Genomic DNA, 72,089 nt, shown 5'->3' on the forward strand with positions numbered 1-72,089 from the left:
CTAATGTAAATAAGAAGGATTTATTTTTTTTCAAAAATAATAAGTTTTAAAAATGGTAATGTTTGATTTCATTGGTAAATGTTAGAGAATGCAAAAAATAAACTTGGTCAGTATAAAACTTAGCCTCTACTTCCATGTGTTTTTTGCACAACCACTTTCTTTGAGCTTTCATCTTCTTAATTAATTTTCCTTCATGACAGGAGGAAAAAAATAAGTTGCATTAAATTCCCACAATAAGTCACTCAGTCTCAGAGAAGTCTACAAAGATAATCCTGCCATCTATCACAAATTTCTTAATTAATTTGTCTTGTGTGAACAATGGAAATCATACACTGCTTATTCGTGTTACGGATCTTAAATGTACAAATCTTGATCCAAAATGTAGCCAATGTGGATGGAGGGAGACATCATAATCACATGAACAAGAAGCAACAGAGTGAAATTTCACCTGAACTTACCCCAGACGATTCCCTGGACCAACCTCCCACTCTTCCAGCCGACTCGCCTCTTCCCCAACCCGGGAACTTATCGAGCACGAGCTGCATTTTCAATGCGTCTGACTGTGGTGCAGTTGGAGACGGAGATACTGATGAAAGTGATGCCTTCAAAGATGCATGGAAGGAGGCATGCCGAGTGGAAAATGGAGTGGTTCTGGTCCCATCAGATCAGGTGTTTCTTGTTACTTCAACCATTTTTCCTGGACCCTGTGAGCCGGGGGCACGTTTTTCAGGTGAGATCGGAGTTGTTTCCTAATGGTGTCGAATTTTGAATAAAAAATTGTGTAGTATGCGAAGTAATTACAAGGTAATATTATTAATTGCCGTACCTGTGAAGGTGGATGGGGTGCTAATGCCGCCAGATGGACCAGATTCCTGGGCAGAATCCGACAGCACTAAGCAGTGGCCGGTGCTTTACAATATTGACGTCTTTACTTTCACTGGAGCTGGGAGCATTGAAGGAAATGGCCAGAAGTCGTGGGATCTTCCGTGCAAACCTTACAAGGTAACGAAAATCATGATTCATATACATTATGCATACATATAAAGAAATTATGTTGTGTCCCTCTCGGTATATGTTGTTTACCTTTGTAATTTAGATTTTAGAACAATATTCATAACAGTTGGAACAGAAAATGACAGTATTTGCCGCAAAATATGTGTCTTTTTTAGTGTCCTAATGGAAAAACATTGCCCAGACCATGTTACAGCCGGCGGTGAGTGTTAATCTCCAAGTTAAAAATTGTTGGGCGGTGATTAGCAACTAATGAAATCGATTCCATTTGCATATATTTACAGCTAAATCGATTTTTCATGAGCTCGAACTTGGGGGTAACCGGTTTGCGTATCCAAAACAGCCCACAGTTTCACATGAAATTCGACGTATGTGAAGTGTCCTAGTCGAGAAGATGTCGATTTCTTCCCCTAAGTTAAGCCCAAACACAGATGGAATACACATTGGGAACACCAAATCTGTTGGCATATACAGCTCTGTCACAGGCAATGGTAATCACACACACACACACACACACATATAAATCGATGCACAATTCAATGAACCAAAGAATTACTGATATGAATAATCGACTGAGTTGTAAAATGATTTATGGAACAGGGGATGATTGCATTTCAATAGGTCTAGGTTGTCAAGATGTGGATGTAGAAGCCGTCACTTGTGGGCCGAGTCACGGGATAAGGTATGTGGTATTGAAATTTTGAAGAATTATATTTTTAGCCCTTTTGAAGCAGGGGTGAATCACCATGCTCAGCCCCCTATACATTTACCCCCACACATATGACAATGACCAACGATTAAATTATGCAACCTAAATCTCTGTTCCTGAGATCGACACTTCATCACAGTGCTAAAAATTATAAACTGTGGGCAAAGTGTGCAAGGAGATCGTGTGAAGAAGCTACCTTAGTACACCAACCAGCCCACATGTCGTCATATCTCCCAATAGGCTGGCCATCACCCGTGAGGCCGAAATACATTGCAGGACCAATGAGTTCTCTATCAAACCCAAGATTCATACCACACATGGGAAACAAAGTGCCCTTTGGAATAGTGAAAACAGCATCAACATACCTATGTTTACAAACCAACATAAGCGCACATGTACTACTATTTGCAGTATCTAGAGACAAGATATGATACAAAAGTGCGACAAGATCAAGCACATCAACCAACCTCGTGTTGCGTGCCCGAGGTTTAACAAGCTGGGTGGGGACATCATAATCGGGAATGTTGAGCCAGAGTCCATGAGAAACCGCGTTTGGCACACCTTCACGCATGCTGAAAGGGTATCCACGCACGAAATCTGCTCTTTCTAGGAATGAATCGTACAATGTGTTGAAAAACAAAGGTGTGGATGGAGTGAGCAGCCTGTGAATGTGTTGAGCCAATGCGTTGAGGTCTTCCCCAGTTGGATCTTTGGTCACCTTTTTACATTTCAACAGTCAAGTTTTAAATAACATGGGAGTATTGAACAAATTATATGATAAACAATATAGAAGCATTTGAGAACATTACACATATGAATTAAAAGATACATGTACATTGTACGTACAATGTACATGTATCTTTTAATTCATATGTGTGGTATACTTTGTTCAGCATATTCTACCACAGACATGTAATATGAGCATGCTCAAACGTATAATACATGGTTAGTTCACACTTAAATAAATCTAAAAGGAATACCTTTCAAAGCATATTCTCAATGACCGTTAACTTGCCAGATCCCCAAAACCCGAAAAAATTAAAAATCGAAGAATCGGGAAAACGAAGAACTTACAAAGCAATCAGCATCGATGGTGTGGATATACTTCTTCTTAGACACCATGAAACCAAAGCACCTGCAAGCAGAGTCCTTAGAGTCAAGAATCCTGTTTACATCATTCCGATTGTAGAGCTCGTAGTCAATTCCCTCAGGAACTTTGATAACCTTGGTCGGATCTCCGTCTTGGACGATGATTAAATGGTAGTGCTGAAAGAATGGCCTCCACATTTGCAAGAAATCCAAGTTTCGGATGGTGGGTATCACTATACCCAACTCATCCTTGAGCGGCGGCATCACCGGCGTGGCTGGTTTCGACATGGTTTTCCGAGACAGAGATAGAGAATTAATCAGATCTTGGTGTGGTGATGGCGGATTGATGGGGGTGTTTCGGGCTGGAATTTATAGGGGCGTGGAATACGCGTAATATCGTAACGAGAAAGGAGTGACTGCAGAGTGGAAAGACGAAGGCCGAGGCTCCAAAGCAAAGTTCCCCGCAGCAGAGTTAAAACCGATAGATTGCAACAAGAAGGAGGGAGAGAAGACAACAAGCAAATTTTTTGTTGAAATTTGCTCAGTGAAATGGTTGAAAGACAAAGACGGAGGTTCCAAATCAAAGGAAGAGAAGATGAAAACGAAAAGGCAAAAATGAAGCAAACCCACTTGCAGTGTTGTGGTGTGCATGTGTAATTGTCCATGGTGAGTGATGTTGTGGAAGAGCCACGTTTTATGGGGGTAACTTATCACCGGAAGGAAACCGGCCATTTTGAGAGATTGCTTGTTTTAATTATAAGTATATATATATATATATATATATATATATATATATATATATATATATATATATATATATAGAGTCGGTAAACATAGGTCTTATACTTTTAAGAGAGCTCTTAATTTATTTTTTTACATGAAGTGTTGCTTCAAATACATAGCCACGTAGAATAAATTTCAAATTTTTCGCAAACTTATTAATATGAAACACTACATATACATAAGTAATTTATAATCTCATTTCTCTAAAATTATAAAAATAAATTAGAAATCCAAATATACAAAGATCATTTGATTTTGGGATTTCAAACTCCGTGGCACATAGCCTTCTATTGCATTTCAGGACCAATACACTCCTCTACATGCACTTGCATGGCAGATTCTGCATTTTTTTTCTCCAGAATCTTCAACATAGTCAAACCTAATTCTCCATTTTGCCCCATATGAGTCCGAAATTAACCCCTCTTTCAAAACTTTATTAAGCTTCCAGGACTCAAAGTTTTAACACTAATCTTTCCATGAGCTTCCAACAAATGCTCGATCGTTTGTCAAACAACAAATGCCTCCAATTTCCCATTAATTGGGCTTACCAAGCCCACTAATTTATATGAGCCAAGTCTGATAATCTCATTTGCCATGTCTTTATCTCGCCGATACATCTGATATAACTATTTCTTAGGTTGATAATCTTTCTTTCACGACAAAAAAAATGATCGGGCTTGCTTATTTTTTTGCCTATCAAAGTTGAAATCTTTTGATTCCAACTTCGCTTTTGGTAGTATAATGGGCGTGGTAGCAGCTATCATCAACATATTCTCCTTCGCAGAGGAGATGCTGGAGAGGGAGAGAAGACTGAAGGAGGAGAAGGACGCGCAAAGAGAGAAGATAACAAGAAAAACAAAGATATAATTTAACGGATGTTGTTTCATAACAACCTTCTAACAATGATATCTCAACTTATGAAAACTGATTAAAAGGAGCTGTAAGAAGAAGGTGAATTTATTAACATTAATAGTAACTAATGTAGTTTTGTGATTAATTCTTCTTTGATTGTAGAAATGACGTTCTACCACCACCACCAACAGCAGCAAGAAATCAGGATGGAGCACCAGCTCTTCAAACAATAGGTTCTGATTATGAAGAGCAAAATAGGTTCTGATTATGAAGAGCAAAATAGGTTCCTGATTATGTCTTGCTAACTATGTGTGTGAGAAAATGAATTTCTGCTAGTTTTGAAGGAGGGGTTAATTTCGGACAAGAATGGAGAATTAGGTTTGACTCGGATGAAGATTCTGGAGAAAAAAGATGAAGAATATGCCAGGCAAGTGCCTGTAGAGGAATGGATTGGTCCTGAAAATGCAATAGAAGGCTATGTGCCACGGAGTTTGAAATCCCAGAAATTCAATTTCTTACACACATAGTTAGCAAGCCATAGTAATCAGGAACCTATTTTGCTCTTCATAACCAGAACCTGTTGTTTGAAGAGCTGGTGCTCCATCCTGACTTGCTGCTGCTGCCGATGGTGGTGGAACGTCGTTTCTACAATTAATGAAGATATAATCACAAAATTACAGTAGTTACTATTAATGTTAATAAATTCACCTCCTTCCTGCAGGTCCTTTTAATCAATTTCATCAGTTGAGATATTATATCTTCGTTTTCACGTTCATCTTCTCTCTGCGCGTCTTTCTCCTCCTCCAGTCTTCCCTCCCTCTCCAGCATCTCCTCAGCGAAAGAGAATATGTTGATAGCTGTTGACACGCCCATTACACTACCAAAAGCAAAGTTGGAATCAACGGATTTCAACTTTGATAGCCAAATAAAAACAAGCCCGATCATTTTTTTGTCGTGAAAAAGAGATTTACCAGCCTAAAAAATAGATATATCAGATATATCAGCGAGATGAAGACATGGCAAATGAGATTATCAGGCTTGGCCCATATAAACTAGCGGGCTTGGTAGGCCCATTTAATGGGAAATTGAAGGCATTTGTTGTCTGACAAACTATCAGTGTCTGATCGTTCAAGAGTTAAATTAGCAGCTTCACTGCTACCAAAGATAAACCATATAATGTGATACTGAAACATAACGTAAGACATAAATTTAAAAGGGGGGGTGGGAAGCTCACGTAAAATTTACCAGTATTACATACGCTCATGATGGGCTATAAGATCCTCAATTGGCCTGAAGCAAGAACCTCATGTTGACCTAAACAAGATTATACATGGAAACAAAAGTGCTCAGTATTCCATGAAATAAAATAATTGGTGCTGCAGATCACTCATTTTCCAATCAAACTAAACTTTCAGTTGGCTGATATCTATTGAACTAACAAATACAATATATCATGCTTCAAATCAAAGAGCTTGGACTGTGAAAAGAATAGCATTGACAAAGCCCTTTCAGATAATATTAGAATCCCAGACAAACTTTTTATATTTTTTTTAAAAAATATTGTAGCATGAGCTAGATGTGAGAGCATGTGAGTTGTTTATTTCATTATTTGACCGGATTTTGTATTTTAAGTATCTACTGATGCTTTATCAGGCTATGTTCCTTCCTATCAGCCACTTTATTTGCACATTCTAGTCTCTAAACATTGTTGTGAAGCTTCATGTCATTTTGCTATTCAATGTGATCTTCTACAAGTAAGTTATTCGTATTTGGTCACAAAGGCTAGGCAAAAAGAAGAGTATGGACGAGACATCCGTGTGTTTGAAACATCAACAGCTTCTGCAAATGCTTCCAACATCGGTAAGGCCGTTCAGCAGTTATTTGAAGGCTTGTTACTTCTTTCAGAGCGGATTTTGGCAACAAAGAAAAAAGGTAATATGCAAGATAATCCCTAAACTAACATATCACGGGGGCATATATTTGGCCAACATAGAACACATAATTCAATATCTCTTCGCCAAAAACTAAAACTGTTTGCTGGTAAAGACCCGGGTTACCAGACATTTGGTGCTTGATCTTTATTTTTGTGAAAAAATGACATACAACACCAAAGATGAGTCACAACCATAACTCGTTATCAAGAATCGTGCTCGAGAACAAAGCACTAGGGTATTTTTTCAACATAATCCCCCACTGTGAAGCGGGCTGGCTCTATACCCGTGATTTAAGGCGGGCGGGGAAGAAAGACTTTCTCTTGAACCAAAACATAGCACCATCATATATGAGTCACAACTACAACTCATGTACGTTAGACAAAATATTGAATTGTAAACTTGATGAGTCCTAATAAACGGTACACCAGAAGCAATACGAGGAGGTTTTCTTGCCTATTTTTAGTTGTTGACAATAGATATTTCAATGCATACAACACCATAACATACTTGAAATAGCTCAGGAGGTGATGGATATACTGTGATAATCAAAGTGTTATACACCAAATGAAAAACCCAGTATACCATGAGAGATTAAAACATATCGACATAAAGCAACATTTTATTCGAGAAATAACAGCTAGTGGGACTATCACGGTCGAGAAAATAGCTTCTGAGGAAAATCCAGGAGATGCTTTAACAAAAAGCCTACAAGTATCCAAGTTTGAAAATTGCTTGAATGTGGGAACAAAATACAGTGCATAGGCTTCTGTGAATGAAAAGAAATTGTGAAACAAATTCATGTAAATGTCAATTTTCACCATTTTTTGTGCATATTCCTAGCCTCTTTTTTCATTCGGACACGATCCTCAAGCATTTTTTCGATGTTGTTCCGAAACGCCATCAGTTCCATTCTGTCAGCCCACTCCTCCTACTTTTCCTTCTTCTCATCCTCCTCCGACGCTTAGCCTACGGGGAGGAGAATGCGGAGACGCCTGCCTCGCATACGACCAAAAACCCTACTACGAAGTTGAAAGCCTTCTCAAATTTCATGATTTGGGTGTGGTGAAAGAAATGTTTTGAAAAATCATAAAAAGCCAGTATTTCAGCTTAATATATTTTAAATTTTAAAAATATTATATATATATATATAATAAAAAAATATATTTATCCAAGTTTAAAATTTAATATTTCTAAGAAATATCAAATTACCATCAATTCTTGTGCCCCTGACCGTTGAACTGTTTTTTAAGGTAAATTGTTTCAATAACCGATCCGGTAATGAAAAATTGTTTAGATTGCCATCCATGCATAAATTTTGCAATAATTAATTGTATAATGAATTTTTAAATTATAACCTCATTTCGAGAGTACATTTTTAAAATCTTTGTAACATTATTTTCTATAAACCAACTTAATTTAATTATATGAAAATAAATTATTGAATTTAAGATATAACATTACTATCTTCCTGATATTTTAAAAATTAATTTATACTTAATGAAGAACTTTAGTTTCTAGCTAAAATTATTTTTTATTAGTAATAACTCTTATTAAGAGTTTCTTTTTCCATGCATATCGCAATTTTCAATTAATAATTAAGTAATATATTTTATTTTTCAGATTAATTAAGCAAAACATACCATGTGTGTGTGTAAAATCGGCATAAGTCAGTAATAAATTTAAAAATGAAATAATTTAAGACAAAAAAAATAAAATATTAATGATATGTTTAATTAAGGGTAACAGACGTATGCTTCTTTTTTATCATTTAAAAATGTTCCACTGCAATCGTGCATATTAAGCTTTATTTTACATTCCATAAAAATTTATGTGATAATTAGCATCCCATACAAGTTTTTAGGGGGTGTGAAATGGAACACAAAATCAGAATTTGAGGCGGGCATTTGCACACAACAACATAGACTGTCTCCATGAAATCATTGTAGGATGATCTTTGGAGATCTCCAATGGTTTTCGATTTCTGGAACATTTTATTTTTCTGGAAAATATTTCCTACATTCCTCATGAGTTACTTGGTGTTGTGGATGATATGAACACAATCTACATTATCAAACCAATTGGAGAGAATATTATATGGGAGAGAGCAATCTATCATTGTGACAGTTCAAGCCAAACAACTACAGAGGAAACAAAGCACTCAAGGGGACTCATCAGGAGATCAAGAAAGAACTCAAAAGAGAAATAAAGATAGACAAAGATCCATTTGCAAAACCATATACGAAAAGAAATGGAGAAACAAAGTAATATAAATGTCCATCTTCACCTTTTTTTGTGTCCCTGTTCTCCTTCCTCAGCTTAGCCTCCACCGAGGAGAATACGGAGGCAGCTGCCTTGGATACGATCATAAACCCTACTAACAAGTCGAAATGCTTTTAGCGAGTTCTTCAGGCTTATGATGGGCCAAAAAGATTGGATATAAGCATCGGCCCTTTAATATTATTGTTAAAACTTTTTCCCCTTGTAATAAGTAATGAAGTCCATTACTCAACTAATACCTACAATTTATCAATCCAATATAAACGTCTGACATTTGATTATTTGGTTTGTTAACATTATTATTACCGTCGCTAATTAGGTCAAGCGACGGTTTTAACGGCGGTTTGGTTATCCGTCACCAGAGTCCCCGTCGCCTTCTAAAAACGACGGTTTGGCTAACCGTCGTTTATATTAGCGACGGTTTATTGAAGAACACCGTCGCTATCGTAGCGACGGTTCTGCTAAAAACCGTCGCTAATATAAGCGACGGATATTCAAAACCGTCGCTATATGACACGACGGATAAAATAAAAAGACCGTCGCTATATTAAGCGACGACTTTTTCAAAACCGTCGCTATATTGTTTGGGATTTTTTTAAAAAAACTGCCGCTTAAAAAGCAACGGTGTTTATCGTAAAAATCAATATAACGATGGTGTTTATCCGTAAAAAACATAAAAAAACCTACTACGAAAAACGTAAAAGCGAGTAGTAAATTTTCTGTATAAAAAGAATTTAAAACCTGATTTGTGCGAAGATTTGCCACTCCGACGACCCGTTGGAAGATCATATCGACGAGGAAATCTACAACATAAATACAAAAAAATGTTAGTACAAAATAAAAAAATCGAAACATAGAAAAAAATTGATAGAGTTATAAAAAAATCGAAACATAGATGAAATCGTTTAAGAAATGTTCGGGAAGGTCGGCATATATACAAACATAGCGACGGTTTAATTAAGAACAGTCGCTATATATCGACTTTCAGCGACGGTTGTTCCAAAATCCGTCGCCGATCTAGATCGGCGAACCGATGAAGATCGGCGACGGTTAGTTTATACCCGTCGCTATTATAACGACGAGTGTCAACAAACTGTCGTCATAATAGCGACTATTTTTTTAAAAACCGTTGCTTACTTAATTTGGCGACCATTTTCTAAAAACTGTCGCTATTTTAAAGCGACGGTGCGACTAGAACCGTCGTTATAATATTGCGACTGTTTCATAAAACCGTCTCCATTTTTATTAACGACGACGGGTAGAAAGACCGTCGCATTAAATAACGACGGGTACTTGAAACAGTCGCAATATGAGCGACGGTTTATAAAAACCGGTCGCTAATTAGCGACGGTGTTTCTATAACCGTCGTTGTTTTAGCGACCGTTATACAATAAACTGTCGCTATTTTAAATAAGCAATGGTTTATTAAAAACCATCGCTATATAGCGACGGTTATCTGAAAGCCGTCGCTATATTTGCGACGGTTTTATTAAAACCGTCACTATGTTGTCCGTTTTTTTGTAGTGAGTTGATTGCCAATTTCCAATGAACGCGCGCAAATCATATTCTATAACATTATTTACTTCAACTTCACCATTGACATTCATTTCACTCGACGTCTTGGGCTTCCAGTAAATCCGTATGATCTCATTCACATTATATTCTTCACTTGATCATATAATCGCTTATCAACTTTTTTTTCTTTGTTGTATACTGCTTGCAATGTAAAGGTTAATATTAATTATGTTCATTCTAAGTAATTATATCTATTATCACATGCTTCCATTAAACTCCCAAAATCCCATGATGTAGCAGCAGTACTACTGGTATTTCGATCAAGAAAATTGACAGACGACGTGAAATTGAGAGGACCTATTAGGTCAAGAATGAATAAATAAAAATAAAAATAAACTCGATTATTTAATATAGCAAAGATATGCGTGCAAATGTTTTATACTTCAACGTAACTCACATGAAGAAACAGTTATCTCTCATACATGAATGGCCATGTAGAAAGATGGCATCATTGGTATGTTTCTGTCGTATGTCTAAATATGGTAGAGCAAGTTGGCCGGCTTATTGTTGTATTAATTCTGTATAACATATTATTAATATTGTGGGTATTTTCATACAAACAAACGCTAAATTTATTAGGGTGTGAGAGAATTGACACAGTACCGGAGTTTTGCTTTAGTTGTGGGACTTTATTTACCCCAACGGCCGGCATATCATCACTTAGAGAGAAGAACCCCAACCTTTATGCATGTAAATCTGAAACGCAATATGTACATATTACGACCCTAAATGAATTTTTTAGAAAAAGAAAAAAAAACTGCGACATTAATTAGTTTGTTTATTCTGTATCGATAATCTTTGCAATTTTAGTCCAGTGACGATGTATGTAGTGTCGCGTCAACATTTCATACTGAAAAAAACTAAATTGTCAAAAATTAAACGATACAAAACTAAAACTAAAATTGAAGAATAAAGAAGCTCAAAATCGCAAATAAAAAATATACATAAAACTAATACTACTACATTTTTTCGAAAAACAAAATTTACAGATGAAAAATTTTGAACAATCACGAAGAAAAAGACCATCAATCAACGATATTTTATCAAATCAGATACCATGCATTAGACGATAAGATTGATCTTTTAAGAAAAAAAAAACATTAGAGATAATGTAATCAGCTAGAGGAGACGATGGATTAACTAAAAGGGATGAAAAGCACCAAAAATAGGCCACCTAGATATAATGTGGGTGGCCTTCATGGAGAATATAGTCATAAAAGCCACGACACCGTAGTGGATCAAATCAAACATATATGGCAATTCTCTCTTCGTTAAATGAATAAAATATTTTGGGTTGGAATTTAACTTTATGTGTGTTGTAGATTTGTCATCAACATGCATGCACTATGTTGCCATCAATGTATCTTCTTCTACTTCATCATGCACCCAATTTGTTTGTTGTTATTCATTTCTGGAGTTTAACAAATGAAGTAATCTACAAGTTATCTAATGATATGATGAATCCAAAGCAACACTATTATCACATTTTGTCGATATTACAGCCATTCTTGTATGGTGTCCCTTGCATGATCTACAAATCAGACATCCATTAGTTTTAAATGGAACTAATGAACACAAAAACTTCGGTGAGACTGTCTCACAGATCAATTTTGTGAGATATATATTTTATTTGGGTCAGTCATAAACAAGTATTATTTTTTATTGTAAATATAGACATGATTGACTCGTCTCACAACACTACAAAAAAAGGGGCTAGCGATGTTCAAACCGTCGCTAAAACGATGAGGCGACGGTTTCGTGGTCCGTCACCGGAGGTCGCGTCGCCTTCATATAACGACGGTTTCTCAGTAACTGTTACAAATTGCGACGGTTTTTTGAACAAGACCGTCGCTATATCAATATCTCAAATTTAGAACGAAACCTCAGGTTTAATACCCAACAGTAACAAACTCGTGATTATGTGTATCATGAAAAATATTATAAAATGTTTACTCATCTAGTAGCAAGAAACTATGATTTACGTTCTTTAATATTTTTGTAATGAAAAAGAAATGTGAAATAAATGCTCTCTAATTTTTTTGTTTTCGTAAATTAAATTTTCAAAGTTTTGTTTTGATATATTAAATTTTAATTTTTGTTTATTTTGGTACAACTTTTGTATGACAGCTACAAGTCAGCATTTTTCTAATCTACGTAAGAATTTTTAATGATATGTCGATACTTTTTAATGATATAAATAAGAATCTAGCGACGGTTTTCGCAAAAACATCGCCATTAGCAAGAGTTTTGAGTTAAACCGTCGTCTATAGCCACGGTTTTTGACTAACCGTCGCGGATCTAGATCGGCGACGGTTTGTGCAAAATCGTCGCCATTAGGGACGGTCGCCTAAGTTTGAGACGGTCTCGTAATATACCGTCGCACATGGCGACGGGTAAAAAACCTGTCGCCTAATATGGTGACGAACTTAAATATAAACGTCGCCAAATGCAACGGTAAAAAAACCCGACGCAAAAAAATGACAACGCTTTTGTTTGAACGGTTGCAATATTGACAACGGTTTTTCCATAAACCGTCGCTAAAATAACGACGGTTTTTGGAAAACTATCGCTAACTTTACTATGCGACGGTTATATGAAAATCCGTCGCTATCTACCGACGGTTTGTCCGATAAATATTCTAGGTAGTGAAAAGATTATGGACATTCAGTTCCATTAGTTTCACTCTCACCCGTATTCTCCATGCATGAATCTTTAGATGTTTTAGATAAATATTAGGAAGTGAAAAGATGTGAGATAACAGTGGAGTTCTTGAGTTCGGAAATTTGTTCCTTTTTTGAAACTAAAATGTAATTTGTTCTTAACATTCACAAACTAATGTAAACAAAATTTCTCAAACTCTTCAGCATGATCTCTGTGCAGTTCTTCAAAAAAAAAAGTAAAATTGAATCCAAAAGTGCTCTATGAAATACAAGTATAGGATAAGAAAATAAATATACTCATGGTAGGAGAGAGATCTTAGGAAAAAAATTTCAACCCAAAATCACATTCAACAACAGCTTAAAGAAATTGTAAAGAAATGAGAGAACAAGGTCACCGAGCTGAGAAAAATGATTCATTCTTATTGATAACCGCCACATCAAGTTGGTTTATATACAGGGAAGTAAGCGTGCTTCTACAAATCAATTATTAATAAAACGTGTGTAGGTATATACTACTAACACTCCCCCCTCAAGCTTGGTGTGGATGTGAACATCAAGCTTGAAGTATTATAGACAACAAACTGAAAGCATTGCATGCTGAGATCAATGTGGACAGTGTGCCTTTCAAGGTTGATGTAGATCACAAATTCCTAGAAGTCCAAGCAAATAAGCATGTTGAGCTCTTCCTAAACTCTTCGTGAAAATATCCCCAAGTTGCTGGTGGGTAGGAACATATCGAGTACAGATGAAGCCTTCCTTGATTTTTTCACGGACCAAGTGACAGTCGATCTCTATACGTTTTGTCCTTTCATGATACACAGTGTAACGTACCGTACTTTTATCATTTCAAAAATTGCGGAAAAATTTAAAATTTTCTTTATTAAATGTAAACATCCTTACGGTAGTCACTCAACGTTCATAAATAGTTTTGAAATCATTCGCCTTCAATAAAATTTGTTTAAAGAAAGGTTATCTCGAAATGTCTCACATCCAATCATAAAAATTCAGAGTATTTTAAACTGTGCTTAAAAACATAAACTTGCGGTCCTCGGGTTTAGCCTGCCGCTCAATCCAAACCTGCCCCTTGGTCGCCACCTCCTGTCTCCTCCTCAACGTACTCACCTGCAGAGACGGATGTACACTAGGGCAGTACTGGGCTGTAGCCCAGCCCACTTTTTTTTAGTGACGGTTTTTCAGAAACCGTCGCTAATATTTGCGACGGTTTTACTGAAACCGTCGCCGATTGGATCGGCGACGGTTTTAATTCAAACAGCCGCTATTAGCGACTGTTTTTTGAAACACCGTCGCTAAAAGCGACGGTTGTTCCAAAAACCGTCGTACATCAATATCTTAGTCCAATCAAGTCCCGTCCATTTACAAAGATGAGACGAAATTCATCCCATATCCTCTGATCCGCCCCACCTCAATTCTACAAAATTTCTCTCCCAAGTCCCAAGCTCTTTAGCGACAGAATAAAATTACGGACTCCCGAAGAAATCGAATTGCTCATCGGCAAGGCAACAATCCAGATAAGAATCGGCTATACATTTTTTATTTTGTTTTTTATAGCTTCTATGTGCGTGATTTGTGGTTTCTTGATTGTTTGTTGTTGAGTTGTTGATTAACTATTACTTGTTTATTTGTTTAATAATTATTTTATTCTTGTTTAGGATTATAACTTGAACAATTTTAAAATGGAACATCAATCTGCTGCAAAGAAAGGAAAAACATTGATATCCTATTTCTTTAAGAAGAGAGATCATCAAGCTAGTGAAGATACTTTAATTCCTACGGTCCTTACAATGCAACATCAATACAGTGAAAGTCTTCTATTTCCCAATATCCAAATTCCTTCATGTTTCTCTCCTAGAGACGATCATCAGTCTCCGTCTACTTTTATTGAACGAGATCCGGGAAAAAGAAAACAGATATGTGAATATCATGTTAATGTACGAGATGAGATAAGACGTGCATATCTAAATATGGGGCCTTATCAACCAGATATGTTGGAGTATCCATGTACAAAATTTGGAAGCCAGAATCGTCGTTTTCAGAAAAAATGGTTTCAGAAATTTTATTGGTTGGAGTATTCGCTTTCAACAAATAAGTCATATTGTTTTTATTGTTTTCTTTTCCTGAATGATGTTAATTTATCTAATATATCGGCATTGGTCAATGAAGGATTTGACAATTGGTCATCGTTGTTGCCGATTGTTTGACACTTAATATTGAACGAGATTTAGCTAAACATATTGATGTAAATTCTATTATTGATGAATTTATATTTTAAAATCTCGTAGAGCACAACTTCGTTGAACATATAATGTAAATTTTTTTTAATAATATATTACTTATCATATTGAGTTCAATCCCCCCCAACTTGTATTCCTGGATCCGTCCCTGCTCACCTGCATCGATCAAGTCTATTGAGTCTAAAGACTCAACACGTATAAACTGGAATAACGAATACTACAATAATAAAAATCGCATGCATCTTTAAAATAGAACATACATAACTTGAAACTGGAACTTTAATAATAGACTTAAACTAGAATTGAACTTGAACTTGAACATGCATACTATGACGTGCGAAGAACATAAACTTTTCTTAAACATGCTTTCATACTTCAACATACTAAACTTCATCATTTGCGTAGAGGATGTTTCAAAGCAAGTGACCTTTAACTTAATAATGCCTGATCAGACACACCACAGTACTGGGCTGACAGGGACGTATCCACTGCCACATACATGAGATCCCCGTTCATCATTTAACGGGCCGGTTGGTCCCCGTTCATCATTTAATGCTTTCCAACCACGATCTAACCCGTTCATCATTTAACGGGGTGGAGAGGTCCTCGGCCACGTTCACCGACTTCCAAACCCATTCACTTTTTGGTCACGAGACATTTAGCATACCTCAAAAACTTCAAATATTTTCTTTACACGTCATACATACTTACTTGGCGTTGAGGGATTCGTTGGACATCGATCGGGGCCGTTGCTGCACATACTAACATGAAGTTCCATTCTTAACTTGCATAACTTAGCCGTAGAATCATACTCACTCTCAAGTTAAATAAATTCTTAGGACATTCTAAAATTTCCCTTGACTCGATCTTGATAATCCTTGCACTAAACCATGACATCAAACTTCGAAAACAACTTTCAAATCTTTCCCAAACAGTGAGTACACGGACCCCTATCCCGGGTCCGTGTACGGGTCCGTCTACCTACTGTGAAGGAAGTGCTCAGGAAGAAAAGGGGGCACGGACCCCGTGCTTAGATCCGGGTGGAGGTCCGTGTCCGTGCGCTGGAAAAATGTCTCGAAGAAATGGGAAGGCACGGACCCCGTGCCTACATCCGTGTGGGGGTCCGTGTCCGTGCGCAAGTTTGACACCGTGAAGAAAACAAAGGCACGGACCCTGGCAAGTTTGACACCGTGAAGAAAACAAAGGCACGGACCCCGTGCCAGGATCTGTGTTGGGGTCCGTGTGGCCTCGAAATACTGAACTTGCGAGGAAAAACTTACACAATGCTTATTATGCCAATTATCACCTAATGGAACAAGATTCAACAATTTGAGACTATCCTAGGTCACCATAGCAATGAACTAAACTCGTGAATACGCCTCAACATAACGACATTCACCCTACAATTCGTACGACCCATCAATATGGACATTGACATCAAATGCTTCCTATGACTTCTAATTAATTCGAGTGCCTAACGACATAAAACGAAACCTCAAAAAAACACTCTTAACATCATCACTAACATACCCGTACGCAGCAACGATTGCCCGTCGATCTCCAACGAAGCCTACAACATAAGACTTCAAGAAACGCATCAATAACATAATTTTCTGAAAATTTCAGTTTGAGCAGTCTCACGAAAAACATCATAACTCACTCAGTTTTCGTCCAAAAATCTCTAATTTTATATCAAATCGAAGGCGTCGAAAATTTCTACAATTTTCTAGTTGAAAGTTTTCTCAAAATATGAACCGAAAAATCGCAGTTTTCGCCAGAACAGTAAGAACGTGAATTTGGTGATTCAAAATCGCTTCAAACTTGATCAAAACACGATTGCTCAAACTCCTACGCATCACACATATATTTTGGCATAAATAACAACACCACGCATAATATGACAAGATCGATGCATCAAGAACAGAATATACGTGCCTTTTGATATTTAAAAATACCGAACGACGTTACCGAAGCGGAGATAGAAGCGAGGTTGATCCGGGACGAACGTGGCACCGTTTTCTTGCAATAAAATTCACGAAAACCTTGCTGGAATCTGAAGAGGGGGTGGGCGGCTGCTATGCTAATGAAGAACCCATTCTCTTTTAAAATAATAAAAACTAGAATTGATAGAGTGTGTGTGTGTGTTTAAGCGTGACAAGTGTGTGTAAAAGTGTGTAATGTGTGCGTGAGTTTTGTGCTTAATTAGGGAATTTATTTTGCTTAATTAAAATAAATAACATGCTAATCAAATACTAATTAAAAAGGTTGACACAAATAAAAAATTAGTTAAAATATTAACTATACTCATCTTTAAATAAAATTCTCCTAATAAAATAAAGTGCACACTTGTTAAACTTTTAAAAGTTTTAAAGTCTTCAAATTACTAAATAAATAAATTAGGCTTAAAATGCTAAAACTCAATAAATTATTTAAAATGCCCCCAAACTCAACTTAAAATAAAATACCATCTTTAAAATTGCCAAGAATCGTCACCGGGTCTTTTCCTCAATCTCGCCTCGAATAAACGCCTGAAACATGAAACTCGAAAAGTATTTTAGCGTGCATCACATAAGCATGACTATATTTAAAATAATGCATTTAATTAAATTATGCATGGCTAAGCTCATTTTAAATCAAAATAAATGATTTAACGAATTAAATAAATGCATAGGTTGTACGTGTACGAAATTGGGTTCTACACACAGGGTTAGCACCAATGTGCATAGCAGCCATATTATCACAAAATAATGTCGTAGGACGTTGAATATGTACGCCCATGTCACGCAAAAGAGCAGCAATCCAAGTAACTTCGCAAGTGGTGGTGGCCATTGCACGATATTCAGCTTCTGCTGATGATCGTGAGACCGTGTTTTGTTTCTTGGATTTCCAAGATAAGAGCGAGGTCCCTAATTTGATACAATAACCAGTAACGGAGCACCTACTCATCGGACAAGCAGCCAAATCCGAATCACAATATGCTGTAAGAGACAGAGATGTAGAAGGTTTGAATAAAATGCCTTGTCCCGGGTTCTTCTTAATGTATTTGACCACGCGAATAGCGGCATCCAAGTGAGATGCCTTCGGAGCATGCATAAATTGGCTCAAGAATTGGACGGCATAACAAATGTCAGGCCGAGTTATAGTCAGATAGATTAGGCGACCAACCAAACGTTGGTATTCACCTGGATTCACAAGTAAGGCATCTGCAGGAGGATGCTTCTGATGGCGTTCCATAACAGAATCAAGCTCGTGGCTAGTGAGCTTCTTGTTTTGTTCCATAGGTGTATCGAATGGTCTAGCCCCTGCCACACCTGTGTCAGCTATAAGTTCCAACGCATACTTCCGTTGGTTAAGGTAGATAGCCTTCTTGGAACGGGCCACTTCAATGCCAAGAAAGTATTTAAGATGACCAAGATCTTTAAGCTGTAGCTCGGAATGAAGAAACATCTTCAAACTTGTGATGGCTGCTTGGCTGCTTGGCTGCTTCCCGTGATGACAATGTCGTCGACATAGACCACAAGCAAAGTGATCGAGTTATCATCATGCTTAAAAAACAAAGAATGGTCATGTTGGGATTGACAGTAGCCACCTTCAATCATAACATTCGAGAATTTCATGTTCCATTGGCGAGAGGCCTGCTTCAACCCATATAATGACTTTCTTAGCTTACAAACCTGATTTTCCTTTTGAACTTTGTAACCTTGTGGAATATCCATGTAGATGTCCTCAACCAAATCCCCTTGAAGGAATGCATTGGCGACATCCATTTGAAATAGAGGCCAGTTATAACTAATAGCCACGTTGAGAAGGCAACGAATTGTTACAATTTTTGCAGTAGGAGAAAAGGTGTCATGAAAGTCAATACCCGGCTGTTGTGTGTACCCTTTGGCCACTAGGCGTGCCTTAAACCTCTCAATACCACCATCAGGTTTGAGTTTAGCTTTGTACACCCAACGACATCCAATGGGTTTGACTTAAGGTGGAAGATCCAAAATATCCCATGTGTGATTCCTGTCCAGAGCAACAAGCTCATCATTCATGGCATCACGCCATCTAACATCAGCAACCGCCTCATGATAAAAGTGAGGTTCTTTTATGGAAGACAAAGCTGCTAGAAAGTTCTGGTGTGTCTTGGAAAAATGATCATATGTTAGGTAGTTGGTCATAGGATAAAGACAAGTGTCATGATCATGATTATGTGCAACTGAACAAGAGTAATCATTTGCCCAAATAGGAGGAACTTTGATTCTGCTGGATCTTTGTAGTGGGGCATCAGAAGGCATAGTACTGAAAGATGATGGTTCATCTAAAGGCAGGGTAATTGCTGGTCCTTCATCAATAAGAGAAGGATCCTCCATAGGTGATGAGTTGAAAATGAGACAAGGCTGATCATTAACAGCGAAAGGAAATATGTCTTCATGAAATACCACATCTCTGGAAATTATTCTCTTATGTGTCTGCAGATTTAGAAGCTTGTACCCCTTCTGCACACTGGAGTATCCAATGAAGACACATGGTACAACACGCGGTGAGAACTTGTGGCTTATTGGTAGGGCTGAAGCATAACACAAGCATCCAAAAACTCTCAAGTTGGCTAAGGAAGGAGTCTTCTGAAACAACAGTTCAAAAGGAGACTTATTCCTTAGCAATGGTGTGGGAGCCCTATTAATTAGATACACGGCTGTCAATACACAATCCCCCCAGTATTTGAGTGGTAAGGATGACTGAAATCTAAGAGCTCGTGCCACATCCAGAATATGCCTATGCTTTCTTTCCACGGTTCCATTTTGTTGTGGTGTATAAGGACAAGAGCTAGTGTGTATCACTCCCAAAGAGGAGAAGAAAAGTTGGCACTCACTTTTGAAGAAATCAGCTGCATTGTCTGTTTTTACAGATTTAACCTTTCTTGAAAATTGATTATCCACCATGGAAAAAAACAATCTAAGTATTCTAAGCACATCCACTTTAGATTGCATAAGGTAAACCCACGTTCCCCTAGTAAAATCATCCACAATGGTAAGGAAATACCTTTCACCATTGTAGGTAGGGGTATGAAATGGACCCCAAATATCCATATGAATTAACTGAAATGCAGATGAAGATTTAGACGAACTAGTTTGTGGAAATTTCAGTCTACTTTGCTTCGAAACAGGACACACAGAGCAATGAGAAAGTGTATCACTTCTTTGTATAAAAGGCAACATTTGCATCCTTGATATAGACATATGTCCTAATCTCCTATGCCAAGTATCAATATTGACATGCTTACAAGATTCAGTAGCCGAACATGAATATGTGCCATCAAATTTAGGCAAAGAAGGGGGAAAAACAGAACTATCCTTGTGAGTTAATTTTGATACTGCCTATGTAGTGAAGTGATAGAGGCCATTCCTTTCTTTACCAATCCCCATTATTCTCCCAGTCCTGAGGTCCTGAAACATACAGAAATGAGGGTAAAATGTGACAAAGCAACCATAATTCCTTGTGAACTTGGAGACCGAGAGAAGATTGAATTGAAAGTGTGGTATGTATAGGACATGTTCTAGCTCAATGGAACTAGTTAAAGAGGCTGAGCCAACTTTATTAATACTAGACCTATTACCATCTGGTAGTCTCATGGTGCCAAATGAATCTACCACAGACTTAGAGCCTTTTAACAGAGAACAATCACCAATCATGTGTTCATTGGCTCATGTGTCAATGATCCATTCTGGGCTTACATTGGACGAGAGAGTACCTGCCATATTTACAGCTGGTGTGCAGTCATTTTGTGCTTTGCCATTGCCCAAAAGCTTTAGGATTTCAGCGTATTGATCAGGGGTAAAGAGAGATGGAGTTCCAGCCGCTGTTTTTGAGTGGTCAGCAGTAGTGCTTTCTTCTACAAAATTGGCATCTCCTGACATCTTTCTGCTCTTCCAATTATCCTTGTATATACATCTGTTTGGTTCTTTACTTGAGGATTTGTGCAGCTTGTGCCATGGAGGATAGCCAACAAGCTTATAACGATATTCCTTGGTATGACCATTCCAATTTCAGTGATCACAAAACAAGTTTGTCTTCTCCTTTATTATTTTACCTCCCTTGGACTGATTAGTATAGAATGCTGCTACTGGAACCTCAACAGAGGATAATGCCCTATGAGATTCTTCCTGGGACAACAAGGAAAAGGCTTGTCCAACTGTAGGCAATGGACTCATCATTAAAATTTGACTTCTTATATGCATGTAGATGTCATTAAGCCCCATCAGAAACTGAAGAAGCCGATGTTGTTGCTCATGCTCCAAGTATTTTCCAGCAGTGTCACACTCACACGAAGGCAAAACAACAAGAGCTGAATATTCATCCCAAAGCTGCTTAAGCTTACAGTAATCCGTGGAGATAGTGTTATTACCTTGAGTGAGGCGTCCAATTTCTCTGTGTAACGAGAAAACTCTCGATCCATTGATCTTATCAAATTGCTCCTTCAGGTCTGTCCACACCATCAAAGCATCTGATGCATATATTATTCCACCAAAAATGTCCTTTGATACAGTGTTCATTATCCAGGACAATACAAGCGCATTACATCTTTCCCATTGAAGCAAGTTTGGACTCCCAACTGGTGGTCGTCGACTGCTGCCATCTATCAAAGCGATCTTGTTCTTTGCTCGCAAGGCAATCATCATGGCTTTGCTCCAGATACCATAATTTTCCACCCCAATTAACTGATCACTCACCAGATTCGTTCCCGGAGTGTCGGATGGATGAATGTACAACGGATAATTGAAATTGCAATTGTTTGCCATCGGATTAGATCAGCTGCGAATATCGGTTACAGCTGCGGAGGCGATGCGATTGAAAAAAAAACGAGCTCCAGAGAGAAACCCTATTGCTCTGATACCATGTAAAGAAATGAGAGAACAAGCTCACTGAGCTGAGAAAATGATTCATTCTTATTGATAACCGCCACATCAAGTTGGTTTATATACATGGGAGTAAGTGTGCTTCTACAAATCAATTATTAATAAAACGTGTGTAGGTATACTACTAACAGAAATAATGCTTAAAGAAATAATCAAAATCCGGTAGTGCCCATGAAGATGAATATGTAGTACAATCAAAATTAAATAACAACAAATTGGTCATATAAATTAAATAAAAGTTTAAATATTTTACGTGTAGCAATGTCAACATATAAAGACAGAGTAGTTATCATGTAGTCATTTTAGCAAACAGATTAAGTTTAAGACGAAGAGACAATGCAGTGGACTAACCTAGATTGCTTACTCCAGATCATTAATCAGGAGATGACTAATTTATGGTTTGTATTTACTTCAATTGGTAATATAGAATATCGGTAAACAAAACTTGGAGAAAGATATTAATGAGGTCGGGGGAGAAAAAACTTCGCCAAACTGACGGATCTTGAAAAATCGATGTTGAGAAAACAAACTTTGGCCACTTAGATCTAGAAAGTTCGACGTTGAGAATACAAAATTATGTTGTGCAAGAGAAATTTGTATCCGATATGGACTTTGAGGGAGTTTTGCAAAGGTTGGAAGGCGTAAAAAGTGATGGGAAAGTTGGGACTTGTGAGTGACATAGTTTGTTAATGTATGAAAAGAAAAAAATGGTTGAAAATTATGGTGACATCAAAAACAACTTGTATATATTGTTTAGACTTGATAAAATAATAAAATGTGTTATTTTAATTTGTTTTTGTTGTGAAAAAGTAAAAATTTATGGTAAAAAGTAAAAATCTCAAACTCTCAAAATTTACCAAACTACACACTTTATAATATTTTTCTCTCTACTCAATTGTGATTTTCTTCACAAATGAGAGATCTATTTATAGAGTTTCATTACACATAATCCAAAAATAAAATACATCATTACCTACATCATCACACACAAATTTCTAACTTTACAACTCTTAATTTCAACATTCAAATATTCAACTATTACTTTTTCCATATTAAAATATATTATTTCAACACTCCCCCTTGTGATGATGATCATGATACGATGATGTCTTCATTACGTGTTTTGTACTGCCTCGTTAAAAACCTTACTTGGAAAAACCCATTGGGATAAAAACCATAGTAAGGGAAAAAGAGTGCAGTCACGTAAACTCCCCCTGATGTTGACATGAACAATTCTTCACAAATTTCGTAGATTGTGCATCCCAATATTATATATGTGCTTTCTGAATATTGACGTAGGAAGTGCCTTTGTGAAGAGATCTGATGAGTTTTCACTTGATTGAATGTGACGAACATCAATACATTTATTCTTCTCAAGCTCCTTGGTGAATGCGAAGAACTTAGGAGGAATATGTTTAGTTCTGTCGCTTTTTATGTATCCTTCTTTCATTTGAGCAACACATGCAGCATTATCTTCATATAGTATCACAGGCTTCTCATCGAATGATAATCCGCATGAAATTTGGATATGTTGGGTCATTGATTTTAACCACACACATTCACGACTTGCTTCATGTAGTGCAATAATCTCGGCATGATTTGATGAAGTTGTTACGAGCGTTTGTTTCTGTGAACGCCAAGATATTGCAGTGCCTCCACGAGTAAATACATATCCAGTTTGGGAATGTGCCTTGTGTGGATCAGATAAGTATCCAGCATCGGCATAACCAATTATACTTGGATTAGCATCTTTTGAATACAAAAGTCCCAAGTCTGTCGTTCCTCGTAGATAACGGAATATATGTTTAATTCCGTTCCAGTGTCTCTTTGTTGGATATGAGCTAAATCTTGCCAACAGATTCACAGCAAAAGATATATCAGGCCTTGTACAATTTGTAAGGTACATAAGGGAACCGATGACACTTAGATATGGTACTTCTGGACCAAGAATATCTTCATCATCTTCACATGGACGGAATGGATCCTTTTCTATGTTTAATGATCTAACAACCATTGGAGTACTTAAAGAATTTGCTTTATCCATATTAAAACGTTTAAGGATCTTTTCTGTATAATTTGTCTGGTGAACAAACATTCCACATTCTTTTTGTTCAATTTGTAAACCCAGACAATACTTGGTTTTTCCAAGATCCTTCATTTCAAATTCTTCCTTCAAGTATGACACAACTTCTTGAATTTCCTTATTCGTTCCAATGATGTTTAAATCATCAACATATACAACAATAATTACGCATCCGGATGTTGTTTTCTTAATGAAAACACAAGGACATATTGAATTATTTACATATCCCTTTTTCATCAAGTGATCACTTAGTCGATTATACCACATTCGACCTGATTGCTTTAACCCATAAAATGATCTTTGTAATTTCACAGAATAACATTCCCTGGGTTTTGAACTTTGTGCTTCAGGCATCTTAAATCCTTCAGGGATTTTCATATATATATTACTATCAAGTGATCCATATAAGTAAGCTGTAACAACATCCATAAGACGCATTTCTAAATTTTCAGATATCGCCAAGCTAATCAAATACCGAAACGTAATTGCATCCATCACAGGAGAATACGTTTCTTCATAATCAATTCCAGGCCTTTGAGAAAAACCTTGTGCAATAAGTCGAGCTTTATATCTTACTATTTCATTTTTCTCATTTCGCTTTCGAATAAAAATCTATTTGTATCCAACAGGTTTTACACCTTCAGGTGTAAGGACTATAGGTCCAAAAACATTACGTTTATTTAGCGAATCCAATTCAACCTGGATGGCATCTTTCCATTTTATCCAATCCTGCCGATTTTTACATTCACCAAAAGATTTTGGTTCATGATCTTCGTTATCATTTATGATGTCGATTGCCACATTATAAGAAAATATATCATTAATTTCATCTATATCTTTTCGGTTCCATATTTTTCAAGTATTAATGTAATTGATAGAGATTTCATGATTCTCGTCAGTTTGTGGTTCTGACAGAACATTTTCATCATCATGTGTTTCTTCAGGAACATCATTCTCTATTTTGTGATCATCATGTGTTTCTTCAGAAACATCATTCTTTATTTTGTGATCATCGTGTTTCTCTATGAATTTTCTTTTTCGAGGATTTTTATCCTTGGAACATACTGGCCTTCCACGCTTCAGGCGTTTAATGACATCATGAGTATCTTCCATTTGTTTCTTTGGAATTTCAATTCGAGCAGGGGTATTTGCAGCATGTATATATGATTTAGTTACCCCTTTTGTGTCTGCAAATGCATCTGGTATTTGATTTGCTATTCTTTGCAAGTGTACAATTTGTTGTACATCTTTTTCACATTGTTTTGTTCTTGGATCCAGATGTAACAATGATGATACATACCATGTAATTTCTTTTTCGGTATGTTTTTGTTCTCCCCCTAACATTGGGAAGATTTCCTCATTAAAATGACAATCAGCAAAACGTGCTGTGAACACATCTCCTGTCTGAGGTTCAAGATATCGAATGATTGATGGACTATCATAACCGATATAAATTCCAACCTTTCTTTGAGGTCCCATTTTCTTTCGTTGTGGTGGTGCAATAGGCACATACACCATACATCCAAAAATTCTCAGATGAGAAATGTCTGGTTCTTTACCAAATGCAAGCTGCAATGGGGAGTATTTATGATATGTACTTGGTCTGATGCGAATTAATGAAGCAGCATGTAAAATTGCATGTCCCCATATAGAAATAGGGAGCTTTGTTTTCATAAACATTGGTCTAGCAATCATTTGCAGACGTTTAATCAATGATTCAGCCAATCCATTCTGTGTATGTACATGAGCAACAGGATGCTCAACAATGATTCCCATAGACATACAATAATCATTGAAAGTCTGGGAAGTAAATTCACCAGCATTATCAAGTCTAATTTTCTTGATTGTATAATCGGGAAACTGATTCCTCAATTTTATTATTTGAGCAAGTAATCTTGCAAATGCAACATTTCGAGTTGACAATAAACATACATGTGACCATCTGCTGGAGGCATCAATCAATACCATAAAGTATCTGAATGGTCCACATGGTGGATGGATTGGTCCACAAATATCACCCTGAATACGTTCAAGAAACATTGGTGATTCAGTTTGGATTTTGACTGGTGATGGTCTTATAATAAGTTTTCCAAGAGAACATGCTTTACATTGAAACTTATTATTCTGAAAGATCTTCTGGTCTTTCAGTGGATGACCATGTGTATTTTCTATAATTCTTCGCATCATTGTTGAACCAGGATGTCCCAATCGATCATGCCAATTGGTTAATATCGAAGAATTATCAACTACCATGTTTGATTCAATGGGACTTATATGTGTATAATGCAATCCAGTAGGGAGCATTGGTAGTTTTTCAATCACATATTTCTTTCCTGATTTATATGTGATAAGGCATATATATTTCTCATTCCCTTCATTCATTGTTTGAGTATCATACCCATGGGAATATATATCATTAAAACTCAACAAATTTCTTTTCGATTGTGGTGAATATAAAGCATCATTGATCAAAAATTTTGTACCATTAGGTAACAAAAATTGTGATTTACCACATCCTTTAATCAAGTCTACAGGACCTGATATTGTATTCACCGTTGTTTTTGTTGGTTTTAGTTCCAAGAAATATCTTTTATCTCAGAGGATAGTATGCGTTGTACCACTATCGGGTATGCAAACTTCAGCTTTGCTCATAGCATTTTCCATATTTGAACTTCAAAAAAATATGCAATGAAATAAAATTACTGAAAATACATATGTAAATATAACACATATCATAATTATACAATAAAATATTATTACATGAATACATGAAAAATCAATTATTGTACATTTATATTCTACCATTAAATTGTTCATTTTCAGAGAAATCATTGAGAAAATCTGTAGCATCAAAATTGTTCATTTCTATCCCACCAACATGTTGATCATTTCCAGAGAAATCATTCATAAAATCACCAGCATCAAAATGAGTTGAATCACTCAAACGGTCACTGCGTTCAGTGAAGTTGGTCTCCTTTTCTTTCCCCTTTAATGATTCTTTATAAAGTTTACAAAGATGCTCAGGGGCTCGACAAACTTTGGACCAATGTCCTGGAGTACCACATCTGTAACAAGAACTTTCATATCTTTTTGAGTGATTCTCATTAATACTTGTATTCTCATGATGCCTTTTCTGTGGATGGTTTGGGACGCTCTTTTGAGATGAGTTATAAAAATAACTATCTCTATTATTTTCAAAACCACGGCCTCGACCACGACCACGGCCAATTCCACGTCCACGTCCACGTCCACGACCTCGACCTCGACCTCGACCAAAATCTTGTCTATGAATTTGATTTTGGTTCTGAGGTTTAAATTCATTTTTACTTACAGCATTTACTTCGGGAAATGCTGTTGATCCAGTGGGTCGTGACTGATGATTTCTCATTAATAGCTCATTGTTCTTTTCCGCCACAAGAAGACAGGCGATGAGCTCAGAATATCTCGCAAATCCACGTACTCCATATTGTTGCTGTAGAGTAATATTTGATGCATGAAATGTGGAAAATATTTTTTCAAGCATCTCAGATTCTGTGACCTCATGTCCACAAAATTTTAATTGCGAGATTATTCTATACATCGCCGAATTGTAATCACTGACTTTTTTAAAATCTTGGAATCTCAGTGTATTCCATTCATCCCGGGCGGTCGGAAGTATAACTTCCTTTATATGTTCAAATTTTTCTTTTAATCCCTTCCAAAAAGCCATGGGATTTTTTTCAGTCAGATATTCACATTTCAATCCATCGTCGAGATGTCGACGCAAAAATATCATGGCTCTTGCCTTTTCTTGTGACGTGCATATGCCATTTTCTTTAATGGTCTCGCTTAGACCCAATGACTCAAGATGCATTTCTACATCTAGATTCCATGGCATATAATTCTTTCCCGTGATGTCGAGCGCAATAAATTCGAGCTTTGTTAAATTTGACATGGTGGTACTAAAAAAAATTACGATGCATTTTATTAGTTAATAAATATTGCAATACAAAGTAACGGATAAACAACAAGTACAAGTATTTGTAAAAATAAAGAAAACGCACGAGGAGGATATTCTCCGATAAATACAAGACTCGTGAGTATGATAACCAAAATAATTAAAAATATCCTTGAGAAAGCCATCTTTTTTTTTCTTCGAAAAATTTGATGATGAATAATTTTTAGAGAAGAAGAGAAAGTTGGAGTGATTGAATGTGTTTGTGAGATGATATTTATAGGGCAAAAACTAGCCGTTTGTTACCGTTTATGACCGTTGGTGTACAAAAAATAAATGTATGTATTTGTATAATTTTATGGTAATAATATGATGCATATAATATTAGACATGTTTAAATAATTATATATATCATATCATAATATTATAATGAGTGTCATAATTTATTTTGTTTAAAAACCTTATATGATTTTATACTTGTCGTATCCCTTACCGGGAGTGTGGGATGTCGTCTTAACATCCTCCCAGGATTTATAACAAGTTTATGAAAAATTTATTGTTATTATTTCTAATAATAACATTATATTGTATATTAAATAAATACACAATAAATAAATAACAGTAAAATAAATATAATTACTTTTGTTACCTTTTCTTTTGTTTGGAGCTTGGAAAAGTATGTAGGACTTTTAGAGCTTCGTGCTGATAACGTGTTGTGAAAAAGTAAAAATTTATGGTAAAAAGTAAAAATCTCAAACTCTCAAAATTTATCAAACTACACACTTTATAATATTTTTCTCTCTACTCAATTGTGATTTTCTTCACAAATGAGATATCTATTTATAGAGTTTCATTACACATAATCCAAAAATAAAATACATCATTACCTACATCATCACACACAAATTTCTAACTTTACAACTCTTAATTTCAACATTCAAATATTCAACTATTACTTTTTTCATATTAAAATATATTATTTCAACAATTTTGACTTTTTTTTATAAAAAAAAAAAACAAATTTTTAAGACAAAAATTCATTCTGTGCAATATTTAAAATAAAAATAATATATTGTTTAGTTGGAGTGAGTCTATACTATATCAAAAATAGATTTTGTGGTGTGTTTGTATAAATTAATTGTCCCATCATCGCATTATAAAACAAAAATATATGCATGAACTTCATATTTTTTATTTTCAAATGAGATTTATCGAATGATCATATTATGCAAAAATAACAAAGAAATCTATTCTGGACGTAATATACACTCATCACTAATAGGGTGATATTAAAGTAACCCAGGCTTCTTTTGTCTCGAAAGATGATGGGAATTTGGAACCAAACAAGTTGACTGGTTACGTGGGGGGACAAGAAGTTTCCAAACAAACAGAATCATTAGAAGAACACTTCAATTCAGATCCAAGTTTTCAGCTAATCACATATTTTGTCCTTTCAACAAAAAGGGGAAATTTTTAATTTTTAGTTTAAGTCTCAATCCATGGAGTAAAATATTCAAGAGACCACGTACCATTCATTTGTGTATGAAATGAGAAAGTGTGTGATGAAATGTTTTCCAAGTATAAAAAGGCAGTCAAGAAAGGGAAGCTACCAAAACCAAAAATGTGAAAAATTTTCTGAATTTAAAACGGGATTCTATTTATTGCGGTTGGAGTACAAAGTTAATGCCTTTTCGGGTCGTACTACCACTACCAAATGGTAGTACATACAAGAGTCAAGATTGCCAGTATTTAATGGTTATAATTCTCTCGATCGTCAGATGCAGCAGGTTGGGAAAGAGAAAAAATCAAGTCGGTTTTCTGTTTAGGTGTCTAAAAATCCCTTTTTTTTGTTGGGTTTTTGGAGAAATTCGTTTTTCAGTGATCATCTGAATCCGAGGAACAAAAACAACCGCTAGGTAATGTTGATTCTTCTCTCATGCATGAGATGAAATTTATTTACGTTGGTAATGTGTCTAAAAAATCGTCTTTTTTGACATTCATATCAATTTAATTTTGACATTTGCCGAAGATTTTGTGAAAAAAGCAGGGAATGTGATAGAATTGTCAAAATCGGGGAAAGTGATAGAATTGTTTAATCTGATTTTTTTCCTTATTCTCAGCATATTTTAGTTTTCACAAGGCCGACAACTAATCGGATAATTGTTCAATAAAAGAAGGGAAAGTGATCGAATTGCTTCAATATGGTGAGCAGTGACAATAGAGAAATGGAGAATGAAGATTTGGAAGAAACGAGAGGCCAGGCGGAGGAGATGAATAGGATTCCTCCATGGAATAAACAGATAACAATTCGAGGAATTGTGGCTAGTTTAGTGATTGGGATCATTTACAGTATCATAGTAATGAAGCTCAATCTCACGACTGGACTTGTACCAAATCTCAATGTATCAGCCGCACTTCTTGCTTTTGTGTTTGTAAGAACATGGACAAAGATTCTTCAGAAGGCCAACTTCGTCACTACTCCGTTTACTAAACAAGAAAATACAACCATTCAGACTTGTGCTGTGGCTTGCTATAGTATTGCATTAGGAGGTCGGAAACTCAAAATCATGATTAGTTTTGATTTTCTAGGACAATGTGATTTCTTTGTGGCAGAGGCGGATCCATTTTATTGGATGCTTCAGGGGGTGAAACTTGTTTTATAAAATACGATTACATAAAATTTCAAAACATTATGATCTTGAGCTTTGTTTTTTTTGGTTATGGTTTAATCAGGTGGCTTTGGATCTTATCTTCTTGGATTGGACAAAAAGACACTTGTGAAGGCTGGAGTTGATACAGAAGGGAATCCCACTTGGAGTTATAAAGAGCCTAAGCTTGATTGGATGATTGGATTTCTTTTTGTTGTTAGCTTTGTGGGGTTGTTTGCCTTGGTTCCTCTAAGAAAGGTACGCTCATAATTGCGTCATACGATTTTTCGCCCCACCCGATCGAAATTATTGAAACCTCCGTTGCGTAGAATGGCTTATTTTGTTGTTTTCTTTGCCATCTTTAAAGTCCTCATTCATACATTTCTCTGATTTATTGTGCTTGTGATTTTAATTGGCAGGTTATGATCATAGATTATAAATTACCTTACCCAAGTGGAACTGCAACCGCTGTTCTTATAAATGGATTTCACACTACTAAAGGAGACAAGACGGCAAAGTAAGCAAAGTTTAAATCCTTCCATTATGGATACAGATGGAGTCGAGATTTTGTATGGAGGAGTTGCAAGTAAAGTTTCATGGGAATTTTTGTTATTTTCTCATGGGGATTGAAGAGAATGACTCTACTCTTTCAAATTTCAGGAAACAGGTTCGCGGATTCATGAAGTTCTTCTCACTTAGTTTCATATGGAGTTTCTTTCAGTGGTTTTTTTCTGGTGGGGAAAATTGCGGATTTGTCAATTTCCCCACGTTCGGATTGAAATCTTGGAAACAAACGTACATACAAAACACTTTCTTTGTAAGTTTACGTTTTAATATACACCAATTCTTCAACCAGAGGTGATACGATTTTTATTTTTTTTGGCAGATTTTACTTTGATTTCAGCATGACGTATGTAGGAGCTGGAATGATTTGCTCCCACCTTGTGAACTTTTCTTTGCTTCTTGGAGCTGTGCTTTCTTGGGGTGTAATATGGCCATTGATAAGCGAAAAGAACGGAGAATGGTACCCTCAAAACATCAAGGAAAGTAGCATGAAGAGTTTAAATGGTTACAAGGTTAGTTCAGAAGAAATCTTTACTTGATGGATGCATTATTATTTCCTTGATTCAGAAAATGAAATGAATAATTTGCACCTTTACGCAGGTCTTCATTTCTATCGCTCTTATTTTAGGTGATGGTCTCTACAATTTTCTCAAGACGCTGTTGTTTACTGTCAGAAGCATGCATGCTGCATTCAAGAAGAAGAATGCGGTTATATCAGGCAAGCTGCTAAGATTATGGTTTATTCTAAAATCTCAGGAGAGGATTTGAAGTTGCGAGGATTTTAAAATTTTATTGCACTGAAATAAATATGTTTCTTACATCAGTTTCAGACAAGAAAGACGAACCATTGGACGATCTGCGAAGAAACGAAGTATTCATAAGAGAAAGCATTCCTATATGGATAGCATGTGTCGGTTACATGCTCTTCTCTGTAATTTCTGTAATTGTGGTCCCAATCATGTTTCCTCAGCTCAAGTGGTACTATGTTGTTGTGGCCTATATTCTTGCACCGTGTCTAAGCTTCTGCAATGCCTATGGTGCTGGTTTAACCGATATGAATATGGCTTATAATTATGGGAAAGTGGCTCTCTTCGTTCTTGCAGCCTTAGCCGGGGAAGACAATGGAGTAGTTGCGGGACTCATCGGATGCGGCCTAATCAAATCCATTGCTTCCATATCCTCGGACTTGATGCATGATTTGAAAACGGGGCATCTCACCTTAACATCCCCTCGATCCATGATTCTTAGTCAAGGTATTGGGACTGCCATTGGGTGTGTGGTGGCTCCTCTCTCATTCTTCCTCTTTTACACGGCCTTTGACGTGGGGAATCCCAATGGTGAATATAAGGCTCCTTATGCACTTGTATACCGAAACATGGCGATTCTCGGAGTGGAGGGCTTCTCTGCTCTGCCTCAACACTGCTTGCAACTCTGTTATGGGTTTTTTGCGTTTGCAGTGTTGACTAATCTGTTGAGAGATATAATACCCTATAAGTTCGGAAAATGGGTTCCTCTTCCTATGGCTATGGCGGTGCCATTTCTTGTGGGGGGTTATTTTGCCATTGATTGTGTGTGGGGAGTTTGGTTGTCTGTGTTTGGCGTAAGGTTGACAGAAGGAAAGCTGGTTTGATGGTGCCAGCAGTGGCTTCAGGTTTGATTTGTGGCGATGGGTTGTGGATTCTTCCGTCATCAATACTTGCTTTAGCTAAGGTTCATCCTCCAATCTGTATGAACTTCTTGCCTGGAAAGAGCTCGTGAGAAATCAGTAAAATTGCGAAGTGCATAGCGTAATAATTGAGATGGGAATACCAAACAATTTTGGCAATCATAGAGATTAAGATGGATAGCAAATTATATTTATCAGATATAAGAATAATTTTCGTTGGGCTGGTAACTAGTGTTGCAAGCTGTTGGAGCTGCTAGTAAGGTGTAAGCGGCTGTATCAAACTAAAATAATTAATACATAGGAACATATGCTCCTCGAGTTATTCAACCTCGATTTATCTGTGTTAAATAATATTATTTCTTATAAATATTTATTTTATTACTATTTAAGGGCGTTGTTACTACATTCAACCCAAGTTCGACTGATTCATGATGAAGTCAAGTATTTTATGCTCAAGTATGGACCTTGTCAAGCTAAGCAACTTGACCCAAGTTCGGTGCCATTTGAATGCTAATCAAGCCCAACCTAGCTTAATTACAACCTTATTAGCCAAAAAGAAAGAAAGAGCAGCAAGACTTCTCCAAAATAGTGTTTCATCTTGAATTTCAGAAATCAATTTTTAAAGATTAAAGGATGGATAGAGAAGCAAGAAAATTCACGACTAAAAGGAACTTCAAATCAGACAAACTTCTTATTTAGGTACTCGGCAGATACGAGTAGTCTCGATCAACTTGTGTGTCGTTCTAAAACTACTTCCAAGTTCCAAGCAAGGCAAAACATGTTATGATAGACATGGCACGTGTGATAGAAATCACACTTCCAAGTTCCAAAAACCTAGGAAAACAAGTTAGGATCGATTATGTATAATCAAAAGCCTTGAAATGTAAAAAGGATGTAACAAAACATGAGTGCAACTAATTGATCTGGAACAGCACTGATAATGCCATTAAGAAGCACTTTAAGTTCATCAAAACATAACACAACAGGCATGAAAGACATGAAAATTTTGAAGGGAGAGAAAAAGGCATGGTAGGAGGGCATTGAAGATAGAAAAGGAAGAAAAGGAAAGAACAACAATAAGGGATTAACCACAGGTATTTCTCCACATCTGATAGATTCTCCGCTTTATCCTTTAGTCTAGGTGCATCCCCGTCAGCAACAACTAACTTCCAGACTGAAAATCCTAAGATACATCGCAACCAGTGAAAAGTAAAAGCACCTAGAGGATTCCACGACGATAGTTATGTCTGATCAATGAAAAAGTAAATGAGAACCCCATGTCCTGACAGATATTATCTGCTCTAAGTGTTGCAGCATAGAACCACACTCTCAGTTTTCTAAAATGCATCTCTGTCCCACTCTAGATTCAACTATATCAGTATAATAGTGTCATTTTCAGAATAAAACCCTTTTTCCAATGAAAATAACACCCAACTACATACAAGATACAATGAAATAATAAGAGTGAGTAGGTAAAAGAACGACCAAAACCACATTACAACATTCTTCGTATAAATTCTCAGACAGCACGGCCAGGCATTTCTTGAACTGTGAATCCGACAATTCGCATTATCGAAGAACATCAAACAGACAGAGTCTTCCCAACTGATGCATATCATCATGCGAAAGTAATAGCAGAAGAATATTTAGTTCAAAACGTCAAGGTATAAGCACATAATTTCTCTGTATATAACATGCCAAAATGGATTTAAGCAAATGACTGAACCTTAGTTTAGTCTATAAAACTGAATACACGCGCTCACTTCATCGATGAGACGTCCAATGCCAATGGTCCAAGGAATCCACTAGAGATATTGTATCCAAAGCCATATTAAGTGGTTTGGAGGTTAGATCATGGGGAATCAAACAATACGCACCTCATATCTTCGGACAAAATCTCAGAAACAGATTTCATATACTGCCATGCTTAGTGCAGCGAGTGCTTGTAAGCTGACATGAATGATCGTTCTACATCAACACCACTGACACGCGCACGTGTCTTTATTTCTGTAAACAAGATTGCTGGCCATGCACTCGCTTTAATTTTATAAACAAGATATCTCACCCTGGCTCACATGCGATTCAACAAAATGTCCTTTTTCCTCAATCTTGGAGGTGCTGTTGAATCCCGAGTTAACAAGTCAGGAGTCAATCTAAGAGATAACTTTAATATCTACATAGCAATAGAGAACCACAAAGACATGAACTTTCTGCAGTAGAAGGCTAGATCAAGCGAAACATAAAGTATCTTTGATCCTTTGAGGCTACACCAGGCTCCAAATGCAAGAATATAAGCTTAAGATACCACCGAGTACGGTACGGTAGCATAAAAAAATTGTTAGTGACAAAATATAACTTCTTGACATCAAGGAAGTGAACATTCATGGAACTCAAATCCAGCTCTGGTTCACAATAATGGCTCCTTATTTCGGAAATAATGAAAAAGATATACATGTTTGCACAGAAATAGCAATTATTTCGATTCTATGGCAAAGGCCATATCATACTACACCTTTTTTCCCAAACATGATCAATTTAATTTCACCCAATTACCATGATCAAGACCGAAAGAAGAAGGAAAAAAAAGGAGAAACATAAATTACAACAAAGGGAGACTCAGTACTATTATTACTCCTTGGCCACCTTTCAAAATTTCTTCCGATCAATCAATCAATGAAACCTGTTTTCCGGAACACCGCATTTCGAACGCGGCGTAAGTCCCTTCCCTTCAGCGTCCTCCCCACGCCTTCGAAAACCGAGAAAGTCACGTGCGATCGCGCCACGATCACGTGAGGCGGCACCATTTTCTCATCTTCCTCATCCTCCACCTCATCTAACCTCTTCAGATAACCATCACCGTCATTAATTTCATCAAAGTTGTCGTGAAACTGCTTCGGCCAGACAGGGATATTAACCGGAGCCGACTGGTGGAATTTCACCTGAATATTCTCCGACCTCGGCGACGCTGGGATTATCTTCGATTGGCTGCTGACAAGGCGGCGATGGTCGTTGCCCAGCACGGCCGAAAGACCGGATTGAGGAGTACTAAAGCGATTGTGGCGGCGGCCATCGTGCATGAACGGCGGAGAAGGGGAGGTTGAATCGGGGGACGAGAGGAAGGACCAAACGACGTCACTTTCATAAAGCTCGAGCGGAGGTTGTTGGAGGAAGTCGCCGGAGGATGAGCGGGTGGCGCCGGCGATCAACTCCACCATGGTTTCCACCAGCAATATATGGATGAAAATTCTATATTATTATACACATTTATAGAGGAGAGGAGATGGGTGGAGTGGAGTGGGGCAGGTGGAGGTGGTGTGGAGCTAACGCCTGATTGGAAGATGCCCATTACCAAGACCACACGATTCTAAAAAAATAAACATCAAATTTTTAGCTCGGGACGAGACGAGGACGGATTTATTACAATTGATCATCGTTTTATATTCGAAATTTTATATCAGATGAATTATATGCCGTCAATCATTTTTTTTATTTAAATCATCTAATATTTAAAATTTCGTTTCAGATGAACTATAAAAGATCGATTATGTTTTGTTTTTCAAAAACAAAAACAAAAACTTGTGTAAGACGGTTTCATGGATCGTATTTTGTGTGACAGATATCTTATTTGGGTCATCCATAAAAAGTATATTTTTTATGTTAAAAGTATTATTTTTTATTGTGAATATCGATAGAGTTGACTCGTCTCACAAATAAAGATTCGTGAGATCATCTCACAAGATACCTATACAAAAAGAAAATGATACTTCTAATTTTTAAAGAAAAAAAAACTTAACAAAGAAATAAACAAAAAATAGAGTCAAAGTGTCCCAATTTTTAACAATTTCTTTTTTTTATATTAATTATTTTTAACTCATTATTATAAATATACTTTGTTCACTGTTTTGATAGTTTGTATTTATCATAGTTTTTATAATACTATAAATAATAAATTCATATATTTTCGTACTTTTTAAATTTATTTGTTGATATATTTTTTTGAAGGTATTATTTGTTTATATTTCACTTAAAAAAAACAAAAATTAATGTTCCATATTTCAAATGTCACATTCAAGCCGTTCTATTTGTTATTATTATTTTGAGTTGTTTGTTATTTGATAATTTAGTAATATCTTATAGAGAAGGATAAACTTATTTTGCTATTTATAATGGTTGGAATTACAATACACGTAAACTGAAAAATAATACAAATTTTTTTTGAACAAAAATGAAGATGTTGAATTATTTCTTCATCTTTCTTATGTCGTGATAAATAGAAGTCTTGGTGGATTATTCCAGATTTCAAACTTGTCAATTGCATTGTCAGTTGTGGCCGACATAATCTTTTATTTGGTCTACCAGTAGTTAGTGATATGTAATGTTGTGGTGGTTGAGTGGTTCATCTTTACTAATGGAGTGGGTTGGATCATATTTACGGATTGTAGAACCCGTAAATTGGACTGCGTATAAGCCATGCATAATTCTAGTATTTAAAATTAAAATGGTTTTTTTATTGCATGAGTATTTAAATTCTTTACTTGAAATTTATTTATTTTACGCAGTAGTTTAATTGTTACCTTTTCAATTAACTAAGTGAGGCCGGACTGGAGATGGAGTATTGAGACAAGCTAATAAAGACTCATTTAAGAAGTGGTATTTTAGCATGTTTATTTCATTAATTTATATTTGATTACTTTTATGCATTTTATGCATAATTCATGCATTATAGGATTTAATTCGTGAAATTTTAGAAGTTCATGCATTAGGATTTCTAGGTGCATTTCACGTTCGAACGAGGATCGGAGAATTTTCAAGTAAATTATTTTATTACACGAGTTATTTTTATAAATTAATTAAAAATATTTTTAGAGTATTTTTCAAAAATGGGAATTTTTGAGTATTTTTACCCGTAAGATTTTATTTTTAATCGGTACGCAAATTTTATCGAATAGGGGAACTTTTTAAGGGTTCGGCTGATATTTTCAAAGTCTTTCCAACTCGAAATATTTTTCGAGAGTGCGTTTTTATTTAATGAGTCTACTTTTAAGCATATTGGGCTTAATTAGCTTTTAAACCTTTAATTGTTATTTTAAAGCTCATTACCTATTTCTTATCTATTTAATTATTACCTAAAGCACCATTTACCCTAAACCTAAAGTCATTAGCCGTCATCCCTTTCAGAACCTCTCACCCTCAATTTCAGAAATCTGCAGCTCAAGGAAAAACCTTCGGTCAAGCTCTATTCTTGAAGGAAAAGTTGTCTCTGGCATTCGTTCTTCGATCCTCTCGCGCAAATACATCTAAGGCACGCATCGTATCATCATTCATGCATCATACACGATATATACATGCTGTTATGTGAGTATTTGTTTTGTGAAACTCTCGATCCAAGTATGTGCATGGTTGGTTTTGGTTTTTGCATGTATCTTTACACTCCATGCTTTGAAACTCACGTTTTTCTAAATTCGGTGCAAGGGGCTGCGATCCTTGTGTGGTTAAGAGTTTCTGGTGTGTCGAGATGTTTGGCTTGGGGTTTAGTTGAGTGGTTGAACGCTGCTAACGAGTGGTCGAGTAGAGGGATTTCTGGGAGGGAGGCCCGGTTAGTGCATATATGGAGGTAGGGGCGGAGTCGATGGCTTGAAGACCGATCCGAGGTCTGAACCAGGTTACATGGGGTCTGAACCGTGGCTGTGGAAAGGTCTGAAGGCTGCTGGTACACCCTGGTATGGTTTAAAGTTTGTAAGGAGCATGAACCGAGGGTGGCCCATTTTAGTGTGGGGCGATCATGAGTGAAAGGGTTGGTGCATGGGGGTGTTTGCGTGGGTTGTTTGCATCCAGGAGGGAGCCTAGATTAGTCGAGATGTGATTGGTTGAGGGCTGGTTCGGTGGAGGAGGGTTGGCATGAATTTGGAGAGGTGAGCAAATGGTAGACGTGGCTTGTGGAGAGAGATTAGTGTCAAATGATGTGCTGGAGTTCCAGCCGTGGGTTTATGAGGATGAGGTGATAATTTTAGGATCTTTTAAAAGTTTGTAAGGTGGGTTCAAAAGTTGGAAAATATTTAGTTGTGTTTCGAGTCGATTCGGATTAAAACCGGGACCCCGGTCCAAGTTTTAAAACCAATCGTTTAAGTTCTGATTTTGGCTCGAGTTTACGTCTAGGAATATTTTTAAAAATGTTTTGGGACATATTAAGGAGTTTGGTAAGCTTCGGGTCAATTTTAGAGGTCCAGGGGTAAAATGGTAATTTTTGGGTTCCCAGGGGCAAAATGGTCATTTTGAACCCGAGGTGAGATTTTAGTCCTAGCAGCGCCTCGAGCACAAATCATGATATTTTTAAATGTTCATGCATCACGTTTACGAATTTTTTTTTATGCTATTATAATAATTATGGTGCATGCTTAATTTAAAGGAATTTAAGTGAGGAAGTGAAGAGCACTCCGTCTCCGCCGCGCCGCGTCGTTAATTTGTTTGTTTTCAGTCAAAACAAACCAAGGCATGTTTATATCTTCTTTTGCTCTTCAATCAAGTCATATAGGTATTTTTAAATATCGCAAGTACATGATTTTAATGCAAGAAAATCGAAGTTGTTCATATTTAATTATGTGATTTAATTATATTACGTGCAAATACAAATTTTGAGATTTATGCGATATGGCTTGTGGTCACGTTACTATCAGTATTAAATCCGGTCCCCAGTATCGGTCCGGTCACCAGTTACCGGTTAGTTCAGTTGTTTCACCCAGTACTGTGGCAGTAGTCTGATCAGACGCAAATCCGATCCCCAGTATCGGTCCGGTCCCCAGTATCGGTCAGCTCAGTTCAGTTCAGGGACCACTTGCATAGATCATAATCTCACCAGAAAATTTTTACATGCTATTTCAGTACAGGGCTCCAAGGAGCAAACATTTTTACCATGATTTTCAGTTCAGTTATGCACGTATTATAATTGCTCAGAACATGATATTTTATCCCATGCAAATTTTAATGTAGTATTTACTTGCTATTTACGATATATGCATGTTGAGTCTTTAGACTCACTAGACTTGATTGTTGTAGTTACTGATGATGTTGGGACCGAGGGCGCGGACCAGTGAGCTAGCTTGGGTCGGCAGTAGTGGCACCCGAGGACCTCAGTTTCAGCATTTGCAAACTTTTTATCGCTTGTTGAATTATTTTAAATTGTTACTTTGCAAATATTTACTTCCGCTGCTATTTTTAAACATTAAATATTATTTAACAGTTTATTTTATGAAGTTGATACTCCATTTAGTTTAAAAGAAAAATTTTAATTTTTCCGCAAATTTTCAAGCACGAATTTTCGGGCCTTTACATATCTTCTCTACCTTTGTCGAAGAATCTTTTACTTTTGTACTTGGATTTGTCTCTGCAATATGTTTTCGGTCAGATCTGAGTCGAAAACCGTTCCCGAATTTTGGCTCCTTTTGGTTTGAGCATTTTGGGCAGATTCCTTCTTATCATCTTCTCACATCAGCCATATTGCAAAATTTTCAACGAGTTTCTTTACTCACTGGTAACTTGTTGTTCAACATAAGATTTCTTTTCTTTTCTTTTCAAATTTTTTTTCTTTTAATCTTGTAGTTTTTCCTGTCATGATATTTAACAGAAAAGATTCATTTACAAAATTTTGATAAAACTTAAATGAAGATTTTATTTTGTCTATCTCTGTGACATAGACTCATAATCCTCATGCTCGTTTAGTAGAGATGTAGTCTTCACTGAGTGATGAAACAAGAGGTGTTCATCATCTAAATGACCCTTAATGAACTTTTGAATGCTCATGTATGTTCTTCTCAACTTGATGAAGTGAAAGGCTTCAGTGATCCTTTTACGGCTGGTTCTAGTGTTGCGCTAAAAAAATAAAGCTCCCGAATATCTCCAGAATATCTCCTCTTGACAAATAGTCATTATTTGTCCATGTTTAATGAACAACTTCCAGTATCTATTATGGTAGTGCTGAGTTTTCTGAGGAGCTGTGTGATGTAATATAAACTAAGGCAAGAGCCTCACATTCATATAATACTTTTAACTCTTTGGGATAGGAATCTGGTTTTATCCATCATGTGTATTATCGACTTTTAAGGTAAATTTCTTTGTAAATAAAAATAATAATAATTTTTCAAAATTATTTTTTGCTGCATAAAATTCATTTTCGTTAATATGATATCGTATGGCTTTCGCATATGAGAATATCCAACAACAATATCTACATGGTTGTTTTCCATCTGGTGTTAACTTTGTAGGAACTTATGCCCCTCAATGATAATTGTCATATGTATATAATGTCAGATCATCTTCATCTTGATAAATAAACATTTTTGGAAAATTTTTACAAATCTCTTTTAGTTAGCTAATTTCATTTGTGTGATCTTCTGTCCATATAAATTTTGCATCTTTTTTCAGTAATGAACTATATAATTTTCTGTGTTTTTCTAGGTTCTTAATTACCATTCCAGCAAAGTTAACGACCACTTTGAAGTTTTTTTTATTTTTTAGTTGATCTGGAAATTTTTGCACATTTTTCACTGTATATTTTTGCAGAATTATTTCCGACTAATCTATTTATATTCTAAGGAATTCAATCTTCTTTGAAGCAAGAACTATCTTCTTTTCAGATAGGATTGATATTTTTTTTTACAGACCTTAGATAAAATCTCTAAATATTTAATATGTTCGTTCATATTTTTCGATACTATTAAAACATCATCAATATAAACGAACATAAAATTAAAATAATTTCAAAATATATTATTCATTTTTCTTTGAAATAATTGAGGTGCATTTGCCAAACCCATGGGTAATGCTTTCCAAATATAATGACCTTGCGGTGTAGAAAAAGCTGTGAATTTTTTTGTTTTTTTTTGTCCGAATATGATAAAACTCAGACTTACAACCGAATTTAGAGAATATTTTAGCGTTATGTATACAATTGATTAAATGTTCTCTATTAGGTATAAAATACCCATCAAAATCTATAAATTTATTATTTTCTTGATAATTAATTATTAATCTGGTTTGTTCCTTTTTGTTACCAGAAATCATGGATTGCTTAATGGTGATATTTATGTTTTGATTAAACCAAGGTTTAAATGTTCTTTGATAATAATCTGCATATCCTTTTGATCTTCATCGAGATATGTTTAAATCTGACGAACTCATATTCTATGTCTTTCTTAATTTTAAGGCTGACTTGGAGTTGGTTTTTGTCTCATCATATCAAGAGATCTTCACTGTAATTTTCTTTGATCATTTTTTAGCATCTTCTAGGGATACTTTTCTTTCGAACTCTACATCTTCCTAGCATAAAGCTATTTTGACGAATTTTACTTATTATGGTTGGAGGTTTTGATCTGCACTTAATTGAAATATTGTTTCCCGAAATGTCTATAATATTTTATTTTTCCTTCATCACCACGCTTGCTGCAAAACTCGATTGAAAATTTTCTATAAAATGACTCTTTTAGTCTCTGAACTATGACTTTGTGACCACATAGTGTTGTGAACACTAATATTCTGGTCTCATTTTCTTGTGTATAGTATTTAAACATTTGCAAGAAATTATTTTATAGCAGAATGTCTGCTCATGTATCATGAAAATAAATAAATACTATTTTCATCTTGTACCAAAGTGTTTGTCCAGCACATCTGATTAATATTTACGTCATCTTAATCTCTTTACGTAAAATTATGATTCACTTGGAGAAATCTCATCTAGTAATCTCATGTAATTTTTTTTTGCAATTATTTTGGAAACACTCATCATTTTGATGTATAAATTCCGGTTCTTGAATCAATATAAGCAACAATATATTCTGCTTTAAATTGTTCATGTAACATCCCTACTTGGATGTATATCGAGAACTGGCTCTTGGTCATCAGATGTTCCATATTCTATTCTCTTCCATGAATTTCATTCTATTATCTAGACTAAAGAAACCATCAAAGCATTCATGTGTTTCATATCATACTCTGATTTTGTTCCATCAAATTCTTCTTGACTCAATTTTTTTTTTTGCTTCTTCTTCATATATACTCTCGTGTGAAGGAATATCTTCAAATTGGTATACTTGCGTTATATCTTGGTAATAAACTGATTCTTCAATATCTGGAGTTGGTTCAAAACATTTTATCCCTTTTCTGTATTTTTCTGGACAGTTGGTCCAAATATAACATCTTACTCCACATGTTCAACAATTACAATTTTTAAAACTTTTATTAGCTCGGGTTTGAGCTATTCTGAAAGTTTTCTTTGTTGACATACGCCTCTTGCTTCGAGATGAGTTCTATGCTTGGGACATCTTATTTCTTGATGGTTCACATCTTTGCCTAGATTTGTAAGATCTGGATTTTTCTCTAAACCACACTATTCTTGGTTTCCATGAATTACTTCCACTTTTTCCCCTTATGGCATAAAGATGAGTTCTAAAGCCCTTTCTTCTTTGACTTTGTGGTTATTTCCAATTATGGTTGGAAGATCATTTTCTTTACAACATAAATGAGTACATTTATTAATATATATTAATCGTTTGTAATTATTTTGTAATGCTTCATATGACATCATTATGTCAATTTTCCTTTGAGAAAAGAGGTTATTCGTGCCAAAGTATTTGGATTCCTAGGGACGTATTCCTTAATTAACATTTCTTTCGAGGGACTCGACATTTTAACAAAGAAAAATTGTATTGTTATATTTTCTTCGACACTTGAATTGCATCTATATTTAGTGAATTACATAATATATTCATTTAGCAAATAGATGTGATGTATTTCAAGACTATACAGAGTTTGCGTATCTTTATGTTTCTTCTATGTATCTTGACTGTTAAAATAGTCTACCCTATAAATTGTTGCTTTAAATAGAGTATCCCTACTCCCTGCTACCTCATTAAGAGATTCTCTGGCTATGACTGACTCTTTGACTTCTACCGAAGTCATGTCCCAAGCGATTTTAACTAATCCCATCAGACTCATTTCTAAAAGTTTAATGAATCATTCTTGGTTGATATCAAGTATGTATGTTGCAATTCTCATAGCTGATAGTCAGTCATTGTTACGTATTTTCACTACCGTTAGTGTACGGTGTCAAGTTTTAGCACTGATTTGAGTACAGATATCGATCTCACGAGTAGTAATTATTTAAGACTGTATATTAAGTATCATAATTGACATAGTTCAACTTTATTTAGAAAAATCAAAGAGATAGTTGATAATCAATTCAAATCAAATAACGAATCCTATTAATTTAAAGAAACACAGTTGAAATTCAATGAGTAGATCAATCTAGATATATGATTTTGTCTGGTCTCCTCTATGCTAAATTAAAATTGACTAACATGTTATTAAATTGCATCATGTTTACTAACCAAGAACTCGCAATTTTCCTATTCTTTTTTTCAAGTGATAAATAGAACTGTATTACCTATTAACGATTTTAATATGTCTATTCAAAATTACGTAACACATAATATATGCAAACAAGGTTTTTTTATGGATTCACCAGAGTTCAACGTCTTTTGCATGTTATAAACATCTGACGATGTGATTTCCCCTGTCCTAATTTCAATACCCTCTCTCGAGTGTTAGATCTTAATTATTTGATCAATCAAATTATGACCAGTAATCCAAAAGCATTAACGACAAGCAATCACAATTAAACACAATGAATTAATTCAATGAAAATTCAAAACGTCAATAACATAGATTCGACCACGACTACGTCAATCTCTAGAAAATAAAATTAGTTCATACTCGAATCTAAATCAATACAAAACTTGTTTTTAATAATTAAAAACGTAAAAGTAAAGAACCGAATTAAAAACGTGTTGAAGAGAGATGAAAGTGTGTCTCAGTGTCCGGATTCAACGTCTTTTATCTCCGTTCTTGGCATTCCGTCTTCCGTGCGCTCTGACTTTTGCTCTCCTTTTTCTTCTCGCCTTTCGGCCGTCTTTTTTTCTTCTATTCGTTTATAAAGCCCAGAAAGAAACCTACAAAATTTGGCATTCACGTCGCACGTATATGCGCGCCCTAAACTGGCGCATATGCGTGAGACCTTCTGTGTATGAGCTTCTTCTCTCGCGCATATGCGCTCCCAAGCTCCGCGCATATGTGCGAGACCCTCTGTTTTGTGCGTCTGGAGTTCCTTCTTGCGCGCATATGCGCGCCTTTGACTCGCGCATATGTGCGGGTCTTTTTGCCTCTATGCTGGGGCATGCGCACAAATTTCTTCTAAGAGCCATTTTCATTCCTTTTCAACCCATGTAGTGGCCTTATCTAGATTCCTGCAATCACACCAAAGACAACAAAAACGCATAATTCTGCCCAAGAAAACAAAAAATCTATATGAATTATAAGGATAATTTAAGTGCACAAAATTCACTAATCAGTCATCTATTAGATCTTCTCTATTTTTGAAATCCAATACATCAGAGTTAAGCATGATCCTATAAGGATGTATTGATTCTAAAACTGATGTCGAATATGGTGTTTGGTGTAAGAGAATTTGGTTTATCCTTGATCTTGTCTTCGTTGGGTGCGCTTCTCCACATACTTGAATATCTGTTTGGAGTTCTCTCATATTTATATTATGAGACCCCTCCCTTATTTTTCCTTGGTGGTTAATGGGAGTCATTGAGGGTGGTTCGCCACTTATTGTACTCAACTTCAGATCTACGATTTTGAGATTTACAAAAGACTCTACAATGTCTTGAAGATCTTCTAGACCAATCTTTTCTATGTTGTCATCAACTCAATTTCTTTTCTGAGACAGTTTTAATCAGATTGATAATTTTTTCGTCGGTTAAAGGTTTTGGCATTATCTTGGTCTTAGGATCAGTACCAAAATATGGTGGTAATCTTCCTTCCGATATCCTTATACTAGAACTTGGTTATTGTTCTGGAGTTTGGATTCTTGTTTGTAAGGATTTCCTAAATTTTTTTGGTATATACTATAGTTGGTTGGTTGTCATAGTTTTGTACCGTCTTTTGGATTTCTCTAAGATCTACGGTGAGTTTAGAGGAATCCGATACTATTTCTATCATCCTATTATTTTCAATTATAAGCTTACCTTAAGACTCCAATGTGTTCTTATTTGCTCCTTATGTCTAACATTGGTTAACTCATCTTGTAAATATTCCAAAGTATTGGAATAATTTCTATAAATATTTGATTTCGAACATAAGTTCGGATTCATAATTTTTTTAGAAAATCTTCTCTTCAAACATTTTATTACACATTAATAAAGATATGAGTGGGTCTCATGTGAGACTAGGGATGTAAACGATCCAAACCAAACCAAACAGTATCAGGCTGGAGCTTGGTTTGTTTAAAATTGTTTGAGGCTCAAGCTCGATTCGAGCTTCTATTATTAGGCTCGAGCTTGATTTGTTTTGAAATTACTGAGCTCGTTAAAAGCTCGAGCTCGGCTTGTTAAAAGCTCGAGCTCGGCTTGTTAAAAGCTCGTTTAGCATGTTAATCAAGCCAGGCTCGAGCTCGGCTCATTAAAAGCTCGTTTAGCATGTTAATCAAACCAGACTCGAGCTTGATTCATTAATAGCTCGTTTAACATGTTTAACAAGCCTGGCTGGAGCTCGTCTCGTTTTCAAGCTCGATAAGCATAGAATAGAGCTCGAGTTTGAGTTTGAATCGAGTTTGTTAAAAATTAAATATATCTATAAACTAATTTTAAATTAGACACAAAAATGTAAATTCATTCATAAATAACTAAAACGACACAAATAAGAGCAAAAAAAAAAACATAAATAAGTATATTATTGAACATTCCAAAATCATGTTTGCGAGCCACCTAAACGAGCCGAGCTTGAGTACGAGCCACCTGAACGAGCCGAGCTCGAGCTCGCGAGCCTATTATCGAACATGTTTGCGAGCTCACGAGCCGAATATCCTAAGGCTTGAGCTTGGTTTGATTAAAATTTTCGAGCTCAAAATCGAGCTTGGGCTTGGTTTGATATGATTAACAAACAAACTCAAACTAGCTTTTTATCGATCCGAGCTTCGAATAGCTCGCAAACCGTTTGGTTCATTTACATCTCTATGTGAAACCGTCTCACGGATCCTAATATGTGAGACGGGTCAACCCTACCGATATTCACAATAAAAAATAATACTCTTAATATAAAAAGTAATATTTTTTCATGGATGATCCAAATAAGATATCTGTCTCACAAACACGACCCGTGAGACTGTTTCACACAAGTTTTTGCCTAATGATATTGTATATTTGAAATAATTTTACTCCAACTCAAATAATATTTTCGGTCCAGTAAAACAAATAAAGATATTTTTGATATTTTTGACATGGATAGGTCATAGGAAGTTTAATCAAATTTTTTACGGTATAAAGAGTGAAAAACAATCTGTATTTTGATATGGAGATTTATCTTCGATTTTCTTTAATATTAATAATTAATAAAATGATAAATGTAAGTCAACTCATGGTAGACAAATAAAAAAAGTCACACAGAACTTTCTGGAAGTAAGCGTACTTCCAGTTTTCTGGGGTCCAACTGTCCAAGCATAAGGAAATGGGTCACACTCTGTAATTTTCATCAATTTGAAGACTAAAACAGTCATTTCACAAATATGATGATTCTGGATCTGGATATACAAAAAGAAAAACTTCGATTCCGTCGAAACAAAGTTGAGAAAATTCAGATTCTGTGGTAAGCAGGCCTTTTTTTTTTTCAATCGAACTTTGTAGATTTGGGTATGTTATATAGAAATGTGTTTGATCAATGGTTCTCTTTTTCAGGGAAGGGAAATGGGGTCAGATCTGAAAGTTCGCTCATTTGAGGAGGTTTCGAGCCATAACAAGATTAAGGATTGCTGGCTAATTATTAATGGGAAGGTCAGATCTCTTCCTGTTTGTGCTATTGCCCTGTCGCTGTAATGGATGCTTATCTACCGTCCTGAGATCTTGTCTTGATCTATGTTTTGTTTTTGTGGTTGAGCTCAACTGATGGAAATTTTTTGTAATTTGAATTGATGAGCTCTCGGTTTTGGACTGAGAAGTTTGATGATGAGTTTGGGTGTGATCCTCTAAGCCTATGATGTGAATTATTTCTTGTTCACTATGTTTTGTACTAGTGGTGAGTATTATGGAGATCTATTTATGGGTTAAGTAGTTTTTTGTTGCTATGATTTCTGTATTGAAATTAACGCAAGCTTTTCAGTTGACTCTCTTTCATTTGCATGGTTTGTCAGTTAAATGTTTATGCATGTCGCCGTTGCATCGTGTAGTTCGAAATTTCTTATCGAGGTTTTTGCTTTGTACTTGGAAAAACATGGGTGTGAGTTAGGATCTTATCCCTCTTGTTGCAGAGGCTTGAGAAGAATGCCGAGTGTAGATATCAAATATTTGGTGAAAACATCCAAATAAATTTATTTTAAACTAATACCCCCCCTCAAGAGTTCTCCTTGAAGGCCTATCTGTGAATTACTTTGCTTGCATAAGTTGTCCCAATTGGACAGCATTTAATTACGTTGTTTATATCCACTTGGTCGGTTCTAATTATGATTATTTACTTTAACTGGTTAAACAATTCCATCTCTGGATGGTAATCTGTGCATGCACCTAAATTATTGTCTGTTGAAAAGCTTTACTTTCTGTTATTTCGAACTAGAAAGGACATGGAAATCGGAATACGTCCCACTTGTTTTAAGAAAGGAACAATACAGCTGCATAATAGTTTTTCTGTGCCATTTTGTTTGGTTTTCTTGGAGCTTCCTTGTAATATGCTTGTTTGATTATCTGTCAGGTTTATGATGTAACCCCATTCATGGATGATCATCCTGGAGGTGACGAAGTTCTGCTATCAGCAACAGGTCATGTAGCCATGAAGGCATAAACTTACAATACCATTGCTTGTTCATCATAGGCATCATGCAAAACCACATACTCATTCAAAAAATTTGTTGGCAATCTCCAGGGAAAGATGCAACCAATGACTTTGAAGACGTTGGACACAGTGATTCCGCTAGGGAAATGATGGACAAATATTACATTGGGGAGGTAGACATGTCAACCATTCCCCTGAAACACACTTATGTCCCTCCAACACAAGCCCCGTACAATCCGGACAAGACTTCCGAGTTTGTGATTAAGATCTTGCAGTTCCTTGTGCCTCTCTTGATACTGGGCTTGGCCTTTGCTGTCCGTCATTACGCCAAAGAGAAATGATTGCATAGAATTCAAATTTACTGGTTGCCTTGTTCTATTTTCGGACCTTCTGTGGGTGTTGAACGAAGAAAACTACCCTCCACAGAGCTTGAGCGTACTCAAAGTTTGGAACGAAGTACTTGTCTGGTCCATCGTAGTCCACTTTAAAGCTCTTTTGCATCTGATTATATTTATGAGTTTTTTCCAATGGCATTTCGACCTTTTTTGTTTAGCTTATAATTTCAATTTTAGCTTTCGTAGTATTTTTCCTACATCCAAGATAATATACCTGGATCACAAACATAGAGCTCCTATATTAATCGCATAAAACCCACCCACATGAACGACAGCGACCTCGTTGCATAATCCCAATAGCATTATCTTGTGGTATCGAATTGCTTTGATATGATTTGGTTTCGATTATTAAGAATATGAACCAAACCGAAATTTATTATTTTGTTTTTTACGGCAAGAACATTTCACATTTAAAAACAAAATAATTTACATAAACCAAAAAATTTAAATTATTTACATATACTTAAGATTCTAAAAGATATATTTATGATTCAGGTTTCAATCAGATTCTTATATTAAAAAAGTGAAACTGATCCTCCGCTAATAACTGAAAGAAACATTGTCAGATTCGGATCGACTTTTAACAGCCAAAACGAATGTTGCTAAGTTTGAACGCACACATTTCACACAATCCATGAAAAATTCCTTTTACAGGCATGTCTGCTCCAATCCAATCCGCCGAACATGAAATCTAACACGTCCCGATCGGCCAAAAAACATATCATGCTAAAAAAACATATCATATGAATCCATCAAAGTTTGTAGCACGACTTTGACCACCGGAAATAATATCAGTCGTATTTAATTACAGAGTGAAAGTACAAATAAATGTCATAATCCACACACTAACATAAATAAACTGAAGCATAAGAAATCCAAAATGCTTTTACAGAAATGGACTGAGCTATTAAGGAGATAATGAAGGAAAACCATTAAGATTCTAAAAAGAACAACTTTTGAGAATTGCAAGATCAAGATCTGAACTTGAATCACTCATCAAAAAGTATGAGCAGGAAAACAAAACAATATAAAGGTAACAGTGAGGTATTTTAGAGAGAGAGCAAGAGACTAACCAATTTGAAGGAGATGATGTAGAGCAATTAGCTGGTGATGAAGAGGCAACTAAGAACAGAGCCGATCTCAAATGGATCCACCGCAACGACGACGAATTTGGGGATGATGACTGTGGTGACGTTTTTTCCGATGAGGAAGTCTGACATCGTCTAATAGCTTTCATCTACGAATCTTCCGTTGTTTTTCCTACTTGTGCCAATATGGGTAGGGTTGACCCGTCTCACGGATTATGATCCGTAAGACGGTCTCACATGAAACTCAATCTTGGTAGTTAGTGCTGTTTAAAATATGCTTGAAATGAAAGCGTCCATATGTTTTTCCATACAATATTACATATGCAACCATGTGAAAAAACATATACATATAACTCATTTTGAGTAAAGTTGGAGAGTGGTGAAACCAATTTCAAAGTGTGTTATTGATCACCTCACTGAAATGCACATTATTTTCAATGTACATACAATTTTATCTAAAGAAAATAAAAGACGGCGACGAGCTAAATATATAGATGTGACCCACCGCTTATCCTCTGTGGGAATGGGAAGCAACACAGACTCCGAGTAGGATAGGTCGAATTTTGTGAATCCCAAGGCCGATAAAGGTCAGATTTTTTTGGTCGGCCAAAGATTTCAGTCTTATATATTCTCAAAATAATATTCCTCTTGCAAACTTAACAAGATAGCAGAAAATAAATTTGATGATAACTTTATTTTGCATGATGGTGTGCCATTCATTTCACACAAAGTTGAACAATCATTAGTTGAAATATATATATACGTATGGATGGTCTTATATTTCGAAACAGATGAAATGAATAGATTAAAAACTTTGGACCAAACTTTAGATTAAGAAATATATATATTTTTTTTTCAGAATAATCTATCTTCGATTTTTTTTTTTTTAAAATGAACTTTAATTTTTTTTCTTTTTTATATTTACTCACAATAAACAGGAATGATAATTTCTATCCTAATTCACATATATTTATAAGATAAATTAATTTAAAAAATAGTCTTCTTGATTTAGTATAATGTAAAAGTTAAGAAATTATAAAATATTGGTTAAAATAAATCAGAATTAGATATTAAAAGTTTAAAGAAAATATTGGTTTAAATAAAACATGCAATTCTCTTCATGCTTAATGCCGTGCCTTGAACACGTAAAAACATCAAAATACACAGCCTGCCAACATGATTATTGACGTAAATTTTGCATGGCTTACTAAACAAACCAAAAACAGAAAAAGCTGCGCCACAAAGAGTCTTCTTTCTCTGAATTTACACTGCTTTAGTAACTACATGGTAAACGTTTAGCCCTGAAAGCTGCCAACATATACCTAAAAACAGCAATGTCAAAGAAGAATCAGCAACGACAATCATCCACATATCGATCAACGTTTGAACTTTCCTTCTAATTATGACGCTCCTTTCCTGGCAAATTTTACTGCCCCGTCCTACTCCATTTTACTGTGCTATGCTAGGAGCGAGTGACTCATCTGTAGTACATGCAAACAAAGAATGAAATGACTGTTAATTTCTCTACAGAGAAGAAAACCGAAATCAAGAAAACTTTTCATAGCCGCTGAGACCATGATAAACGGATCTTAAAGTAACAATAATTTATCTAAAAACACAAATTTAGAGCTTCCGAAATACAATAAGTTGTAGGTTTCAGCTAATTTCTATCCAACCAAACAGTAACGTAACTTGCCTTGTCTGAAAGATGTTTTGAATCATCTTCCGAGGAGATTCAAGAGCTGCATATTCTAACTGAAGCAACTCATCTGACGTGAGTTGCCAACCAAGAGCACCTAGGTTTTCTTCAGCCTGTTTAACTGATTTTACACCAGGAATTGGAATTGTACCTTTGCAGATGCACCAGTTTATAGCAACCTAATTGCATAATCTTATGTTAGCTAACAAATCAGCTGGAACAAAGGCTAATGCATAGTGATAAGGATCAAGCTAACAAAGTCGTACCTGAGGTATGCTTTTCCTCCTTTTTTGTGCAATTTCTTTGAGTGAATTCAGCAGAGGCTCGAGTCCAGGTAAAATTTGTCGAAATAGAAAACCCCTACAAGATTGAATATTGATATTCAACAAGGTCAATAATGTACTTTACTGAAGGGCGGATCCAGCTTCTCACACAAGTTTTCTGAATTTATTCATTATTTTTTGTAAGACCGTAAATTTTCATTCCCCAAAATTCCATTGAGCCAACCATCTCATCCCTCCTCCCCATCTTGCCCCCACTCTTTTACCTGAATTATTGGATCCGCCACATAATCTAAGTTTAATAGTTGAAATAGACGAAGTAAAAGTTGTGATGTACCGAGGTCCCCTTGGAAGATTGGAAGATGTGTATTTTCCGGTAAGCATTCCAAGTCCTAGAGGACTGTAAGAAATCAAACGAATATCCAGAGAGTCGCATATCTCCTTGATTTCCATTTGGTTTTTTCCCATGCTTAGAAGTGAAAACTGGACCTACTCATAGATTAGCAAAATTAAATCCTACCGTTTAGGCGTCAGATTGGGAGGGGCGATTTAATGAAATCTGAAGAGCAAAAGGTCACACTGCTCTTGATCATAATGTGCACATATATTTTCCCTTAAATTCAAATATAAGTTATAGGGAAGTGTGAAGACAATATCGGACCTGAGCTGAGCATAGTGGCACTCCTCGTTCTTTAAGGTAATCATATATCTTTAGTAGCTGCTTTGGTCCATAATTGCTAACACCAACTGCTCGTACCAATCCCTGCATCACAAAATTATCATTCCAAAAACATCATTGTGATTATCTAGATGCAACAACAAAACAAGACCATGAATATGATAAAAACAAGAAAATGAAATGGGGTATCCTTCTTAATTGAAAATATAAGGAAAAATTTTAGGGCCGTGGAGTTTATAATTGAACCAAGATGACAAAAAACAAGTGTATTCACAAACAGGCTAAGAAAATTAGTAGAAGGGATGACCAACAACAGGGATTGGTATCAAAGTGCAGGGGCAGATCCAGGATAGCGAGGGAGATCTAAAAAATATACTTAATTCAGCCCACCCCTTACTGAATGAGGCATTTTCATGGTTGCAATCAATATGATACTTATTGCAAGTAATTTACAAGTTCATGGTAACCTTCTCGTACATTGCCACTAAACCATCCCAAAGAGCTCTCTCCTGCAGAGGGGCATAGTTCGCAGTCGACCAGTGTAACTGCCCTATTCCAATATGATCAAGTTGCATCCTATCCAATGACAACCTGGAAACATTCCTCGTTTATTTATATACTTGAGAGAATGAAATTAAAGAATTAGTTATTCATGTCAAGGAAGAGTTTGTGTGTATATGCATTTGTGAATTGCAAGAGATCACAAAATAAAGGCTTTTGTACATGCTAGGATGAAATTTAACAAACAGGTCAAGAAAAATGTCCAAAATGTGTGTATCCATAGTTTTCTCCGAAGAACAGTTTAGTAGAAAAATACAGGTGACGAAAAATAACAATGAATCGTACTTGCAGGCATCGACAAATTGGTTAGGTCTCAAGCGCCAGGGGTATGCAGCAAATTTTGTCGCAATAACGATATTATCCTGCACCTGCTTCTTCCCTTCAATAAAGAGAGAAAAACAAAACAAATAAGATCGATGCCTTCAGAAAGTAATTGCTTCATTAACAAACTTTTAACCTCGCTACAGTATTGTTCTCTGGAGATGTTTTTAAATTAAAAGGAAACCACCGAGTGATAAAGTGTTAGACAGACCCCAACCTATCTATAAGTACCTGAACCACATGTACGAAGAGAGGAATCGAGCCTAATCTCTGGATAATGAGGGTAAATCAAACCAAGAAAGACATTAAAGTGAAAGTTGCAGTCCAGAAAGAGTCTAAACTGATGATGAGCCAAAACATATAATCTACCTGAAGTTTGACTTCTTAGGAGGCGGACATCATGGTATTCTAAAACTAATGCAACAATATCTTCATCATTGAAAGATAAGACTTAGTCATGGATCAGCTGAGATTTGCTACAAACCTTTCACCCCCATTTTAATTCATTAGACTACATTTCGCAGAACAGAAACAGGATCAACCTTCCAGCTCACGGATGAACTTTCCAAGAAGCTTTTCACTCTGTCCGTTCAACTTTCCAGTGCCATAAGAATCAGCTGTATCAAATAGATTAATCCCATTCTCAACAGCAAGATTAAAAGTCTGCTGAAGCTCACTGTCCATGGATTCTTGATAACCCCATAAAACCTGATTACCCCATGCCCATGTCCCAAATCCCATTGGAGATACACTTAAAGGGCCAACCTTTACCTGAAAATCACAATATACAACACATCAAGGGGACAAAACATAAACTTTTAAGCCACACACAGTCTCTAAAATCATAAATTTCACTTCCAAATTCCAATTCACCAATCACCACGAATTGAAGAACTGTAGGACATTGTGTTTTGGGTCCTTAAAATTTTAATTTATTTCAGAAACCCAATTCAAAATAATGAAGGATTACTTCACATCAACGCTCAACAGACGAAGGGCCATTCTGGGGGGGTGGTGGTGGTTTACCTTTTGCCAGGGCCAGAACCGAGGGAACTTGAAGTTTTTCAGCAAGGTTGGAGAGGAGATGGTGGAGTTCTGAGAGCAGCAAACATGCGTAGTAGGCGCAGAAAATGCAATGGAAAGGGCCATCGCTGCTGCTGAGTGATGCTTCTAATTTTCTTTGAGTTGGCAGTAGAAAGAATAGTGCGGTCTGTCTGTCTCTGTCGGGGATGGATAAGGAATTGGATTGGACAATGTGATCTCTATTCAAGATCAAAGGTTGTGAGTCATTGTGAATTTTCACCGAACTTCGTTTGAGAATAGCATAATCGATCTGAACGAGTGATTTTTTGGACTTCGTCAAATAATAAGGGATAAAAACTTCGGGTTGAAGATGGGCCATAGCCTCGAATATCCGATTAAATTACAATATAAATGTATATATATTTATGGGTAAATTTGTGAAAAATACATCTGCACATCTTTGAATTAAAATTCAGTACATCACCACATTTTTTTAATATTTAGTACCTGACAGTGATTTAATTTTAGTTTCAACTACCTACACACCCAAAATTATAATTTTGCCCTTTTATTATTTAAAAAATATATAATTTTATCCACAAAAATTACACATCTTTTTTCATCTAAAATATAATTTTAAAAAAAATTTGTTTTTCAATTATCATGGAATTAGAGTAAATACTTATTTTGACATACAAAATACCTATTACGTGGTTTTGGATACTTGATTTCGCTTTCTGAATACTCAAAATATATAAGAAAATACTATATTTTCGAGTAATCACCACAAATTTGGTTATTGTTGGTCTTTTCATGAAAAATCAATTATGATAATTTATTCATGTCATTTTATTTATATAAAAAAACATAATTCACCACTCATCTTAAAATAAGATTAGATATTTATTTTGACTTACAAAATACCTATTTTGGAGTTATAAATGCTTAATTTGGCTCTTTGAATACTCCAAATGTGTAAGAAAATACTGGATCTTTGATCAATCACCATAAATTCTGTAATTGTTAGTATTTTCATTGAAATTGTGTTGGGTTGACTTATTCATGTCATCTAATTTTTTTAGAAAAACACAGTTTCTCACTAATAATTGAATTAGGAAAAATACTTATTTTGACCGATAAAGTACTTATTTTGGGGCTACAGATATTTGATTTGGCTATTTGAATACTTCAAATGTGTAAGAAAATACTTGAGTTCAAATAATATTAAGTGACTTTTGATGACGTCATTTGTGAAGTTAAAATGTGATACCTATATTGGTATAAAGAGTATCTAATTAGAGTCTACAAATACATGTTTTTACTCCCTAAATACTAATATCCAATTATTTGAAGATATCAAAATATAATTAGAAGTTAATATTGAGTGTCACTGATGATCACATTCATGAAAAAAAAATTGATACCTAAATTTATACAAAATAAGACATAATACGAGTCTACAAATACTTGATTTTACCCTTTAAATACTCAAATTCGATTATTTGAGGATGTCAAAATATATAGTTTGAAGTTAATATTGAGTGATATTTGATTTACGAGATTTGTGAATTAAAGATGTGGTACCTAAATTGGTACAAATAGTACCTAATTCGCGCATACATATACTTGATTTTACCATTTGAAGACTCAATTTTGATTATTTTGGCATATAAAAAAATATTCCAAGTGATATTGAGTACTTTAGATGTGTCATTTGTGAAGTTAAAATGTAATACCTAAATTGGTACATATATATAGTATCTAATTCGAGTGTACAATTCTTGATTTTACTCCCTAAATACTACAATTCAATTATTATTTTTATGTCAAAATATATAGTTTGAAGGTAATATGGAGTGGTTTTTGAGTATGATATTCGTGAAGTAAAAAGGTGATACCTAAATTAATACAAATAATACCTAATTCGAGTCACGAAATACTCGATTTTACCATTTAGAAACTCAAATTTGATTATTTGATGATGTCAAACAATGTAGTTTGAAGTTAATATTTTTTATGGTATTGAAGTAAAAATGTGATACATAAATTAGTATAATGAAAACCTAATTTGAGTTACAAATAGTTGATTTTACCTCATAAATACTCATATTCTATTATTTGGGATGTCAAATTAAACATGTTTAATTTCACATTTTTAGATTTTCACATTCATAATTCACGGATATCATTATCAAATAAGTAATATGTCACATTTTTTGGCATCACTTTTTTACTTCAGGAATGTAAAAGAATATAGTTTGAAGTTAAAACTTTTATTGGTGTCATTACCAAAGGCCACTCGATAATATCCATGGAGTCGCATTAGCTAATATTACTATTAAATTAAGCATCACATTTTTACTTCACGGATGTCATTATCAAATATCACTCAATATTAACTTCAAATTATTCATTTTAAAATCCCCAAATAATCGGATATGCATATTTAAGGGTAAAAGCAACTATTTGTAACTCGAATTAGGTCTTCCTTATACCAATTCAGGTATCACATTTTTATTTCATGAATGCCACCATAGAAAATATTAACTTCAAACTATATTTTTTGAACAATAATCAAATTTGAGTCTTTAAATGGTACAATCAAGTATTTCGTGACTCGAATTAGGTATTATTTGTATTAATTTAGGTATCACATTTTTACTTCACGAATATCATCATCAAAGACAACTCAATATTACCTTCAAACTATATATTTTGACATAAAATTAATTGAATTTTAGTATTTATGGAGTAAAATCAAGTATTTGTACACTCGAATTAATAATATCTGTACCAATTTAGGTATCACATTTTAACTTAACAAATGACACATCAAAAGTCACTCAATAGTACTTGAAACTATATTTTTTTTATATGCTAAAACAATCAAAAGTGGTTCTTAAAAAGGTAAAAGAAAGTATATGTATGATCAAATTAGGTACTATTTTTATCAATTTAAGTACTACATCTTTGATTTATTAATTTCATCATCAAAAGTCACTCAATATTAACTTTAAATTATATATTTTGACACAATCAAATAATCAAATTTGAGTATTTAAAAGATAAAATCAAGTATGTTAACTCAAATTATGTCTTATTTGTATTTATTTAGGTATCGAATTTTTACTTCATGAATGTCATTATCAAATTATATTTTGATCATATCTTCAAATAATTGGATATGAGTATTTAGGGAGTAAAATCATGTATTTGTAGACTCTAATTAGATACTCTCTGTACCAACATAGGTATCACATTTTAACTTCACAAATGACGTCATCAAAAGTCACTTAATATTATTTGAACTCAAGTATTTTCTTACACATTTGAAGTATTCAAATAGCCAAATCAAATATCTGTAGCCCCAAAATAAGTACTTTATCGGTCAAAATAGGTATTTTTCCTAATTCAATTATTAGTGAGAAACTGTGTTTTTTTCAAAAATTAGATGACATGAATAAGTCAACCCAACACAATTTCAATGAAAATACTAACAATTACAAAATTTATGGTGATTGATCAAAGATCCAATATTTTCTTACACATTTGGAGTATTCAAAGAGCCAAATTAAGCATTTATAACTCTAAAATAGGTATTTGTAAGTTAAAATAAATATCTAATCTTATTTTAAGATGAGTGGTGAATTATGTTTTTTTTATATATAAATAAAATGACATGAATAAATTATCATAATTGATTTTTCATGAAAAGACCAACAATAACCAAATTTGTGGCGATTACTCGAAAATATAGTATTTTCTTATATATTTTGAATATTCAAAAAGCGAAATCAAGTATCCAAAACCACGTAATAGGTACTTTGTATGTCAAAATAAGTATTTACTCTAATTCCATGATAATTGAAAAACAAAATTTTTTTAAAATTATATTTTAGATGAAAAAAGATGTGTAATTTTTGTGGATAAGATTATATATTTTTTAAATAATAAAAGGGCAAAATTGTAACTTTGGGTGTGTAGGTAGTTGAAACTAAAATTAAATCACTGTCAGGTACTAAATATTAAAAAAATGTAGTGAGGTACTGAATTTTAATTCAAAGATGTGCAGATGTATTTTTCACAAACTTACCCTATATTTATTATGAGTATATATTTATTAATAATAGAAAAATGTATGTTTAATCTTATTTGTTGAATAATTATTTTTTGATACGAAGGTTTTGTTGAATGATTATAGTTGATGTAATTAAAAAAAATATTAGTATAGACTTGATTTTATTTCTTTTAAGATAATAAAATTGGGATGACTTATTCCTAATATTTTGTTATTTCTTCTATAATGTTTAGTTTGTTAATTTTTAACTTCAACATGCTTTTTTATGGTTTCTTAAGAATTCGGTAAATATTCATAACTTTATCAAAATAATTCAAATTTGAAAAAAATATAATTGTAGTTTATATGATATTTGTGTAAAGTATGAAGATCTGATCCTCCGACAGATATGTGGATGGAGTTGAAAATTGATATCTAATGATGAAGAAAAAGATGAGAACGATGATAAAAATGAATATAATAAATAAATGGAGATAAGGATTGAATATATGAAATCATATCCGAATCCGACTCATTGTCATCTCTAATTGGTGAAACAAAAAATTTCGAACAAGCATTTCACACGGTGCAATTTAGCTGATTAACGTGGTTTGCAAATTGTTGTGTTTGTTATCTTGAAGATTTACTCATTACACATAAAAAAGTAACGGCTACTAATAATCTTAATTGTAGCTACGTGTGCACCCAAATTCTGTCTACTATCCGATCCATACTATTATAAGTATTGTTGTAGACGTGAACTTGAACGTGCAATTAATACAACTATTATTACTTAAAACCTTGATTCTATCAACCACCGTTGCTGCTACAATATACAATATATAATGCAGTTAACTGCCTCATGTATCTGCACCCAGGCTAACATCTTCCACAAGTGGCAGCTTCAATTAAACCCTTTTAACTTTGACACCATTTACCGCAGTTCAAACCGTGGCGACAACAAACTTCTTACTTTCAATTCCCATGTTGTATTAAAAGGAAAGAGAAGGGTGATTGAGAAGGTTCCACAGTTGGCTATTGATGGGCACAAATATTGGCATAATTTCAGTCGGATCCTTGGAAATCATGAAGCAATAAGGAGCGTATTTATTGCATGACTACATGGATTGAATTGGAAAGAATATTACAACAACAAAAAAAAACATTGGAAACTAGTGTTAAAGATAATATATGATGTTATGAGAAGACTTGCGAAATCAAAATATTTATGTTGCAAACAATTACAACTTCTTACAAATTATTGAAATTATTATTGAGTTTGATACTATAATGCCAAAGTACATTCAGTGTATTCAAGCATATGAGATTCATTAATATACATATCTTGGTCCTAAAACTCAAAATGAGTTGATACAAATGTTGGCACAAGAAGCGAAAAGTTGGATCATTACAAAAGTTGAAATATCAAAATGTTACTCAATCATACTAGATTGTACTTCATATGCGTGTCACAAGGAATAAATGTCTCTTGTCACATGTTGTGTAGATAATTCAACAAACTTTGTAGTGGTAGAAGAATATTGGATATAAATTTTTAAGGTGGATGCATAAGGGCATGGATTTTTATACCAAACTACTAGATGTTTTGGGACAATTTGAGTTTAGTATTGATGATACAAGAGGTCGAACGTATGCCAATAGATAAAATATGAAAAAGAAACACAATGATATACAAAAAGATTACTTGAGATAAATTCCAAGCTTTTTATACATTATGTGGATGTTACGGTCTTAATTTAGCGTTATGTCATATGGTTAATTATTGTCATAGAGTTATGTCATTTTTTGGAGTAATACAAAGGATTTATACATTGTTCTCTTCTATCAAATGATGAAAGTTTTTTAAAGATCATGTCGAAGGGCTAACACTTAAGCTATTGTCACAAACATGTTGAGAAAGTAGTGTTGAAAGTGTGAAACCTATTAAAGAACAAACTTCAAAGATATGAGATACTTTAATTAACTTGGCAGATAAAAGTTAAAATCCTAAAGTAAGGAGTGAAGCCGAATGTTTAGCAACATAGGAACTTGGGAACTTTGAATTTTTGATCGGGGTGGTAATTTGGCACAAATCTTTGCATGCAATCAACACTTAGTAAATTCTTCATGCTAAAAACATAGATATTTATGTCGACATAAAGCAGTTAAAAGGACTTATTATGACTTTGGAAGACTATAGAGAATCTGGGTTTCATAAAGTCGTGATTGAAGCTAAACAAATCGCAGATTATATGGTAGTTGGAAGTTGTATTAAAATACAAATGTAATATTAGAAGAAAGAAAGCATTTTGATGAAAATGGTGATGAGGAGGTAACACAATCAACTGAAGAATCTTTAAGGTCAATTATTTTCTCCGTTTAATTGATCCAGCTTTTTCTTCACTATAGACGCGATTTGAAAAATTTAAAATATGAAGAAATTTTTGGGATTTTATTTAGTTTGGAGAAGTTAAAGTGTGCTGCTGATGATTAGGGGTGGGCAACGGTCGGTTTGGTTCGGTTTTAGTCTACAACAGTTCGGTTTTTCGGTTTTTCGGTTTGAATATATCTAGTCCAAAACCAAACCATTTTATTACGGTTCGGTTCGGTTTGTTTGTAATACGGTTCGGTTTTTACGGCCGGTTATATACGGTTGGCTAAAATTTATTGAGAGATAAAATTATATGTCACTTTATGTCTTTAAAATCTAAATCATAGTATTTTTCAAATATATATATATATATATATATATATATATATATATATATATATATATAACATGTGTTGTGTATAAACAGGTCATACGAATATAATAACTATATATAACTAAGTACCCATGTAAACACGGAAAATGCATGAATCCAACGGAATATTCAGCTGATGAGTGGTGAGAAATAAGAAAAAACGATCGGATTGAAAAATTGAGGGTTAATGATACTAAGTTCCTAAATCTTAATAGGCCCATTATATATAAAAAGACTTATATTTAAAAATAATATGACTCATTATACATAAAAACCTTATATTTAACAAAAATATGGCCGGTTCGGTTTTTCGGTTTTTTTGGGGCTTAAAACCGAAAACCGAACCGAAAAACCGAACTTTATATATTTTAAAACCATAACCGACCGAAAAACCGATAAAACCGAACCATTTAAACCGAATTATTCGGTTCGGTCGGTTTTTTCGGTTTTTCGGGTTTTATGCCCACCCCTACTGATGATAGTTTATTGAGATTTTGTGAAAATTTTGAAAAAACTTTGAGACACAATGACAACTCTGGTATTGATGGGAATGATTTATTTATGGAGTTGGCGATCTTGAATTGGACTTTACCAACAGAAGCAAAAAGAACAATCAATCTGTTGAATTATATGAATAAAATGAATAATTTTATCCAAATTCTTATATTGCTTATAGAATTATGTTGATCATATTAGTTATAGTTGCATATGTTGGACTTAGAGCATTTGGCCTATTGGGCTAGTTCATTTTGAATGGGATATTGGACAATCAATGCTTTAATAATTAGATGGTTTGTGGGGAATGTCCCCCATAGGAAAATAATTATAGCATTAGTGAGCATATATTGAGTTACACTTTGTGAAGGTGTAAAAATGATGATAAAGAAACTCTCTCTCGCGCGCGCTTGTGGAGGTGGGTGCAAATCAACGGACCGATTTGGACTGAAAATGGCTTGAATTGTGAGCGTGAGCAAGCGTACGAGCGCGACCTGGGTGCGTCGAATGTCAGACCGATCAAAGAAAAATTTTCCACCAAGTTTCACCTGGCTTTTGCTATTTTTATTTTGAAAATTCAATTTTGGTTGATCTTCCATCTGCCTGACTCTCCATATAGCCTGGCTGTTGGTGCTCCAGCTGGACTGACTGTTGGTGTTCCAGCTGACCAACCTTTTACCTTTCGGATGGTCAATCAGTGACTGTCAATTTGGAACCCGAGTACCTATATATATATATATGTATGTATAAGTAGCCTTAAGTTCTTCAAGAACACACAACACACTCTCTGATATTTCGGTCAAACTCTCTTCTTGTTTCGACTGTTGCTCCTATGCTCTGCCTTGTGATAAAGTTCAGGTCGTCGTAGTACTGCCTCGTGTTAGGTTACTGCCGGTTGTTCTGCTGTAGCCTGGGAAACAGACGTCCAAGTTGATCCTCAAAGCACATACCGGAGGAGACAAATCTGTTTTAAGGAAATTGTTTTTCATATAGGCATTGGTTTGCTTTGTTTTATGCTTTGTTCTACTGTATTTTCTTCACCATATTGTTCATTGGTTTCTTGCAAAAGTTTGCGTAACAATCTTAAAACAGACCCTACATACTCATTACGTGCTTACTTTCAGATATGGCTTCTGAAACAAACGTGTTGAGGGAAACCGGTTTTGTTGTACCTCATGCCACTGTGACGCCTCTACTTTCCACACGTGTTGCGGCTGTTGCTGTGCCAGCTAGTCACGAAGAAAAAACCGAGAAGTTCACTGTGTGGACTTGAAAAAGTGGCAACGAAAGATGATATTTTACTTGACGATACTGAACCTGTCTAGATTCGTGTCTGAGGATGCTCCTAAACTCAAAGAGCGTGAGGGAGATGTTGAATCCGTCAGTGCTGTGGAGGAGTGGAATCATTCTGATTTCTTATGCCGAAACTATGTATTTAACGGATTGGTCGATTCGCTCTACAATGTGTTTTGAGAAAAGAAAATGGCAAAAAAGCTATAAGAATCCCTTGACAGAAAGTACAAAGCCGAGGATGTCGAGGCCAAGAAGTTTCTTGTTGGCCATTTTTCTGGATTTTAAAATGGTGGATCCAAAGCCGGTTATCAGCCAACTTCAAGAACTCCAAGTGATTATTCACGAGATTCATGGTGAGGGGATGCCTTTGAGCTAATCTTTCCAAGTGACTGCTGTTATTGAGAAGCTACCACCAGTTTGGAAGGATTTCAAAAATTATTTGAAACACATGCGCAAGGAGATGAATCTTGAAGAGCTCATTGTTCGACCTCCCATCGAAGAAGACAATAAGAGTTCTGAAAGACGATTATTTTATCTGGTTGCTGCCAAACAAATGTTGTCGAGCATGGCTAAAGCTCGAAAAGAGAAACCTCTCTCCTTCCAACAAAAAGATGAACCTGGGACCCAATCGATTCGTTTCAAAGAAGAAGTTCTCTGGAAAATGCTATAACTATGATGGCATGGGTCACAAGGCCTCTGAATGTAAGAAGCCGGAGAGAAACCGAGGGGTGAATGTGGTAGAGAACATATATCAAGAGGTTTAAAACATGAATCTATTTGCTGTAATCTCTGAAATTAATCCGGTGGGTTCAAACCCAAGAGAGTGGTGGATCGACAATAGTGTCACTTGCCATGTTTGGTCTGACAAGGAAATGTTTGTAAATCTTGAGGAATCCAAGAATGGGGATAAACTATTCATGGGAAATTCCGCTAGTTTTAGATCAAGGGACAAAGAAAGGTTTTTCTAAAGATGACATCTGGAAAAGAGCTGACTCTGAACAATATGTTGTATATGTCAGACCTCCGTAAGAGCTTGGTGTCCCGGTTGCTTCTTAACAAGCATGGTTTCCGCATTGTATTTGAGTCAGATAAGGTTGTTTTGTCAAAAAGTGGAATGTTTGTTGGCAAGGCTATGTTAGCAATAGTTTGTTCAAATTCAATGTAATGACTATTAAGCCCGTGATTAATAAAGTTAATATTTTTGATTACTTGCTTGAGTATTCTTGTTTATGCAATAGTAGACTTGGACACATTAATTATGATATAATTCGTAGACTAATTAACATGAAAAATATACAAGCATTCCAAATTGATAAACAACACAAATGATATACTTGTGTTGAGGTAAAACTAGCAAGATCATCTTTTCGACCAACTAAAAGAAATAGTGAATCACTTAATCTAATTCACAGTGATATATGTAATTTAAAAAGTGAGCAAACACGTGGTGGAAATAAATACTTCATTACTTTTGATGACAATAACACAAAATTTTTATTATGTGTATCTATTTAAAAGTAAGGATGAAGCAATAGAAAATTTTGTCCACTATAAAAATGAAGTTGAAAACCAAATTAGCAAAAAAATTAAGGTGCTAATAAGTGATCGCGAATGTGAATATGAATCATCATTTGCTGAGTTTGGTGCTCAACAAGATCAAACACGAAAGAACCGAATCTTATTCTCCTCAGCAAAATGACATTGCCAACAAAAAAAACACACCTTGAAAGAAATGATGAATGCATTGTTACTAAGTTCTGGTTTACCTCAGAACACGTGGGAGGGAAGCTATTATAACAGAAAATTACTTTTTAAATAAGGTGCCCCGAAAGACGCAAGATAAAAGTCCATAAAAGTTATGGAAAGATAGAAGTCCTTCCTACCAATACTTGCGAGTGTGAGGGTGTCTTGACAAGGTAGCAGTACCCACTCAAAAGAAAGTAAAGATATGACCAAAAACTGTTGATTGCATTTCATGGATATGCACAAAACAGTAGCGCTTATCGTTTTCTTGTATATGAATATCAAATACCTGATATTAAAAAAATACAATAATGGAATCAAGAAATATTTTGTTCTTTGAACACATATTTCCATGCAAATCTAAGGAAGAAACAAGTTCTTCCAAAAGATTATATGAGACAATTGAAAAAAAAAACAAGAGCTTAACCAAGATATTGAACCTAGATGTAGCAAGAGAGCTAAGACTGAGAAATCATTTGGTCCAGATGTCTTCACTTTCATGATGGAAAAGTGAACGTCAAAACTTCAAGGAAGCAGTGAGTTTATCTGAGGGACCTCTATGGAAATAGGCTATCAATTCTGAAATGGAATACATTTTAAAAAGCATACATGAGAATTGGTGAATCTTCCTTCGGGAAGCAAACAACTATGCTGTAAATGGATTTTCAAATGAAATGAAATCAGATGGAACCATAGATAAGTATAAAGCTAGATTGGTAATCGAAGGTTACCATCAACATGAAGAGCTTGATTACTTTGACACATATTCTCCTGTATCGAGAATAAATTATATTCGTGTGATACTTGCGATTTCCGCCTTGAGAAATCTTGAATTACACAAAATATACGTAAAGACAATTTTTTTTTAAAGTAGATTTAGAATAAGAAATTTACATAGGACAACCTGAGGGATTTTCTGCGACTGGACAAGAAAATAAGGTTTGAAAACTGATGAAATATCTATATGGCTTAAAATAAGCAGAAAAGCAATGACATGAAAAATTTGATAAAGCCATGATAGAAAGTGGATTTAAATTCAGTTAATGTGACAAATGTGTATACTTATAAAAAACTGAAAATGGATATGTCATTTTATGTCTTTTCGTAGATGACATACTTATCATTAGTAGGAATGATAAGATTATTAAATGTGATATTTGGAATTAAAATTCATAGAATATCATAAGGGCTAATTATAAGTCTGTCACATTATGTGGACAAAATCCTTGAGAAATTTAGTCAGGATGACTCTGCATTGGCTAGACTCTCGATAGATGCAATTCAACATCTATCAAAAAATCGAGATGAGAGTATATCTCAATTAGGATACTCTCGAGTAATTGAAAGTCTAATGTAATTAATGAGTTGTACAAAACCAAACTTAGCTTATGCAATAAGCGAATTGAATATATTCACGAGTAACCCAGGAGTTGAACACTAGAAAGCAAATATCAGATTGTTAAGGTACTTAAGATACACTTGTGTCCTTGAACTATACTATACCGGATATCCCGTTGTTATTGAAGGATACAGTGACACCAACTGGATATGTGATATGAAAAAAATCAAAATATACAAATGGATATTCACTTTAGGAGGTGCAACACTTGCATGTAAATCTTCTAAAAAGACTGTAATAGCTTGATCCACGATGAAATCTGAGTTTATAGCTCTTGACAAGTGTGCTGCAAGGGCTGAATGGCTGCGTCAATTCTTAGAAGATGTTTCAAGATGGGAAAAACATTTGATGCCTATATTTATACATTGTGATAGCCAATTTGCGATTGGAAAGACAAAAAATAATATGTATAATAATAAGTCTATACATATACGTCATAAACACAATACTATTAGAGAACTGCTCTCAACTGGAGTTATCTCTGTTGACTATGTAAAGGCAAAGTATAATATAGCGGATCCGCTAACCAAAGGATTAAACATAGAGTTAGTTGTGAAATCGTCAAGGGAAATGAGGTTCAAGCCTATAGAATAAATTTGTTGGAAAGAAAACCCAACCTAAGCTGATTGGAGATCCCAAGAACTAGGTTCAATAGGACAATCTACTCTCATTGATTTGGTGGATCACTGTGGGGGTTATACCTAGCTCATTCCTATTATGAAACAGTGAATGTAGATGATAAACATATGAATTTTAATGATTATGATGAGTAGCAATATAGAATCACTTATTTGATAGAGAAGTGAGGCATCTTCAAAAGAATTGCAAGGCTCAATTCTAGACTCTCTTTCAGAACCAGGAATATGTTCATGGCCAAAACGAATATAATCATGAGAACTGAATAGTATCAAGAAGAATCATATGTAAAGTATATCTTAATTCAGACAAACGGTTGTATAGTTCAAAGACATCACTTTTACTGTCAACCAGTTAATGGTTATGATTTTACAAGGAAAGGTTCGAAGGGTGATACCTACTCATTCTTTGCAAGATTCAACTGTTGAACTTTATAATGAAAATCGTCGAATATCTTTCAATTTACATTCATGTGGGGGATTGTTGGACTTAAAGCATTTGGCCTATTGGGCTTGTTCATTTTTAATAAAATATGAGACAATCAATGCCTTGATAAATAGATGGTAAATAGAGAATGTCTCACATAAGAAAATAATCATAGCATTAGTGAACTTATATTGAGTTACATCTTGTGAATGTATAAGAATGATTGGTCAAGAAAGTCACTCTCCGCGTGCCTGCACAAGGGGTGAAAATCAAGGGCCCGATTTGCACTGGAAGAAGCTTTACTTGTGTGCAAATGTACGAGCGCGATCCAGGTACGTCGAACATCGGACCAATCAAGGCAAAATTTCCCACCAAAAATCACCTAGCTTTTGCTATTTTTATTTTCGAAAATTCATTTTTGGATTACCTTCCATCTGTCTGACTCTCAATATGGTCTGCCTGTTGGTGCTCCATCTAGACTGACTGTTGGTGTTCCAGATGACCAACCTTTGGCCTTTCGGATGGTCGATCAGTGACTGTCCTTATGGAACCCGAGTGCCTATATATAGAGACAGCCTCAAGTCCTTTAAGAACACACAACACACTCTCCAATATTTCGTTCAACTCTCTTCTTGTTTCGGTTGCTGCTCCTTTGCTCTGACTCGTGATAAAGTTCAGGTATTTTTCATTTCGTCGTCGTAGTGCCTCGTGCTAGGTTACTGCTGGTTATTCCATTATATCCTGGGAAATAGACATCCAAGTTTATCCTCAGTTTGCTTTGGTCTGCTGTATTTTCTTCACCATATTGTTAATTGGTTTCTTGTGAAAGTTTGTGTCACAACATCTGCAGAAAGAAGATTCTCCAAGTTGAAGCTAATCAAGACTTATATCCGATCAACAATGTCACAAGAAAGATTGAATGGTCTAGATATGTTGTCAATGGAAAAAATAATTAATCGAAAATCTTGATTATTCAAACTTATAAGCAGAATATATAATGTATGCGATATGCCACAGGGGTGTTGCCAAGGGATACTTGGCTGTTGACGCAGCTGCTGAAGGAGCAGTACTACGGGTTCTACCAGAGAGGTGCCATCAATATACAAAGCTCTCCACTTGATTGTGTGTGCATGATTATCTACGAGGTGTATATGGTATTTTTTTATTATCTTGAATTTGACCATTATCCTGCTCTCCTTTTTCTTTCCCCAAAAAGAACATTAAATATTATCTAGTCTAGACTAAACCTGAGGAACGAATAGGTTGGGTGTCATAAAAATCAATGTGGAGGGTTTGAATCTCAAAAATATCAGTGATGGGATTCTTCTAAAAATCTGTAATCAATGAATTAGGTGCGGTATTGGTGATATATATGGTTTCATTCAACAACTTTTTTTATTTATTAAAATAACAAATTGTATTTAGTTGATGAAATAGCTCATCGTTATTTTATTTGGTTGGGGTGGAGAGTAATTATTGTTTCAACAGTAGGTGGTCGGGTCCATTCATTTTGTAATAATTCCCTTGTTCCTTACTATCTTTTCCTATCATATTCTTTTGTTACGTTCCATCAAAGTTTAATTTCTTCTAGCTTTGAGTAAAAAGTTATATTATCGAACAAAATCTATAATTATTCAAGCACATGTAATCATGTGTAAAAAAATTTCAAAAACCATCTAAAGATTACTTCACTATCATTTTGATACTGACAAGTGACATGAAAGAAAATGTTCTTGGTAATCACAAAGTTGGAAAGTGAATATTACATTTAACACTTCTGATTATTATAATACTGAATTTATATATATATATATATATATATATATATATATATATATATCATATTTAGATGTGTGATTTTTCTGTTAGATCAATTTTATTTATATGGATTTATATGTGAATAATTATGTGTGTGGATTGTCTATTAATCTAAGTCTAAATAGAATGATAATTAATGTTTTTGGTTATTGAGATTTAATTTATCTAATGAGTTGTGGGCCTTTAATCTATAGAGACATAAGTGTAATTTCTGTTTTTATGATGAGCTAAAACGGAAATATCAGAAGATATTGATAAACATTATCTATAAATATGGGTCATGGTCCCCAGATATCGCATCATCACTTTCACTATTCTCTCCCCCATTAAGAAAATAGTTCTGAAGAGAAACTGAATGATTCTCTCAAGCAAAGAGCGTGTAGATCTGGAAGATCAAGACACGTTCTAAACAATTCAGGAATATGGCTTCAGGTACGCTTCCGCTTAAGTTTTCAGTCAAATTCTTAATGATTTAGCGTGATGGATTATGTGGTTTATGAGTCCCCAACAAGTGGTATCAGAGCCATTCATGTTTGAATCATTGAGATTTGTTTAAAATTTTTGGATATTATTTGGATCCAGATCTAGAAAAGAAAATTTTGTTTAAAACTTTTCTGTTATGTCTTCAGATCTGAGATTTATTTTATATGGTTTCAGATCTGAATTTTTTTTTGTTGAAAATCAAATCTTTTAAAGTTTCAGAGCATTCATATCTGGCCTCCTTAGCTTTATAAAATGAAAGACCTCGTGTAAGCCATTTCCTGCTGGTTCTGGTGTTGCACTGAAAAAATACAACTCCAGAATATCTCCTCTGGACAAATAATCATTGTTTGTCCAAGTTTCATGCACTGCTTCCTGAATCCACTTTGGTAATGCTGAAATTTCTGGGAAGTTGGGTGAAGTAGTATAAACCGAGGCAAGAGCCCCTAATTCATACCAAGCATTGACTTCCTTAGGATATGAATTATATTTCATCCATACCCTGGGATATTTTCCAGCCACATCAACTCGAACAATGAATGGGTTGATGCCAATTCTTGTGATTAATTTCTCCCAAGTCTGTTTATAAGCCAGGGATGGAGAAATTGCAGTTTCATTAAAAGTTGAATTCTATACAGCCATCTTATGACTTCTGCATCTGATAAAGTCCACTACAATATCTGCATGGCTGTTCTCCATCTGGAGTAAGCTTAGTTAAGACTGCTATCCACCAATGATCACTGGCATCAATATATAATACCAGATCATCTTCATCTTTAGGAATATTGATTTTCGGAAGATTTTTACAAATCTCTTTTAAATAGACAAGTCCTTCTGTGTGTTCTTTTGTCCATATAAATCTTGCATCTTTTTTCAATAATAGACTGAATACTTTCCTATGTTTTGCTAGGGTTTTAATAAACATCCCAGCAAAATTAACAACTCCTAAAAAACTTTGAAGTTGTTTATTTTCTTTTAGTTCGTTTGGAAAATTTTGCACTTTTTCTATGATCTTGCAAAATTATTCCAGACTCATCGATTTCTATTCCTAGAAAAATATTTCTTGTGGCAATGACTGCTTTTTTTTTTCTGATAAAACCAGTCCTTCTTATTTACAAACATCAGAGAAAATCTCTAAATGCTTAATATGTTCTTTCATATTTTTAGATGCGATCAACACATCGTCAATATAGACAAACATAAATTTGAAATAATCTTTAAATAGATCATCCATTTTCTTTTGAAATATCTATGGTGAATTAGCCAATCCCATTGGTAATACCTCCCAAATATAGTGTCCTGTGGTGCGGAGAAAACTGTGAATTTCTTACTTTCTTCTTCCATTCGAATCTGATAAAACCCAGACTTACAATCGAATTTAGAGAATATCTTTGCATTACGTATGCAACTGATTAGATGTTCTCTGCTAGGTATAAAATACACATCAAACTCCAGAATCTTAATAATCTCTCAATAATTAATAACTAGTTTGGGTTTGTTTCTTTTTATTTTACCATGATTTCTTACCAGGAATCCTGGACTGCTGTATGATGAAATTCCTCTTTGATCAAACCAAGATCTAAATGTTCCTTGATTATAATATGCATATCCTTTTGATCAATTATGTTCATTGGGATAGGCTTGCAACTGACAAATTCATACTTTTTGTCTTCCTTAATTTTAAGGCAATCTTTGAGTTGATTTTTGTCCCACCATGCCAAGGGATCTTCATTGGGATTTTCTTTGATCTTTTTCTTGACATCTTTCAATGATACCTTAGATTCAAACTCTAATTCATTCTTATGTAGAGCTATCTTAAGGCATTTTATTTCTTCTGGTTGGAGCTCTTTATCTCTCTTAACTGGAGCATTGTTTCTCCAAACCGTCTAAAATCTTTCATTTTTGGGTTCAAAAGTTTTTCTTTATCACCACGCTTGCTGCGAAACTGGATGGACAATTTTATGTGAAATGCCTATCTCGGTATTTGGACTATAATTTTGTGATCACAAGGTATTGTAAACACTAATCTTCTAGTCTCATTTTCTTGCATATAGAATTTGAACATTGGTAGGAAATTGTTTCTTAGCAAAATGTCAGCTCCTGTATGATGAAAATAAATTTATGGTGTTTTTACCTTGTGCA

At 35.0% G+C, this 72,089-nt stretch overlaps 5 protein-coding genes and 1 pseudogene across 9 annotated transcripts; 3 read left to right on the top strand and 3 right to left on the bottom strand.

Moving 5' to 3' along the window:
* Positions 1 to 180: 180 nt before the first annotated feature.
* Positions 181 to 8,831, bottom strand: LOC140840970 (probable UDP-arabinopyranose mutase 1). Of its 4 annotated transcripts, XM_073208108.1 has the most exons (8): positions 8,663 to 8,831; positions 7,197 to 7,397; positions 5,690 to 5,758; positions 2,795 to 3,084; positions 2,188 to 2,438; positions 1,917 to 2,085; positions 827 to 981; positions 181 to 704 (listed from the first exon to the last, which is right to left on the bottom strand). In XM_073208108.1, the coding sequence occupies exons 3-7, from the start codon at positions 5,706 to 5,708 to the stop codon at positions 847 to 849; spliced, it is 864 nt and encodes a 287-aa protein (XP_073064209.1). In that variant the 5' UTR covers positions 5,709 to 5,758; positions 7,197 to 7,397; positions 8,663 to 8,831; the 3' UTR covers positions 181 to 704; positions 827 to 846. The 4 variants fall into 4 exon arrangements, with proteins under 4 accessions (XP_073064209.1, XP_073064208.1, XP_073064210.1 ...); XM_073208107.1 differs by lacking the exons at positions 7,197 to 7,397; positions 8,663 to 8,831 and having other exon boundaries at positions 181 to 749; XM_073208109.1 differs by lacking the exons at positions 7,197 to 7,397; positions 8,663 to 8,831 and having other exon boundaries at positions 827 to 994.
* On the top strand, positions 319 to 753 carry LOC140842096 (polygalacturonase At1g48100-like). The gene has a single exon (XM_073209909.1). It carries the CDS (start codon positions 319 to 321, stop codon positions 751 to 753), a length of 435 nt encoding a protein of 144 aa, XP_073066010.1.
* Positions 8,832 to 29,679: 20,848 nt separating the features above from the next.
* Positions 29,680 to 33,584, top strand: LOC140840972 (metal-nicotianamine transporter YSL3-like; annotated as a pseudogene).
* Positions 33,585 to 35,295: 1,711 nt separating this feature from the next.
* Positions 35,296 to 36,273, bottom strand: LOC140840973 (protein S40-6-like). Its single transcript, XM_073208112.1, has one exon. It carries the CDS (start codon positions 36,152 to 36,154, stop codon positions 35,606 to 35,608), a length of 549 nt encoding a protein of 182 aa, XP_073064213.1. The 5' UTR covers positions 36,155 to 36,273; the 3' UTR covers positions 35,296 to 35,605.
* Positions 36,274 to 47,468: 11,195 nt separating this feature from the next.
* LOC140840974 (cytochrome b5-like) lies at positions 47,469 to 49,361 on the top strand. The gene is made up of 4 exons (XM_073208113.1): positions 47,469 to 47,633; positions 47,723 to 47,818; positions 48,729 to 48,795; positions 48,900 to 49,361. Exons 2-4 carry the CDS (start codon positions 47,732 to 47,734, stop codon positions 49,148 to 49,150), a joined length of 405 nt encoding a protein of 134 aa, XP_073064214.1. The 5' UTR covers positions 47,469 to 47,633; positions 47,723 to 47,731; the 3' UTR covers positions 49,151 to 49,361.
* A 2,120-nt stretch (positions 49,362 to 51,481) lies between these two features.
* LOC140840975 (pyridoxal reductase, chloroplastic) lies at positions 51,482 to 55,176 on the bottom strand. Of its 2 annotated transcripts, XM_073208115.1 has the most exons (9): positions 54,860 to 55,176; positions 54,376 to 54,604; positions 53,798 to 53,891; positions 53,419 to 53,542; positions 52,934 to 53,035; positions 52,610 to 52,761; positions 52,258 to 52,351; positions 51,989 to 52,170; positions 51,482 to 51,773 (listed from the first exon to the last, which is right to left on the bottom strand). In XM_073208115.1, the coding sequence occupies exons 1-9, from the start codon at positions 54,980 to 54,982 to the stop codon at positions 51,770 to 51,772; spliced, it is 1,104 nt and encodes a 367-aa protein (XP_073064216.1). In that variant the 5' UTR covers positions 54,983 to 55,176; the 3' UTR covers positions 51,482 to 51,769. The 2 variants fall into 2 exon arrangements, with proteins under 2 accessions (XP_073064216.1, XP_073064215.1); XM_073208114.1 differs by lacking the exon at positions 51,482 to 51,773 and having other exon boundaries at positions 51,850 to 52,170.
* Positions 55,177 to 72,089: the final 16,913 nt, after the last annotated feature.

The sequence above is a fragment of the Primulina eburnea genome, chromosome 9 (assembly GCF_022965805.1).
Source record: "Primulina eburnea isolate SZY01 chromosome 9, ASM2296580v1, whole genome shotgun sequence".
Taxonomy (NCBI): domain Eukaryota; kingdom Viridiplantae; phylum Streptophyta; class Magnoliopsida; order Lamiales; family Gesneriaceae; genus Primulina; species Primulina eburnea.

What these genes read in the sequence shown, in the direction of transcription:
- LOC140840973 (XM_073208112.1), bottom strand. Translation starts at nt 36,154, where the DNA reads ATGGTGGAGTTGATCGCCGGCGCCACCCGCTCATCCTCCGGCGACTTC.
- LOC140842096 (XM_073209909.1), top strand. Translation starts at nt 319, where the DNA reads ATGGAAATCATACACTGCTTATTCGTGTTACGGATCTTAAATGTACAA.
- LOC140840975 (XM_073208114.1), bottom strand. Translation starts at nt 54,982, where the DNA reads ATGGCCCTTTCCATTGCATTTTCTGCGCCTACTACGCATGTTTGCTGC. An exon ending in GGTTCTGGCCCTGGCAAAAG is followed by an intron (nt 54,605 to 54,859) that starts GTAAACCACCAC and finishes TGTGATTTTCAG; the next exon opens with GTAAAGGTTGGCCCTTTAAG. An exon ending in CAATTTGTCGATGCCTGCAA is followed by an intron (nt 53,543 to 53,797) that starts GTACGATTCATT and finishes GAATGTTTCCAG; the next exon opens with GTTGTCATTGGATAGGATGC.
- LOC140840970 (XM_073208108.1), bottom strand. An exon ending in CCTCGGGCACGCAACACGAG is followed by an intron (nt 2,086 to 2,187) that starts GTTGGTTGATGT and finishes TTGTAAACATAG; the next exon opens with GTATGTTGATGCTGTTTTCA. An exon ending in GGGCTGGTTGGTGTACTAAG is followed by an intron (nt 982 to 1,916) that starts GTAGCTTCTTCA and finishes TTTGCACGGAAG; the next exon opens with ATCCCACGACTTCTGGCCAT.
- LOC140840974 (XM_073208113.1), top strand. Translation starts at nt 47,732, where the DNA reads ATGGGGTCAGATCTGAAAGTTCGCTCATTTGAGGAGGTTTCGAGCCAT. An exon ending in GGCTAATTATTAATGGGAAG is followed by an intron (nt 47,819 to 48,728) that starts GTCAGATCTCTT and finishes ATTATCTGTCAG; the next exon opens with GTTTATGATGTAACCCCATT. An exon ending in AGTTCTGCTATCAGCAACAG is followed by an intron (nt 48,796 to 48,899) that starts GTCATGTAGCCA and finishes GGCAATCTCCAG; the next exon opens with GGAAAGATGCAACCAATGAC.